Source organism: Lolium perenne, chromosome 4 (assembly GCF_019359855.2).
Source record: "Lolium perenne isolate Kyuss_39 chromosome 4, Kyuss_2.0, whole genome shotgun sequence".
Taxonomy (NCBI): domain Eukaryota; kingdom Viridiplantae; phylum Streptophyta; class Magnoliopsida; order Poales; family Poaceae; genus Lolium; species Lolium perenne.
The window spans coordinates 360,778,041-360,850,129 of record NC_067247.2 but is presented as its reverse complement, the minus strand read 5'-3'; the positions used below and the strand labels follow the sequence as shown (position 1 = coordinate 360,850,129).

The window sequence follows — 72,089 nt, the reverse complement described above, 5'->3', positions numbered from 1 at the left end:
TGTGCCCGGCCGGCTGCTGAGTGCTGACGTCCACTTCCATTCCATTCCATCCACGCACTCCCAAGCTATGCAAAGATGCGTTTGGCCGGCAGACTCGCGCCACACCGCCGCCGCCTTCTCCTCCACACGTGCACCGGGATTCCAAAAGGAGCCATGGTAAAGGCACGCGCAAGCAAGCCCAGGCCACACAGAGGGAGGGGGAATGGAGGAGACGGAGACACATTCTTGGGGCGGGAAACTCCAAGCATTCAGGCGAGCAAACATCGATCCTACTACTACATCGGATGAACTGTTTGTGTGTGTGGTATGCAATGCACTCCGCGGAGGCTGGTGGTAGACGGTTTGGCGAGACGAGATCCACCGAAGAACGCTGGCCACATTACCATCGAACCGAAAGAGGGTCGCCATGGAAATGTCTCGTCTAGCTTGGCAATGGCGGGCCCGTCGGTGATGGATCGTTGCTTTCCCCCACTAGTGCCTGAATTATTGGCGAAAAGGACGCTGGGTTTCGTGGCCAGAGGAGGTCTCCGTTTGTTTCTCTGCGAAACTGAAGCATCGAGGGCGAGTTTGTGCAATGGTGGGTTGTAGCTAGCTGAAGCGAGGACGCTCTTGTTGCACTGTGGTCAACGGAGGTAGGGGGAAATTAGCGGAAGTGATGTGGGGCTGACTTGAAGTGAAGATACGCTAGCTGCGCATAGCTGCTATGGTGTACTGGCCTAGTAAGACAACAAAATCTGAGTCTCCTAGTAAAATGGTGGTGGAAGTTAGATACACAGAAAGGTTTATGGAAAAAAAATTGTTAGAGCTAAAATATCTGAGGAACAAAATTGTTGCCTCTGTGAAAACACGATTTAATGATTCGTCCTGTTGGAAAGCAATTTTGAGGAAATATATATGGCTGGTAGAAGTATTATTTTAAATATTGGTAACATTCTTCGTTTTTGGAAGAATATTTGGTTAGATAACTCTACTTTGATGAAAAAGTATCCTGAGTTGTTTGTTTGGTTAAATATTTGGTTATATATCACTTCCCAACTTTGTTCACATAAAACATTTTGTGTTACAGTTTAGGAGATTGTTTCATGTCTTAGTGGAGCAATGGTGATATGTTGTTGGAAGAGCTAAGGATATCCCATTAACTAGTGAGAAAGGACCAAATCGCGTGGAAGTGGGACGGGGGGGGGGGGGGGGGGTGCGGTGCGGCGGGGAGCTTTACAAGAATGAAGACAACAAGGCTATATGTGTCGGAGCAGAGAAGGGGATGCAATGCGTCAGATGTATTTGTCCTCATGCGACCGTTTTGATGATTACAAGAGAATGAAGTGTTACTCCTCCAATCTAAATTAATTGACTCAATTTTATCTTGATATAGATATCTATATCTAGACGAAATTAAATCAATTAATATGAATTGGAGGGACTAGTTGTCTATTGGATTTTGTTTGTTGTATAGTTTGTAATACTTTGAAACTTTTTGTGTCTCGAACTCATCGGGTTTCTATGGTAGCAGGTTTTCGCCTAGTAGGGGTGCTCAGGAGCGAGCACTGGTAGAAAAATGGCCTTTAGTCGCGGTTCGCAACTGCCATTAGTCGCGGTTGCGCAACCGCGACCAATTAGGCGCGACTAAAGGCCCCCCCCCCCCCCTTTAGTCGCGGTTCCGTACGAACCGCGACTAAAGGCCCGTCCACGTGGGCGGCAGGCGAGCGCCAGGGCGGAGGAACTTTAGTCGTGGTTCTTCTGGCCAACCGCGACTAAAGGCCTCCGCAGGGTTTAGGGTTTAGCCCCCCCTCCCCCTAAATCTGGTTTTTTTTTTTAATTTGTATTGTTTTATTTCTTTTGGGTTTTAATTTTGAAGGAGTTTCACATATTCTACGGTACTACATACATGCATATGAATGTACAATTTCAAACAAATTTGAAATTAGAACAAAAAAGAATTCAAGAGGAATATACAATATATATTCAATATCGGATGACCATATACAATTTTGAACAAGTTTCCATCCATAATTTAGTGCATATGAAGTTCTACGTCCTCTGCATAGTGTTCTCCTCTAGGATCGATGACTTCCCTCGCGAACCATCCAGCTAGTTCCTCTTGAAGTGGTCGGAAGCGAGCTTCTGGACTAAGCGTCTTCCGGAGGTTATTCCTCTTGATGTTGTTCTCACACTGCTGGTCCCGCTCATTGGTGTATCTCCGGATCCTCTCACAAACATAGTATCCACATAGATTGGTCCCCGGTGGCTGAATATCCCCAGTCGTCCGCACTGCCCTTTTAAATTGTAGCTCTTTTTTGAATTCACCGACCTTTTCATCTACGAACCGTCTCCAAACCCTACGAGGCAAAGAAAATTAAATGAACAAGAGAGTTATTAATTAGTTACTTGATATTAGGAAATGATGAACGAAATAGGCCGATCGATATAGAGCGCAAATGAATGAAAATAATTACTTTTGCATCATTTTTCTCATGTCGGCCCAAAGCGCCGCATCCATATTCAGAGAGTCGTGGACGAGAACTGTGGAGGTTTGAAATTGAATTACCATCAGAATCCAGTGGAACCTGCGGACACGATACATGCACAGTCATGCATAACTCATCGATTAGCCACATACCATGCATGGAGTAAACAAAAGAGAATGTGCTCAAGACAGAAACACTCACCCAAAATGGTAAGGAAATAGAATATCACTTTTGAGTTCCTGTTTTCTAAGAAACCGCGACAGGTCATCCTCCACGTCGGCGGGGTGGTGTTCTAACACATATGAATTAACGATTTGTGGGTCAATAAACCCAACATCATGGATGTTCCTTATTCGCATTTCCCGCTTCTTCATTCTGCATAATAGCGTACACAACAAGATAGTTAGGACAATATATATATATATATATATATATATATATATATATATATATATATATATATATAGTGCAGGCAATGAACGAGATGGGGTAGAAATTAATAAATCACTTACAGAACGTAGCAACTAATGATAGATTTGTCGAGCTCGCGCAGATTGAACAGATGGAACAATTCACTCCGATGAATTGTTATATAGTAATGTTTGAAGTGATGCTCATATCTAACTTCCGCATAAATATAGTCTTTGGCGTTTTTAAGTTTTATGTAACCCTTGTACCAATTTAACAGACCTTTCATTTGTCGAGGTAGATCCTCTTCCTGCGCAGGCTCGACGAGAGGGCCATTCTTCACATATGTAAATACTACGTCCTTCATTGGCGCCTCATCAAGGCCTAACAGTGCACGAAGAGTGATACCTAAGTCGGCCGCTTTTTCTCTGGCACTCGTTACAGTCAATCCATGTGCTGCCGCAGCTGCTATGATATCGGGGGCATCCGGACCGGCGGCTTGCACTATGAGCGGGGCGATCGATTGTTTACTTTGTTCCCCGAGCTGGGCAACTTCTTTCCCCCTTTCTAATTTTTTCTCGGACTCCTCCAAGGCTTTCTTCTCCTGCTTCTCCGCCAACTCTTGGTTCCTCTTGAACGCGAGTGCTTGCCTACGAAGTTCACGTGCATAGTCGTCAGGCAGATTCTTCGCGGCTTGGGACGGTGTGTTCAAAAATGACTTAGCCCAGCTCTTTTCCTTCTCAGAAAATGCTTGCTTGGGCTCGCCCTCTCTTTTCTTCTTGCAGTCCGCCTTCCATTTCTCATGCTGAGCAGCCACGGCCGCTGCATTTTCCTCGACACTAAGTTCCCAAGGTCTCGGGATGAGAGGCTTCAGTGATGGCTCTGGTATCTTTGTGGTTCTAGGTACATAAGGGTCCGGGTTAATAACCCGGGACTGCTTACCTTCTTCGCCGGAGGTGGATTGGGGCGGCGTCGATCACCCGCCGGACGAGGCGGGGGCGGCGTGCGCTACCCGCCGGAGGTGAATTGGGGGCGGCGTCGGCTGACGTGAAGGAGGTGTAGGTGAAGCACCACCACCACCACCGCCACCGCCACCGCTACCACCACCACCGTAGGGGGGTGGACTCGTTGGCGCCTCACCTGGAAACTTGATAAACTTCTTTTGCCATAGAATGAAGTGGCGCTTGACATCTCCAAGTCTTCTCGCCCCTTCAGGTGTAGCAATGTCAATGTCCAGGTCCTCAAACCCTTGGACTATGTCCTCCACCGTGACACGAGCATAGCCATCTTGAATGGGGTTGTTGTGGTGGAGTGCTCCAGGTAAACATGGTAAAGCACTGCCGATGGCTACCTTCATGGACATGTTCCCGATAGGATAATACAGATGACATTATTTCATCTCCTTTATATCGTCCACGGGGTAGCGAGGAGGCTCCGGTGCAGTAATTTCGACCACCAGAGGCTCCGGTGCAGTAATTTCGATCGTCGGTGCACCAGCCGGTGGGGCCTCCGTGGAAGCCACGCTGCTTCTTCTCTGCTGGCTTCCGAGATCCATTGGATGATCTTCATCTGCGCCCGAGCTGCATCTCTTTCGGCTACTAGTACACTCACGGTTTTCTTCATCACATCCATTTCCGATACCAACTGCGCCACAACATCTGCATCCCGATCCATCTTTCTCTTACGGCTTCTGTAACCGTACGGGTCATCGTTCTGGGGGAACCCTATTTTCCACGGAATGGGCCCCATGCCTCGTACACGTCCTCCGTGTTCAGGATTCCCGAGGGCTTTTGTCAGCGCGTCGTTCTCTCTGTTGAACACTATCTTCCCCTCTTGAGCATCCCTCATTGCCTCAATAAGCTTTTCGGTGGGTTTAATTATTTTGCCCCGGTAAACACACTCCCCTGTCTCCGGGTTCAGCGATCCCCCATGCCCGTACCACCAGCTTTTGGCCCTTGGGTCCCATCCCTCCGTACCTGGACGGATTCCTCGCGCCCTCAGCTCGTTCTCCATCTTCTCCCACCTAGGCTCCCAAAGGCGATACCCTCCTGGCCCCATAATATGATTGTACTCCTTCTTAGCCGCATTTTCCTTATTTTTTTTCGATAGTTCAAGGAACTGCTCCGATTTCTTTTGCTTCACAAATTCTGGCCAATCATGTTTCAGTTTCTCATATTGTCCTTTGAAATCCGGAGTCTTGTTCTGGTTGACATAGTCACGGGCTAGATTTTGCTTGAATTTCCGGAATGCATTGGCCATCTTTTGAAGAGTGAACTGTTTGAGTAGCTTCCTCCTCTTCTTGTTTTCCTCAATCTTGTTACCCTCCTCATCGAATTTGTGGTATTCCGGAGGTAGGACGACATGTTCCATAAGCTTTTGCAAGCAATCTTTTTTTGTTCTCTTCTCGACAAAAGTGAAACCAAGACGTGCCTTCTTTGGCTCATTCCACTCCTGGACGGTGATCGAGACGTTGTCTCTAACAACGGCTCCGCATTGGTTGATAAACTTGGTGGCGTTCTTGCTGGGCTCCAGCGGCTTGCCGGTTGCACTGTCGACAACCTCGATGGTATATATTTCTCCTTGTTTCAGCGTCTTGGTTGCGCCATGCTTTGACGACGTACTCGATTGTTTCGATGATCCGGCCGAGGGCTAAAATAAGAAAGAGAGTCGCGCGCGTTAGTACACACATATTTATTCAAATCAGTTAGTTTGTATCACCATAGGCTCAATGTATATATATATACCTCCGCGCCGGAGGTGGTTGCTACTTCCATTTGAAGATCGTCGTTTATCGACGTTTCTTCGGCATCATCTTGCTGACGGCGCCCTTCATCTTCACCGTCAAGGTTCAGATAAGAAGAGATATCATCTTCTTCTTGTCCGGTCGGCACATATAGAATATCGCCGTTTATGATGCCGAACATATGGTCTTCAGCGTCCGGATCATAGTTGTCCATAATCGGGTCAGCTCTATCGTCCGCCATATGTCAGTCCTGAAAACATGTAGTAAAAACAAATTAATTGTGTATATGCATTATCACATCTCTTCTACATATAAAGAGAGAGGGCGACGAGGGAGGCGAGAGGGGGGACGCGTGTTATATGAGGACGATCGACCTCGCAGTGACCGCGTGACCGAGAGACCGGTGGCGGTGGCGAACCGGTGGCGAAAGGGCGGTGGCGGTGCCGACGACACATAACCCTCGCCGCCCCCTCTCGATCCCAAAAAAAACACCGCGTGTATACGGAGGGGGCGACGAGCGCTGCCGGCCCCCTCCGTATACGCGCGGTGGTAGCTGGTCACCGCGGCAGCGCGTTCCCATGCCGAGGTGGGCGCCGTCGGTGGGGAAGGACGACGGTACGGGGAAGAAAAGTCGACGAGCACGGTGGGTCCGCGTGTCGAGCACGTACGGTGGTTTTTTTAGTCAATTTTTAGTTTTTTTTAAGTCAAATTTTAGTTCTTTTTTTAGACAAAAATTTTAAGTCAATTTTTAGTTTTTTTAAAGTCAAATTTTAGTTTTTTTTACACAATCTTTTTTAAGTCAAATTTGTAGTTCTTTTTGAGACAAAATTTTAAGTCCCAATTATTTGTTTTTTTAAGTCAAATTGTAGTTCTTCTTTTACACAAACTTTAAACTCAAATTTTAGTTATTTTTAATTTCAAAATTAACAAGAACAAAAACTAAAAAACAAAGAAAAAAAAGGCAGGGCAGAGGCTCGATCTCTGCTCCTCCCCTCTCTCTCTCTCATGCGCACACCGCGCGGCGGCCGCCGGAATCTCTCTCTCACGCGAGCAGAGCGGCGCCGGCGACGCGTGCGTACGGGCGGGCCGGCGACGCGCGCGTACGGGCGGGCCGGTGACGACGAGGGGCCGGCGACGCGCGCGTACGGGCGGGGCCGCGCACGCGCGCGACAGTACGGTAGGCGGGGCGGTGACATACGGTAGGCGCGGCGGCGACGGCGTCTGCGGCGACGGCGAGAGTGCGGCGACGGTGATGTCTACGCCCCCTCCTTTTCCTGTAGACAGTGTTGGGCCTCCAAGAGCAGAGGTTTGTAGAACAGCAGCAAGTTTTCCCTTAAGTGGATCACCCAAGGTTTATCGAACTCAGGGAGGAAGAGGTCAAAGATATCCCTCTCATGCAACCCTGCAACCACAAAGCAAGAAGTCTCTTGTGTCTCCAACACACCTAATAGGTGCACTAGTTCGGCGAAGAGATAGTGAAATACAGGTGGTATGAATATATATGAGCAGTGGCAACGGCACCAGAAAAGTGCTTTGCCCAGGACAGTAAACAAGCAGTAGTAATGCAGCGGTAGTAACGCAGTAAAACAGTAAACAAGCAGCGATAGCAGTATTTAGGAACAAGGCCTAGGGATTAGACTTTCACTAGTGGACACTCTCAACATTGATCACATAACAGAATAGATAAATGCATACTCTACACTCTTGTTGGATGATGAACACATTGCGTAGGATTACACGAACCCTCAATACCGGAGTTAACAAGCTCCACAATTCAATGTTCATATTTAAATAACCTTAGAGTGTAAGATAGATCAATACGACTAAACCAAGTACTAACATAGCATGCACACTGTCACCTTCATGCTAAGAAAGGAGGCATAGATAATATCAATACTATCATAGCAATAGTTAACTTCATAATCTACAAGAGATCATAATCATAGCCTACGCCAAGTACTAACACGGATGCACACACTATCACCATTACACCGTGCAGGAGGAATAAAACTACTTTAATAACATCACTAGAGTAGCACATAGAATAGTAGTGATACAAACACATTGCAATCATAAAGAGATATAAATAAGCACTTCACTATGCCATTCATAACAGTGAATAAGTATTATGTGAAATATAGCCTAAGAGACCCACACGGTGCACACACTGTCACCTTTACACACGTGGGACAAGGAGTCTCCGGAGATCACATAAGTAAAATTCACTTGACTAGCATAACGACATCTAGATTACAAGCATCATCATATGAATCTCAATCATGTAAGGCAGCTCATGAGATTATTGTATTGAAGTACATAGGAGAGAGATGAACCACATAGCTACCGGTACAGCCCCGAGCCTCGATGGAGAACTACTCCCTCCTCATGGGAGACAGCAACGTTGATGAAGATGGCGGTGGTGTCGATGGAGGAGCCTTCCGGGGGCACTTCCCCGTCCCGGCGGTGTGCCGGAACAGAGACTCCTGTCCCCCAGATCTTGGCTTCGCGATGGCGGCGGCTCTGGAAGGTTTTCTCTGGTTTCGTCGAACTTATCAGGGTTTTCGCGATGGAGGCTTTAAATAGGCGGAAGGGCAAGGTCGGTGGACTTCTGGGGGGCACACACTATAGGGGGGCGCGGGCCCCCCCTTGGCCGCGCCGGCCTAGGGTTTGGTGGCCCTGTGCCCCCTCTCTGGCGGTTCTCGTGTGTTCTGGATGCTTCCGGGCAAAATAGGAACCTGGGCGTTGATTTCGTCCAATTCCGAGAATATTTCTTTACTAGGATTTCTGAAACCAAAAACAGCAGAAAACAGCAACTGGCACTTCGGCATCTTGTTAATAGGTTAGTTCCAGAAAATGCACGAATATGACATAAAATGTATATAAAGCCTGTAGATATTATCAATAATGTGGCATGGAACATAAGAAATTATCGATACGTCGGAGACGTATCAGCATCCCCAAGCTTAGTTCCTGCTCGTCCCGAGCAGGTAAACGATAACACAGATAATTTCTGGAGTGACATGCCATCATAACCTTGATCATACTATTGTAAACATATATAATGAATGCAGTGATCAAAACAATGGTAATGACATGAGTAAACAAATGAATCATAAAGCAAAGACTTTTCATGAATAGTACTTAAAGACAAGCATCAATAAGTCTTGCATAAGAGTTAACTCATAAAGCAATAAATCAAAGTAAAGGTATTGAAGCAACACAAAGGAAGATCAAGTTTCAGCGGTTGCTTTCAACTTATAACATGTATATCTCATGGATAATTGTCAACATAGAGTAATATAATAAGTGCAATATGCAAGTATGTAGGAATCAATGCACAGTTCACACAAGTGTTTGCTTCTTGAGGTGGAGAGAAATAGGTGAACTGACTCAACAATAAAAGTAAAAGAATGGTCCTCCATAGAGGAAAAGCATCGATTGCTATATTTGTGCTAGAGCTTTGATTTTGAAAACATGAAACAATTTTGTCAACGGTAGTAATAAAGCATATGTATCATGTAAATTATATCTTACAAGTTGCAAGCCTCATGCATAGTATACTAATAGTGCCCGCACCTTGTCCTAATTAGCTTGGACTACCGGATCATCGCAATGCACATGTTTTAACCAAGTGTCACAAAGGGGTACCTCTATGCCGCCTGTACAAAGGTCTAAGGAGAAAGCTCGCATTGGATTTCTCGCTATGGATTATTCTCAACTTAGACATCCATACCGGGACAACATAGACAACAGATAATGGACTACTCTTTTATACATAAGCATGTAACAACAATTAATAATTTTCTCATATGAGATTGAGGATATATGTCCAAAACTGAAACTTCCACCATGAATCATGGCTTTAGTTAGCGGCCCAATGTTCTTCTCTAACAATATGCATGCTTAACCATAAGGTGGTAGATCTCTCTTACTTTGGACAAGATGAACATGCATAGCAACTCACATGATATTCAACAAAGAATAGTTGATGGCGTCCCCAGAAACATGGTTATCGCACAACAAGCAACTTAATAAGAGATAAAGTGCATAAGTACATATTCAATACCACAATAGTTTTTAAGCTATTTGTCCCATGAGCTATATATTGCAAAGGTGAATGATGGAATTTTAAAGGTAGCACTCAAGCAATTTACTTTGGAATGGCGGATAAATACCATGTAGTAGGTAGGTATGGTGGACACAAATGGCATAGTGGTTGGCTCAAGGATTTTGGATGCATGAGAAGTATTCCCTCTCGATACAAGGTTTAGGCTAGCAAGGTTATTTGAAACAAACACAAGGATGAACCGGTGCAGCAAAACTCACATAAAAGACATATTGTAAACATTATAAGACTCTACACCGTCTTCCTTGTTGTTCAAAACTCAATACTAGAAATTATCTAGACTTTAGAGAGACCAATTATGCAAACCAAATTTTAGCAAGCTCTATGTATTTCTTCATTAATAGGTGCAAAGTATATGATGCAAGAGCTTAAACAAGAGCACAACAATTGCCAAATATCCAGTTATTCAAGACATCATACCAATTACTACATGTAGCATTTTCCGTTTCCAACCATATAACAGTTAACGAAGCAGTTTCAACCTTCGCCATGAAAATTAAAGGCTAAGAACACATGTGTTCCTATGAACCAGCGGAGCGTGTCTCTCTCCCACACAAGCATTTATTCAAACAAGAACAAAAACAAGAAACATACAGACGCTCCAAGTAAAGTACATAAGATGTGACCGAATAAAAATATAGTTTCAAGAGAAGGAACCTGATAATTTGTCGATGAAGAAGGGGATGCCTTGGGCATCCCCAAGCTTAGATGCTTGAGTCTTCTTGAAATATGCAGGGGTGAACCACCGGGGCATCCCCAAGCTTAGATCTTTCACTCTTCTTGATCGTATTGTATCATCCTCCTCTCTTGACCCTTGAAAACTTCCTCCACACCAAACTCGAAACAAACTCATTAGAGGGTTAGTGCATAATCAAAAACTCACATGTTCAGAGGTGACACAATCATTCTTAACACTTCTGGACATTGCCCAAAGCTACTGGAAGGTAATGGAACAAAGAGATCCATCCAACACAGCAAAAGAGGCAATGCGAAATAAAAGGCAGAATCTGTCAAAACAGAACAGTCCGTAAAGACGAATTTTAAAAGGGCACCAGACTTGCTCAAATGAAAATGCTCAAATTGAATGAAAGTTGCGTACATATCTGAGGATCACTCACGTAAATTGGCATAATTTTCTGAGTTACCTACAGAGAATTTTGCACAGATTCGTGACAGCAAAGAAATCTGTTTCTGCGCAGTAATCCAAATCTAGTATGAACCTTACTATCAACGACTTTACTTGGCACAACAAAACATAAAACTAAGATAAGGAGAGGTTGCTACAGTAGTAAACAACTTCCAAGACACAAAATAAAAACAAAGTACTGTAGCAAAATAACACATGGGTTATCTCCCAAGAAGTTCTTTCTTTATAGCCATTAAGATGGGCTCAGCAGTTTTAATGATCCACTCGCAGGAAATAGTATTTGAAGCAAAAGAGAGCATCAAGAAGCAAATTCAAAACACATTTAAGTCTAACATGCTTCCTATGCATAGGAATCTTGTAAATAAACAAGTTCATGAAGAGCAAAGTAACAAGCATAGGAAGATAGAACAAGTGTAGCTTCAAAAATTTCAGCACATAGAGAGATGTTTTAGTAACATGAAAATTTATATAACCATATTTTCCTCTCTCATAATAACTTTCAGTAGCATCATGAGCAAACTCAACAATATAACTATCAAATGAAACATTCTTATCATGAGTCTCATGCATAAAATTATTACTCTCCACATAAGCATAATCAATTTTATTAGTAATAGTGGGAGCAAATTCAACAAAGTAGCTATCATATATAGGAGGTATATTGTAATCATAATCAAATTTATCCTCCATAGTAGGTGGCACCAAAAGACCACTATCATTATAATCATCATAAATAGGAGGCAAAGTATCATCAAAGAAAATTTTCTCCTCAATGCTTGGGGGACTAAAAAGATCATGAAAACCAGCTTCCCCAAGCTTAGAACTTTCTATATTATTATCAACAATGGTGTTCAAAGCGTTCATACTAATATTACTACCAGCATGCAAATAAGGTTCCATAGGTTTTTTAATTTTCGCATCAAACCATCCATGTCTTAAATCAGGAAATAGAATAAGAAGCTCATTTTTGTCCATTATGCCAAACTAGTGTAAACAAGAAACAAAAAGATGCAATTGCAGGATCTAAAGGAAATAGCTTCGAGTACTTACAACGGCGTCGGAAAATAGCTTAGTAGCCGAGATCCGGAGTGTGAGTACCTTTTACCTTTCCTCCCCGGCAACGGCGCTAGAAAATAGCTTGATGTCTACGCCCCCTCCTTTTCCTGTAGACAGTGTTGGGCCTCCAAGAGCAGAGGTTTGTAGAACAGCAGCAAGTTTTCCCTTAAGTGGATCACCCAAGGTTTATCGAACTCAGGGAGGAAGAGGTCAAAGATATCCGTCTCATGCAACCCTGCAACCACAAAGCAAGAAGTCTCTTGTGTCCCCAACACACCTAATAGGTGCACTAGTTCGGCGAAGAGATAGTGAAATACAGGTGGTATGAATATATATGAGCAGTGGCAACGGCACCAGAAAAGTGCTTTGCCCAGGACAGTAAACAAGCAGTAGTAATGCAGCGGTAGTAACGCAGTAAAACAGTAAACAAGCAGCGATAGCAGTATTTAGGAACAAGGCCTAAGGATTAGACTTTCACTAGTGGACACTCTCAACATTGATCACATAACAGAATAGATAAATGCATACTCTACACTCTTGTTGGATGATGAACACATTGCGTAGGATTACACGAACCCTCAATGCCGGAGTTAACAAGCTCCACAATTCAATGTTAATATTTAAATAACCTTAGAGTGTAAGATAGATCAATACGACTAAACCAAGTACTAACATAGCATGCACTCTGTCACCTTCATGCTAAGAAAGGAGGCATAGATAATATCAATACTATCATAGCAATAGTTAACTTCATAATCTACAAGAGATCATAATCATAGCCTACGCCAAGTACTAACACGGATGCACACACTGTCACCATTACACCGTGCAGGAGGAATAAAACTACTTTAATAACATCACTAGAGTAGCACATAGAATAGTAGTGATACAAACACATTGCAATCATAAAGAGATATAAATAAGCACTTCACTATGCCATTCATAACAGTGAATAAGTATTCTGTGAAATATAGCCTAAGAGACCCACACGGTGCACACACTGTCACCTTTACACACGTGGGACAAGGAGTCTCCGGAGATCACATAAGTAAATTTCACTAGACTAGCATAACGACATCTAGATTACAAGCATCATCATATGAATCTCAATCATGTAAGGCAGCTCATGAGATTATTGTATTGAAGTACATAGGAGAGAGATGAACCACATAGCTACCGGTACAGCCCCGAGCCTCGATGGAGAACTACTCCCTCCTCATGGGAGACAGCAACGTTGATGAAGATGGCGGTGGTGTCGATGGAGGAGCCTTCCGGGGGCACTTCCCCGTCCCGGCGGCGTGCCGAAACAGAGACTCCTGTCCCCCAGATCTTGGCTTCGCGATGGCGGCGGCTCTGGAAGGTTTTCTCTGGTTTCGTCGAACTTATCAGGGTTTTCGCGACGGAGGCTTTAAATAGGCGGAAGGGCAAGGTCGGTGGACTTCTGGGGGGGCCACACTATAGGGGGCGCGGGCCCCCCCTTGGCCGCGCCGGCCTAGGGTTTGGTGGCCCTGTGCCCCCTCTCTGGCGGTTCTCGTGTGTTCTGGATGCTTCCGGGCAAAATAGGAACCTGGGCGTTAATTTCGTCCAATTCCGAGAATATTTCTTTACTAGGATTTCTGAAACCAAAAACAGCAGAAAACATCAACTGGCACTTCGGTATCTTGTTAATAGGTTAGTTCCAGAAAATGCACGAATATGACATAAAATGTATATAAAACCTGTAGATATTATCAATAATGTGGCATGGAACATAAGAAATTATCGATACGTCGGAGACGTATCAGACGGCGAGAGTGCGGCGACGGCGAGGCGCGGCAGCCTGACGGCGCTCGGCAGAGACGGAGGCGACGATGTGTTCGCGCGGAGAAGACGATGTGGAGGCGACGGTTCGGGCCAAAGTATTTATAGCCCCCCCCTTTAGTCGCGGTTGGGGAGGCGACCCGCGACTAAAGGGTACCCTTTAGTCGCGGTTGGCCAGACCAACCGCGACTAAAGGCTTTTTTTCGCCGGGTTTTTCATTCCCGCGCGCACAGACCTTTAGCCAACCGCGACTAAAGGTATTTTTCAAATTACTTTTTGTTTTTCAAAATGTTAAAAATACAGAAAAACTCAGAAAAATAAAACTGATTCATTTCAAAATCATAAAATACAAATAATATATCAAAAAATTTCTTACTGGATGAATTTTCGGAAGAAATCGACGATGCCCAAGGTACACGTTCTTCTTACAATTTGGCAAATGTACACTTTCAGTCTCATGTAAGCAGTGCGTGCATGCATTGTATCCCTTATTTGACAGTCCCGAAAGGTTACTAAGAGCAGGCCAATCGTTGATGGTTACGAAAAGCAACGCTCGTAGGTCAAATTCCTCTTCTTGCTCATCCCACACACGGACACCAGGTCTGCCCCACAGCTGTAAAAGTTCATCAACTAATGGCCTTAGGTACACATCGATGTCGTTGCCGGGTTGCTTTGGACCTTGGATGAGCACTGGCATCATAATGAACTTCCGCTTCATGCACAACCAAGGAGGAAGGTTGTAGATGCATAGAGTCACGGGACAGGTGCTATGGCTGGAGCTCTGCTCGCCAAAAGGATTCATGCCATCTGTACTTAGACCAAATCTTATGTTCCTTGCGTCAGCTGCAAAATCTTTGAACTCTCTATCGATCTTTCTCCATTGCGTTCCATCTGCGGGGTGTCTCAACTCCCCGTCCGACTTACGGTCCTCTTTGTGCCATCGCAACAACTTGGCATGCTCTTTGTTCCTGAACAGACGTTTCAACCATGGTATTATAGGAGCATACCACATCACCTTGGCGGGAACCCTCTTCCTGGGTTTCTGGCCCTCAACATCGTCACCAGGGTCATCGCCTCTGATCTTATAACGCAATGCAGTGCATACCGGGCATTCATTCAAATTCTCGTATTCACCGCGGTAGAGGATGCGATCGTTGATGCATGCATGTATCTTGAGAACCTCTAAACCTAGAGGGCAGACAACCTTCTTTGCTTCGTACGTGCGGCGGACAACTCGTTATTCTTTGGAAACATATTCTTCAACATTTTCAGCAAGTTTTCAAATGCCGAGTCAGCTACACCACTGTGCCTTCCATTTCAGCAAATCCGGTGTGCAGCCCAGCTTTTTCAGACCATCATCGCATCCGGTACAGCGCCTTTACGTGATCCTCTAACATGCGATCCAAATTCTCCCTCTCCTTTTCAGTTTCGCAGCGTCTCCGTGCATCAGCAATGGTCCGACCAAGATCATCAACGGGCTCATCACGTGCCTCTTCTTCACCTTCCCCTTCACCTTCCCCTTCACCTTCAGCATCCTCCATGAAAGTATCACCGAAATGAGCAAGATAGCTTTCATCGATGAAATCATCCCCTTCTTCATCTTCTTCCATTATAACCCCTCTTTCTCCTTGCTTGGTCCAACAATTATAGCTTGGCATGAAACCGTGCCGGCAGTGCATGTGAACATCTCTTGAGGAAGAGTAACCCTTCTGATTCTTACAGTTAACACATGGACAGATAACAAAACCCCCCTGCTTGTTCGCATTATCCACTACGAGGAAATCTTTCAAACCCGTAGTGAACTCGCCGGAGAGTCGGTTACCGTACATCCATTGCCGATTCATCTGCATTATTATAATATAAAATATATAATTAACCATCGTGCATTTGTTAAACTAACTAGCTACAAACAATATAAATTAAACAATGAACTACACACATGCATATTTTATCAATGACACATGAAAGGTTCAAGTTGCTAACCGCGATCGAGGAGGAAAAAATAAATAAGGAAGCTCAAGTGTGGCTCCAACACTTCATATCATGTTTGTTTCATGCTCTTGGGGCATTTTTATCAAACACCTTGTGTGCATAAGGAGGAACCAAAAGCAAACCTACACCCCCTTGTGAAGCTTGTGAAGAGAAGTGGCACCAAATGGCTAAGTGCTGTGAGCTGAGGCCCTTTTATAGGGATGGGCCTTTAGTCCCGGTTGGCCTGGCCAACCGCGACTAAAGGCCTTCGGGCCAGGCCTGAGAACCTTTAGTCGCGCACCAGCTGGCCAGCGAGCGCGCTGGGCCCAGCTCTTTAGTCGCGGTTCACCACCAGAACCGCGACTAAAGACCCCATTAGTCGCGGTTCCTATATTTTGGCGACTAATGGGGCTGGACGGAAGGCCATTTTTCTACCAGTGGAGCATCCACAACGGCCTTCGTGCGACTGCACTAACTCGCTCTTACCTTTCCCTCTTCTTTTTTTGCTTTCTATGACAATTACTTTCATTGCGCAACTAACGGAAATGGGTGAGAGCCCGGTTGAGCAAAAAAATACTACGTTTAGGAACTGCGTGGTGCGTCCAAATCGAGTATAAGAGATGCTGCTGAAACGGGTGACATCAAGGTTACTCCGTGTGCCTGCTAAAAAATCTACTCCCTTCATCATATAAAGAATGTCTTGGATTTATATAAATTTTGATGTATCTGCTTTATGGAACGGAGCACAACGTTGCAGGTGGTACTTTGTTTTTCTTTACAAAGTGGTACTATTTGGTTGCAGCAGCGTATTCAGTCGGAGGTAATCTCCCTGACATCAAGAAGAAAGATATCGTTGTGTGAGAAAAAACTTGACAAAAGAAGAGAGACGAAATGACCGGTAACCCAGGGCCTTACGCATCTTTTGGGCCACAACCGGACCCCCTTTCCAGCCCAAACGATGTAGGTCCTCCAGTGCATCCGCCTCCCGGCAAACCCTATATGCCGACTAGGTCGGCGGTTACCGCGCGTCGCACACCCTCGTGCGCGGTATGGTCCGGTCTGGTAAGCCGAGTTCGCGGTTTTTTCTTCTTTTTTCTGTTTTTGTTTCTTTTTTCTTTTCTTTTCCATTCTATTTTATTTCTTAATTTTTTCTTGAAAATATGCATTTTAAAAAATTAAAAAATATAAATATAAAATTTTTAAATTTTAAAAAGTTCAATCTAAAAACTGTTTAAATTCGAAAAATATTCAAATTTAGGAAAAAACGATTTTTCCAAATAGAAAGTTCAATCTCAAAAAATGTTCAAACACAAAAAATGTTCAAGTTTAAAAAGATGTTCAAAATTTTAAAATTATTCAATTTTGAAAATTTTCATTTTTAAAAATGTATTTTTCTATAATTTGGTTCGTATTTAGATATTTAAATATGTTCAAACTTTACAAAACTTGAAGAAAAAGAAAAGCTAAAGAAATAATACATCAGAAAAAAAAGAAGGAATACCTGGTGTGGGCTCGGCCCAACAGTGCTACTGCGGCGGCGCAGGGTGTGCGGCACCTCCTCTGCACCGACCAGGAAGGGGTATAGGCGCGGCGAAACCTATACACCGACCAGGTCGGTGGCTACCGACCACCGACCACCCCCTGGTCGGGTATGGGCCAGGCCCATTTGTGTATGTTTATCCTTTTTCTTTTTCTTTTCTTGTTTTTTTTCTGTTTTCTGTTTTCTTTTTTTTTTCTTTTTTCGGTTTTGTTTATATTTTTTCAGATTCAAAAATTTTAATTTTTAAAAATTATTTAAATTGAGAAAATGTTTAAATTCAAAAATGTTCAAATTTGAAAACTGTTCAAATCTGAAAACCGTTCAAATTTGAAAACCGTTCAAATATGAAATTTGTTCAAATTCGAAAAATTTCTAATATGAAAATCGTTCAGATTCGAAAATTGTTCAAATATAAAATTTGTTCAAATTCAGAAATGTTCAAATTCGGAAATTGTTCATAGAAAAAAATACATTTTTTGTTCAAATTTAAAAATATTCAAATCTGAAAAATGTTCAGATTTTTTATAAAGTGATTTCTTTTGAATTTGAAAAGTTTTTTAGTTTTGATAAATGTTCAGATTTTAAACGAAAATATAAACAGAAAAGAAAAGTATATTATTTTTAAAAAAGAAAAGGAAAAGTATATTTTTAAAAAAGAAAAGAAACAACAGAAAAAAAGAAACAAAAAAGAAAAAAACGCATTACCTGATGTTGGGCGACGGCCCAGCTAACTACCCAGGACGCGCGGGGGTGTGCGGCATCCTCCAAGCGCCGACCAGGTCGGTGTCCAGGAGCTCCCTATAGGCGCTCCCCCTCCTTCCTCCAGTGCGGGAGCTCTATTGTGTTAAAATAGTGCAAACATAAAATAGTTAATAAATTGAAAATAAATGTTTGCTTATAACAATTTGTGTTCATGCATTCCAAAACTAATGTTCATAAAGTACAAAAAAGTTTTTTGTACATACCAGAATAAGTCATATTCATATAATAAAAGGAGAAGAAGTAGTTGTTCGTCTCAGAAAAAAAAAGTGTTCGTGTATCCTTAAAAAATATTCATTCACCATAGAAAAACATTTCTTTAATGAAGAATGAAAGAAAAATATGTGTATACTAAAATAAAAAATAAAGATTTGCATATAACTGAAATAATACACGTATTAAAACAACATACATAAGTTAGGAAAGTGGTGTTCATTCATATTAGATAGTGTATGCATTCATATAAGAAAAGAAAAGAGTAAAAAAATGTGTTCTTAGAGCATCTCCAGCCGCGTCCCCCAAAGCGTCCCCCAAACCGCGCCGGATTGAGCGTTTGGGGGACGTGTTTTGTTCGTGCCGCCTTTGGGGGACGTCGCTCCCCAGCCGCGTCCCCCAAACGCCTCCCTCAAACATTTAAAATACTTTTTTTTTTGTCTTTTTTATTTCAATTTCCACAAACTAATACATAATTTGGAACGTGGTTTACACGAAAACATAATTGGGAACGTGGTTTTCCATAAACTAATACATAGTTCCAGACATAGCGTCGAGTCTTGTTGAGAGATGGTGGCGGCTAGGGTTTGGGAGAGAGGCGCTAGGGTTTGTGTGTGAGAGGGACGATGAGAGGCGCCCCTTTTTATAGGCCGGAGGGAGGCGGAGGAGCGGTGGCGCTCATTAACGCCGGCACGCAGAGCTAGGCGCGACGGGACGCGTCGCTGCGCCCTCTGCGGAAGCGCACCGTCGCTGCGCGCCAATAACTTCCGTCGCGAGGTAGGCGACGGTTGGGTTTAAATTAATTGTGCCGTGACGGGTCGGCCCCGCCACTCCCCGCCTCGCTTTTCGTTGTGTCCGGCGTCCCCGGAGCGTCCCCTGTGGGACGGGGACGGGCTCGGGGCGCCGGACACCGTATAGGGGCGCGCCGGACAAAAAAGGGCTTTGGGGGACGCGGCTGGAACGCTTTTTTTGTCCGGCGCGCCCCAAATCCCTTTGGGGGACGCTTTGGGGGACGCGACTGGAGATGCTCTTACGTGCTAACAGAGAAAAATCTAGAAATGGAAAATAAAAATATAAGACAGAAAAAGGAAAAACTGCATAAAAATGAACGCGCTCTGTGGAAAAGGAAAGGACTATGCACATGAGGAAAAATAAACTTTTTTTTTTTTTTTTTTTTGAGAATTCCTCTGCATTCATATCACGGAAAGATACAAAGTTGTTGACCCTTACAAGCACAGAGAAACACAAATACAAAGGACCAAAAACACCTAGAACACCCTAAGACCACCATAGCCCATGAAGATCTCCGGAGCCCTGTGTCATCATCCCATAAACTTGAGAGAAGACCCTGCAGGAAAGAACTACAACCAAGCGCAAGCGGGCTCATCATCTTCGACCACGGTGCAATTGCCACCACGCTCGCTTCCTCCTTCCTTGACACCGGTGCGAGAAGGCATGGACACCAATCCAACACGCCCGCAGCAGCCGTCGCCATCTTTGGCTTTGAGTACTGCGAAAAGTGTCCCTTCCGAAGGAAGGGAACTCGAGTCAACCGATCGGTCCGGCCGCGGCCGGCCATCCGCCCGGGCAAACCAGAACTCCCTCCAAAGATCGGCGCCGAGGAGGAAGAAAAACAAGCGAAGCAAATCATACCGACAAGGAGGAAGAAGGGTCTTTCTCCCGACCATCCGGCCGATTTTGGCGTCGCCACGTCGGACCGCCTCCTCCCCTCGCCACCAAGGCCGGCCGAAGAAGGCGCAAGACGTGACAGCCGCAAGCCACCGGAAGAACACAAACCCTAAAAAGGAAGACGGTGGTGCCATCTCCTTCCTCTCCCTCGCCCCCACGGCCGTCGGAGAAGAAGGCAACAACATCGGCCTCCTCCGACACGGAAACGTACTCCGCAAACTCCACGGCATGGTCGAAATTCGGCCGTGCCGGGGAATCCACCCTCCCCGATCCGCGGTCTGAGAGGAAACCAGGCCAGCAGCTCGCCGGCGCCGCCACAAGTGGCCTTGCCGAGATGGGGATCGAGCTCCAGCATCCTTATTCCGACGCGACGTCGCCTCCACCATCTCGACGCCGTCCCAGAGCACCACGCGAAGACTAGGCTGGGCGCTTCCCGGCGCAGCAGAGGAGGAGCCCCCGCCGCCGCCACGCCACCGGGGCTTTGCCCGGCGGCGCCACCGGCGGCGGCGGCGGGAGGAGGGGGTGCGGTGGGTGTGGCGGCTAGGGTTGGCGGCTAGTACTGGTAGGAGTACTAACTGAGGAAAAATAAACTGAAGGGAAGAATACGGAAGCGATGCACGCTAGAAGATGATGGGCCGGTCCAGATTACCGAATATATGGTGCGCGTCGCTGCCCTAACAGGCGCTTAACGCGTCAAATAGGATTCGTTTGGGTTGTGAGTTGTTGGTGCCGTTGGATTTGGATGGACGGTGGATGCTGGGGGTTAAGTCGCATCGTGTTTGTCACTGGACTTGCCCTAAATCCACCTCGCACCCAGATCGGCGGAGGAAGCCGCCAGCCCAACGCAGCAGCAGCCATGTTGCGCCGCCTCCCCGAGCTTCTCCGCACCGCCTCCACCGCCGCCCTGCTCTCCCGCCGTCTCCCTCAACCGCACCGCCACCTGCTTCCAGCCCTACCCGCCCCAAGGCCCGCATCACACTTCTACGCCACCCAGTCAGCGCCGGCAGCGGCGGCGCGGCCACCGCGGGCGCCGCGGCCGCTGCGGACGGTGGGCAGCCTGCTGAGGCTCAACGACCTCCGCAATAACCCGGGGGCGACCCAGCAGAAGACGCGCAAGGGCCGCGGGATCGGCTCAGGGAAGGGCAAGACCGCCGGGCGTGGGCACAAGGGCCAGAAGGCGCGTGGTACCGCTCGGTTTGGCTTCGAGGGCGGCCAGACCCCGCTGCGCCGCCGCCTTCCCCGCCGTGGTTTCAAGAACCGCTTCTCACTCACGTTCCAGGTCCAACATTCTTCTTGCATTTCCCTTGCTCTGCGACCTTTGCTTTGATTAGATGATATATGAGACAACTTTCTTGCTCGTAACGTGCTTCATCTGTGTCCTGTGCACGGAGTTCACATTTTGACCTTACTACTTCTTATTCCGAGTGCTACCGTGTTAAGGATCTTGTTTGCATCCCTAGATGCTCCTCGATTAGGCCTAAAGAAAAGGAAAATTACAGTTGCCCTGGTAGCCCTGAGGCGAGCTCTAGAGCATTTTGTTTCTCAGTGTACATCAAGTACAACTACTCCCTCCATACAGGTTTATTAAGGTATCACACACTTCGAGAAAAACTTTGACCGTTAATTTGGTCAACAAAATATGAGGTACATGCCACAAAAATTATTGCATCGTAATCATATTCAAAACAAGTTACCAACGATATATCTTATAGTTTGTTGATCAAATTAATAGTCAAAGTTTTTTTTTTCTCGAAGTCTGTAATACTCTAATAAACCGGCGAGGCCATTCCAGGGCGCGAGCTCCTCCTGCTCGGTATGTGCGATGGTGATCTCCATCGCCTCCTCTGTGAGGTTTGGTGGCTAGACCTCTGGGTTGACGAGCGGCGCATCCATTGTTGTTGTCGCCTCCGCCCTCATTGTCATCGTCATCGCTTCCCTAGTCTTTGAAGGGGCTGCGGCTAAACTCGTGGGTGAAGTAGCCGACATCGTCGAGGTAACCCGTGCGCCGGCATGGGTTGAACTCCCAGGAGCCGAAGGTGTCCCCCAAAGGTGTCCCAGTTCGTAGAGTTCATCGCGCAGGCTAGATCATCCCGTAGATCCAGCGGGACATAGGATTGATAGAATACTCATGCTAACAAGTTGCAACTTCTTTTCCGGAAGCTCATTCCCAACCAACTTCGAGGTTTTGAGGTTAAGCGTGCTTGGTCTGGAGCGATCTGAGGATGGGTGACAAGACCGGGAAGTAGATTCTGGGTGCGTACGAGTGAGGAAAAAGTGCACAGGAAAGAAATGTTTTAGTCTGTGGGGCTAGTCTTGAGGTCCTAGAGAGCTGCCATGGGTAACAGGCTGAGCCCAGGGGGGTGGTAGGGGTGTTACACCTTCAGTGCCTGGGCACTGAAGACTAGCACCGCCCTCGCCCGTACTGGCGTGGAAGGCATGCCATTTACACGGCACAGAAAGCCGCAGCGACGCCGCCTGCTAGTACTGGCGTGGTCGCTGGCAGTCGGGCCTGAGGGAGAACGGTGCGGACGCGCGCGCTGACCGTAGCTTGTCTGCGGCGACGCATTGGCGACCCAAATTTGGGCCGCGAAAGTGTCTCTGCGGACTTTTTTTTTGTCTACGCTGACGCAAATTGTCACTTTTGGTCCGTTTGCATCGGGCTGCTGGAGATGCCCTAAGATGATGGATGGAGTTGTTCTAATATGTGGAAGACTTAAGGTGCTGTTGACTAATTGGACACTGCTGCTACTCATTTACAGGGATGTGCACTATAATTATACAGTTCAGTTTCAGTGTATCTCTCTCAGAAACCTGCAATCGTTTCTTGTTAGGATCTCAGTACTATCTCTCTCAATTCACAGGCACGGATTTCGTTTTGGTATCTCGATTACAAGGTTTTGGAGTAACTTGCGATACAAGATGAAGTACAGAAGAGAAAGGGAAAAGTAATTGGGTTGCCAGGCTCGTGGTCGTGCCGTGCCGTGCCATGATACCAGCCAAGATAGTTACGTCTCCTTCCGCCCTGCCTTAAGTAGTCAAGAGCGAGTGGAAGCAGAGCTGGTTGAGCCACTCGTCGGCGTACTTGCTGTTCGGCCATCGCTGTCGTTTGGGCCTTGGCGTGGGCTACGATGAGGCTTTGTGAGGAGGGCTGCTAACACCCCCTCCCTCTTCAGCAACATCTTGTCCCCAAGCCGGCTCTTTCGGAAACCTGGTTCGAAGGTTTTCAAGATCTTCCCAAACTGGTTCTGATCCTTTTTACCCCGACCATTGAGTTAGCACCTGCCGACGCAAACCGTCACTTTTGGTCTGTTTGCATCTGGAGATGCCCTGAGATGATGAATGGGGTTGTTCTAATATATGGGGGACTTAAGGCGCTGTTGACTAATTGGACACTGCTGCTACTCATTTACGGGGATGTGCACTATAATATGGAACGGAGGGAGTAGATTAGATTGCGAAGAGCACCGTGAGAATGTCTTTTCATAGGACAAGCAAAGAAATGAGCTTTTTTGCCCCTTCACTCAGTTCTGAATGACTCCTTTAGCACTCTCATTTTTATATAAAAAAATAGAAACTGTTTACCACCTTCACTCAGTTCTGAATGACTCCTTTAGCACTCTCATTGCGAAGTGCAAGAATGTTCTTTACTTGTTAGCAATTTTGGTTTTCTTATATCATGTGGTGCTTGCTTAACTCAGGAGCAACTCTTTGCGCAATATTCCTATTTTCTTGAATTGTTTTCCCACAAAGTTCTTCGCATGTCTCTGCTAATTCATCCAGTGATTGTTTTCAGCAAATTATGATTGTTATTTGGTCCATGCTAATTTATCTTCTACAAAATAAAGGTGGTATTTGTTATTCATTTGGGCAACTGGTTTTTTGTTCTAGAACTTGTAGGACAACTTGACCATTACTTTGTTTACGCTTCAACTTCAGATTTTGATTTCCTAATGGTACAAACAAGTATGTGATGTTATTTATCTTTCCCTGTGGTCAGCCTTGTGGACTGGGAAAAATTGCGAAGCTCATCAATGCTGGAAAAATTGACTCCTCTGAATTGATCACAATGAAGACACTGAAGGTTTTTACAATCATTTTCTTCTACTAGTTATATTTCTGTTCTCTTCGTCTTGCATAACATCAACTTCTCTGTCACGCTTTACCAGGATACTTATGGCATTGGTAAGCAAATAAAGGATGGAATTCGGCTAATGGGCCGTGGTGCAGAAGAAATTAAATGGCCGATTCACCTCGAGGCAAGCAGAAGCTAGTTTCAATTAGTTTAACCTTATCAATAATCATAAGGATATATAGATTCTTGTTAATTTCAAGCCCTTCACTGTTGGGCATAACTGGATCTTACGGTTTCTGTTCTTTTTCATGTTGCATGCGATGTCATGACACAAATTGAAACATGTAAATGTATCTGTTCTGTAGTGTCATTTATCAACTAAACCTATATCACTCGAGTTTTTCTTGTTATTATTTTGCATGCCTGTCTATAGCTTGCAATTGCGTTGAATACAGATAGTGTCTACTTTGTATAGGTAATTGAATTTTTATTATAGCAAGTATTTCCTTCCTTTTGTATCATTATCGGTTCATGTAAAATGTGCCAATGACTGAAAAACCAACATGAATTTCTCGCAAATGTATTCCAAGTGAAAGTATGTTGCCTTGATTGATATACTAATTTCAAGTTAAATGAATGGTACAAATTAGGTCAGTTTTGAATATTGCAGCTGTGTGTTAGATTTGATACTTTATATTATCCACATTGCTGCCCTTCAAATGCTATTGTTTACACAATGTTGTCTGAATTCACTAAACCTTTTCTAAAGAGTGCACAAATGTAAATTTGCAGGTCTCAAGGGCAACCGCAAGGGCGAAAGCTGCAGTTGAAGCAGCTGGTGGAACCGTAAGATTGGTCTACTATAACAAGCTTGGGTTCAGGGCACTTCTGAAACCAGAGTGGTTCGCAAAGAAGGGCCGCCTTATACCAAAAGCGGCGAGGCCTCCACCCAAGCAACGGGATAAGGTGGATAGCATTGGCCGACTACCTGCCCCGACAAAGCCACTTCCCTTCACAACGGATGAGTTAGAGTTTAGGGCAAAGCGTGAAGCTGCTAAAGTGATTGCTGTGTAGAAGGGCTATTCCTTATGGGACGAACAAGGATGCCAAAGTGGTGCACGAACTTGCGGTAATAACCAGCAAGTCCAAGGAATTTGCGTAATTCTTTCACATTAGGAGGGGTCTTCCATCTCTGCACATCAGATATTTTGCTGGGGTCAGTTCGCACCCCTTCCGCGCTAATAATATGTCCCAGGTACGACACTTGTTGCTGAGCAAATTCACACTTGGACTCCTTCCCAAGCCAGTGGTCCTTGCAGAGAAGAGCCAGCACCTCGCTCAAGTCTTGCAAGTGTTGCTTGCGGAGAAGAGCTAGCACCTCGCTCAACTCTTGCAAGTGTTGCTCAAAAGGCGGGTTGTAGATTATAGGATATCACCGAAGAATACCAACACGCAGCGAGCGAGACATGATTTCAGTGTTGCATTCGTTGCCCCTTGAAATGTTGCTGGAGCTCCACTCAAGCCAAATGTCATGACCTTGTATTCGTAGTGACCACTGTGAGTTTGAAACCCTGTTTGTACTCCTCTCCCGGAGCTAAGCGAATCTGGTGATATCCTGCGCGTAAGTCTAGCTTGGAGAACCAAATGGTACCCACCAACTCATCGAGCAGTGCAGTTCGTCGATTACTGGAACTGGATACTTGGGAATCTGAGTCATGGCGTTGAGCTGTCGGAAATTAATGCAAAGGCGCCACATGCCATCCTTTTTGCGCACCAAGATTGCTGGGGAAGAGAAAGGACTAGAATTAAGTTGAATGACTCCACTGTCAAGCATTTCTTGCACTTGCCTATCGATCTTGTCTCTGAGCTCAGGCTAGGGCTCCTTTGATTCACTAGCCTCCTTTGGAATTGTATAGGAATAGATCTATAGAAAAATTTCTTACACAAGTTGTTTGATTTATATGAATATGTCTTATAGAAATTAATCCTATAGCTATCTTGCACGGCAAATCTTATAGAAAAAAAACATACTTTATGAAAAAATTCCTTTAATACAATTAAATAAACTTCATCTTCCTATAGGATTCAATTATGCATGAGATCCTAATCCTATACCTTTTATATTCCTATATTTTTCATATCCTATAAATTAAAGGAGCCCTCGATAGGGCCTGACATTGACTTGTAGAGTCCTATCCTGAAAGGTAGAGCTTCCAACTTCACTTGTGTTGTCGCCTCCACTTGCATATATTCCTGCTGCGAAATCTGGAACATGACCTTCGTGATATTATTCGTCTATAATTTCACCATGAACCAAAATATCATCTGGTATAGAGCTTCGCGGTTGGAATAATAAAAGCACGGGTGCACACGGCCAAATATACTAGCTGATCCAGCAAATCTCCAGTCATAAGGTGCATTTTTACATTTGCTGGGGGAGCCTTCCAAAACTCACCACTCTGGCCAGATGAAGAAAGACCGACCCCAAGAAGGTTACCATCTTTGCAGAAGAGGAACCCTAGGACAACCACCATTATTAGATAGAACGACATGCCCTCACGCTGTCGCCTGCCGGTCGACCTCATCGGGGGAGGAGGAGGCTGCCATCGACCACAAACCCGACGACAAATAGTCCATCACCACCCCCAACCCCGAAGTAGGCCACCACCGTGAGCCGCCGGGAGGGAGAGGCGCAGAGGACCCACCGACCACCACCAGGCACGACCACACCACTGTAGACGCTGAATCCACGCAGTCAGGGTCACCCCCTCCGCCAGCCACACCACCAAGCATCTCCCGGTCGCCACAACCCACACCGGGGCAGTCAAGCGTGATGCACCGCCGATCCACCGTTCGAGGCCGCCACCCCGGATCCCGTCGAGGAACCTGCCACACCGATCCTCTGGCCAGCCCCGCAACCAGCCGGTGATCAACCTGCACGACGTGAGAGGGTTGCCTGCCACCACCCAGAGCATCACATGCATTTGCCCGCATGCGCGTGCTGTCGGCGGCATGGAGAGCGGAGGCTGGAGGAGGGGGGGGGGGGGGGAGGGACGGCGGTGATTAAGGTTTCCGACTGAGTCGCCCAAGTGGGAGGCGACGTGGGGGCTTGTTTCATTAGCTGTTATACCTCCTTCCGGTGGCATGAGTTAGATCTGACATAGATAACGTCACCAAATCGGCAATTAAATTAATTCTAAGTCGATTAAGAATCAGTGGCTCCTTACAAAAATAAGAGCTTTATACACTTTACAAACTTATAGATCATTCCTAACATACATTTATTGATATATTAATTAAATTAACACCTTGCAACTGTCATCACACACCCTCCACTATAAAATGTACACTTGACTCGCACGTATATATACAAAGTACAAACTCTCAATTCTCAACTAGGCTCTGTTCTTTCTCAACACACATTACTACCAGACTTTCAAACTGATAACTTTTCCAGGTTTTTTTTTTCTTGTTTTTCGCCGTGCACGCCGGGAGTAATTGGAACTGTGGGCATAATCAGTACAGTCCCCTGCGCACCTGAAAGAAAAACGCGATTTGTCACGACGACGTATGCAGTTGTTCTGTCAGTGGCTTGGGGCATAAATTTCTCACCTCGAATCCGACGAGCGAGCGGGTCCGGCTGTACACGGTGGACACGGTGGTCGCCGCGGTGAGCACGGAGCTGGTGGAGCCGCACTCGCTGTCCATGAGCGACGCGGTCGACGAGTCCAGCTTGACCGACGTCGACCACGGCCTGAAGAAGGACGGCCTTGGCGCGGAGCCGGCCTGCTGCTGCGACGACGAGCGCTGCATCCTGGCGCCCCTCGGCACGCTCCGGTGCTCCGCGCCCTTCCTCCTGCTCGGCTGCCGCTCCAGCGCGTCGGCGGCGGCGCGCTGCCTGGGCGCGCTCTGCGACCGCGCCTTGGCCCTGGACGACTCGGTGTTGCCCATGTAGCTCGGGAACGGCAGCTCCGACGCGTTCTGGGTCTGGGAGCGCGGGCTGCTCCCGAAGGAGAGGTGGTCCTCCACGTGCCAGCTGCTCGCCCTCGGGCTCATCTCGGTCATGGCCGACGGCGCCGGCGAGCACCGGCCGCCGTGCTGGTAGTGGTACTCGACGGTGGAGCAGTGCCTGTCGCCGCTCTTCACCCTGCCGCGCCGCGCAGCTGGCTGCTCGCCATTGTCCATCTCGACGATCTTGGCGCTATCGTCGCTCGACCTGTCCATCTCCTGCAATCCGAACCGAAATGCAACCATCGTTCTTCCGAGAGCTACCGCCGACTGCTGCAACTATAGGAGGTGAACTTACGTAGGAGGATCTGCGGTGCCTCGGGTGGCTCGGTGACGGCCGTGGCCTGGGCGGCGGTGTCTGGTGAGGTTGGTGTTCCTGGAGGAAGCGCATGCGCTGCGCGCGCAGCTGCGACTGCGCCGCCAGCAGAGCCTGCATGCACCGGAGCGTGGCCTTGGCCTGCTTCCTCACCAGCTGCCCTCGCACCAGCGCCTGCAGCTTCACTATGCCCCTCAGCGCGCACAGCGCCGTCCTTGCCTGCACGCACGCACGCACGCTTGTCAGTCAATCCGAATACGCTCTCAACTCTGAAAAATCAGTGAAGCGTTTCGGCCATGATTGTGGTATACTACCAGATAGCCCCTGTATGCCGCCTGAATCCTGACAGCCGCCGCCGCCTCGACGAGGAAGCCTGCCGGTGGCGATGGCGCCGCCTTGCGGGAGGACAGACGCACCACCGTGGCCGCCGCGTCTGCCGCTGCCGCGGTGGCCACCGCGACAGCCACTGCGCGCGTCTTCTGATCGAACCCCGCCTCGGACGCCGCTGACGACCGAGACGCGCCGACGCTGTCCGCGGCTTCACGCTGCTCGGGCGCCAGCACCACCGGCCGCCTGAAGCTCCACCGCTTCTCCTTCGGCGTCGCTCCCGGCAGCGCCGTGACCGGCATCGCCTCGGCGTGCGGCCTGTCCCTCTTCCCATCCTTCGCCCTGCCGCCGGCCAGGAAGCTCCTCAGCCACCTGCCCGCCTTCCCCATTGCCGCCAATCCCTACCCGATTCTCTGCGCAAGACGGAACGCAATGCACATACGTGCATGCCACATTGTAACACGAGATGCATTATACTAGTACAGCATAAAGAAAGTATGCAAGTTTCAAAGCATAATCCAAGGTTAGCACCTAACAGATTCCGGGGCCGGGACGCAGCGGCGGCGAACCACCGCGCGCGCCTAGCTACTCCAAGGTAGCGGTCAACAGCGGCGAGGTGAGCCTGAGCGCGAGTGGCCACGTGAAGCGGCTCGCCGAGAACATGGCGTGGATCATCTCCCTCTCCCTCGCTGTCAGGATCATTTTAATGTCGATCGGCAAGGGCCGCAGGTGGACGAGTTGTGTGCTTCTGGCAAGTGTACTAGTACTACGTGCCTACAGGGGCACACGGCCGGGTCCATGTCAATCATGGGTTGGTTGGTTGGGTCGATCGGTTAGCCTCGTGAGCAGCTGCCCTGCCATTTTGAGCTACTCTCTTTCTTCAGGTTCGTCTCTGGAATCTGAAGTTTAATACCCTTTCTTCTTATGATGGCGTCAACTTTTTTCTTAGATTTGACACGGTATGATTTTTTTCCATAGTTGGAGGAGAAAGAAATAAGAAAGGGAACATTTCCCCCATAAACTTAACTCCCTAAAAGCGGCTCCATGGCAATTCTGAAATCATCATCATCTTTTTCGTCCAACGACGACGAAGAGTCACCAAAGATTCTCTCCCGCAACCTCTTCATCTACACTGTAGAACGGACTAGGTTGAATTCGATTGCCAAAAAGGAAAACAAAATAAGAAAGGCAAAAAGAAACCCACCTAGCCAATTCGTCGAACACTTCGAGGAATGGGAAGGTCGCCCGTCGGTGTTGAGATGATGTCGAAGATGTGAGAAGGCTAGCGGGGGTTGCGAGACAGTCATAAATTGATGGAGGGACTTAGAGAACGAATCTTGCTGGTCACGGGTTGAATTTTTCGCCGACCAAATCGACGTGGCAGCGGTAGAGCTATGGCCCGATTTCACCGACTGCATCAACGAGCGTGTGGCGCCAGGGCTTTGAGACTATAGAAAAACGACGAAGGTGCTCGGAGAAGGAAGCTTGCCGATCGCTGGTTGAAGTTATGTGCTTTAGAATCGACATGACAGCTGCAGAGCTTGTAGCTTGATTCCATCGACGGCGGCAACCGGTGAGCGAGCCGGAGTGAGGCAAGAGGGAGAAGGAGGCTGCGGGGTCTTGGCAGAGCCTAATGGTGGTTGGTGAAGGCAACACCGACGACGTTGCGGTGCCTGGGGTCTGGGGAGGTGCTTGTTAGGGCTGGGTGGAGGACATGGTTTTTTTTTCTTGACGAGCGGTAGCCGAGTATATTTGAGAGTCGAAGAACGTGATGAGTAAACTTTTTTACTCGTGTAGATCCTTTTAGAAACGGCTAGGTCTAATTTAGCCTCTTAAAATAAAAAAAATTACGCATCCAAAACCATTTAGTGGATTGACTAGAGATGCTCTAAGGGCAGTCATGTCGACGTATGCCCTTATGCTTGTTTTTTGCGAGAAATCCACGGATCTATTAATAATCATCAATAATAGTACAAATAACCTAAAAAGTAAAGGAAATTACAAATTGGTACTCGGACCACCTAGCGACGACTACAAACACTAGCACGAGCCAAAGGCGCGTCGCTATGTTTGTTTGCTCGATAGAAAGCCTGCAAATGTTTGACGTTGCAACCTACGTAGAATTTTTCTTATATAATTTCTATGTTAATCTTATGAATCAAAAGAGCCTTTAGGGGATTGACTAGAGATGCTCTAAAGGGCACCCATGTCGTGTATGCCCTTATTCTAGTGTGCTGGACAGAAAGCCCGAAGTGTTTGACGTTGCAAAGACTGTCAAAGACCGAGAATCCACGAGCAGATGAAACAAAACCATGCGTGGATAAAATATAGCGGATGTCTGTTTATTTTGTATGGACTAGCACATGGATGACAAATTTGGATTTTGTGCGATTGGTGGTGGGCTTGAGGCCAAAAGAAAACTCACATCATGTGCTGGTGTCTGAATTATATATTTCACCATGGATCGATCCACTGAACCTGAAATCCTGAATGCAGTGCGCCGATACTTGCAGCGCATACATGGAGAGTAGGCACTGGACCTAATCATACGGGGCTAGCTGGTGGTACGTAGCTGCCTTTGGATTTTGGAACTAGAGAGTCATGGCGCGCGTGATCTGGATCGGGAGCAATGTCTTTCGAGCGTGACGGCGACAATGCAGCGCATCGGGGAGGACTGGTACTGCCCTATACTGTACTGCTTAGCTGGATGGCCGCAGCAGGCATGACAGGCACCGGAGGAGGGCTGGGTGGGGTTGGGCAGCTTGCTCCTTCATTCGTCTTCAATAACCGCACGGAGTTGGAGGTTTCTTCGGAAACTGCCGGCTGCTTCAGGGAGGGCTTCCGACGCGTTGGACTTGGAGGACTCCCGCCAACTCTGCAAATCGACAAAAATAACTTTCAGACGAAACAAATTTGAAAATTAAACTATCCGCAAAACAAATTCTCAAACTGACCCCTTTTTGCCGCGCCTGCCTAAAAAATGTTTGGCTTTAAGGGGAAGAAACCCAAAGCGCTGTGATTTTACTAGAAGTGATTGTGTGTACGACACCAAATTGCGAGTGCGGAGACTCGAACCTGGGCGGGCGGGGATGCATCAGCCCATCCCAACCACCGGGCTATGCCTCGGTTCACCAAATTGTATCACGCCATAGGGAAAGGCGCCGCATACGCTGCCACGCTGGCAGCAGGGGGCCCAGCTGCGCCGTTGCCGCGCCTTGCCGTGGGGCGTTGCACAGCAGGCTGCCGCGCCAACTCGTGGGGCGCCGCACACTGATGCATATGCAAAATCAGCTAGCTCGCCGATTGTGCGGTGCGGTACATGCATTGCTCACTACCAATCTCAGTGCCAGAAGAGAGAACACAGTACCTAACCTACCACAGCTTACTGTTTCTGTGGCATTTGTATACTTCACGCAAGTCTTTTGGTTTGTTTCTTGCTCCTGTGAAAAAAATGAAGAGAACGCTCATGATGTTGAAGGGATTCTAACTGTAGATCCTAGGTTCTAGGACTAGCTCGGTCAGTGGCCATGCATGCGCGCATGGGCTCACACAATCTCCGGCGATTTGCACAAAAATAACCCAAAACTTAAAGAAAAGCACAGACTGACCCTCCGGCGAAACTATTTCACTCATCTAACCCTTTTGTGTGGCGCCCCTCCCATCGGCGCCACACATACCAGTGTGGCGCCCCTCCTGCCGGCGCCACTCTCCCAGCCGACGTGGCGCCCTCGACGCTGAGCTGGTGCGCCGATCCGACGTGGCAGCATGTGTGGCGCCCCTCCCAACGGCGCCACACATGCCAACTTATATCAACTTTTCGGTCGAAAACATCCAGGGGCTCCGGACGTCTGGGACTTAGCCGTTTTGGCGAGCCTCTACTTGTGGCGCCGATGCCACGGGCGCCACACATGAGCATGTGTGGCGCCGATGCCACGGGCGCCACACATCCACTTAAGTGTCCCAGGGTACTCAACGAGAGGCCATGGCCTCATCACCATGAGAACCTTGATCGGGAGCCGACTTGGGCATACCTTTGGGACAATGTCTCGGAGATGACGAGCGATCCAAAGATCATGTACAGGCAGTACACTACGGAGTTGGACACTCTTACCGCTGAGCAGGTAACCGATCACTCTTTTGCAATCCTAGTTTTCATTGATTCTACTGGCATGTTGTAAATTCTGAAATATTTGTATGCTGCAGGTGGATTGGGAGCCATATGGTACCTACTACCGTATTGGCGCGGGGATACCTGACCTCAACCACAAGTGCAAGGAGGAGGCACGGTTCTGGCGTATGCGCTGCCCACTCATATGCATGTGGCTTGTTGAGTACCACCAGCCGCACAGAGTGATGAGACAGTTTGGGCTGTATCAGGAGTGCCCACCTCAGTGGCAAGACACGGACAAGGCGCTTCATAGGTAAACTTCTGGAATCATGCGATGGAAGATTCTTGATAGAAGAGGTATAATCTAACTTCTTGATTCTTGCAGGCTTGATAGGCAGCGGCAGAGGAAGATCACAAATTGGCCAGTCCATCATAGCGGCCACGTCGCAGCGTTCCAACACTGTTTGGAAGCGACACGGACTGCTGGCCCTGTGGAGATTGTGCCTCACGACTTGGCCGCTTTCAACAACTACCTCCAGTGGTTCCATGAAAACACGCGTATCGAGTTAGTGAAGCACGCGTATGCTGAGGACATCTTGGACGACCCCATCGAGTTCGATGAGGTTGCGCAAAGCCAGCACGACACCTTTGCTCGCAGAAGGAGATCGACTTCTATTGCTTCCGAGCTGAACTTCGTGGTAATGGATTCTCTCACTAACTAGTACATCATCTAGATTGCCATGTGCTCGCTTAAATTGTGTATGCTATGTTTATCACAGCGGTCGGAGATCCAAAAAACAGCTGACGAGTGCGAGATTATGTGGGACCAGAGCGGGAGAGATGAAAAGCCTGTCGGACCGTTGCGGAATTTCATTAAGGTATGATCACCAGCTTTGAATGTACGCTATTATGTTCTGGTGGCTTTGTAACCATGAGTTCCATGACGCAGAACACTGCACGAAAGATGCGGCGGTTAGCCAACTTGCTAGGTTGCCGCGAAGGCGAAATTCCTACATCCTCCTCTTCTGAAGAGCGGGAGGTATGGAATATTTTGTTGCTGTCAAACATGTTCTTACTAATTTCAACTTTCGTAATCTCATGTGTTCATGTTTGTGAAGATTCCAGACGACGAGGAAATTCTGAGTCAAAGCATACCTCCAAAGCATACCTCCAAGCAAGCCCCACGGTCTGCTTACCAGTTGAAGCCAAGGGGCAATGCTCCAAACCGGTACACTCCAATGTTGTACTCAAAACTGTTGGAGTTTGGTAGGATTTTTCAGGTTTTTAACACAAGTCAATATGTGGCGCCCTCCACAGTGGCGCCACACGGATGTCTACGGGTGCTTCTATTCTTGTAGACAGTGTTGGGCCTCTGATACGTTTCAAACGTATCTATAATTTCTTATGTTCCATGCTACTTTTATGATGATACTCACATGTTTTATGCACATTATATGTCATTATTATGCATTTTCCGGCACTAACCTATTGACGAGATGCCGAAGAGCCAGTTGCTGTTTTCTGCTGTTTTTGGTTTCAGAAATCCTAGTAAGGAAATATTCTCGGAATTGGACGAAATCAAAGCCCAGAGGCTTATTTTTCCACGAAGCTTCTAGAAGATCGAGGGAGATACGAAGTGGGGCCACGGGGCGCCGCCACACTAGGGCGGCGCGGCCTAGAGGGGGCCCGCGCGGCCCTCTAGGCCGCGCCGCCCTAGTGTGGCGGCGCCCCGTGGCCCCACTTCGTATCTCCCTCGGTGTTCTGGAAGCTTCGTGCAATTATAAGATGCTGGGCGTTGATTTCGTCCAATTCCGAGAATATTTCCTTATTAGGATTTCTGAAACCAAAAACAGCAGAAAACAGGAACTGGCACTTCGACATCTCGTCAATAGGTTAGTTCCGGAAAACGCATTAAAACGATATAAAGTGTGAAGAAAACATGTAGGTATTGTCATAAAACAAGCATGGAACATCAGAAATTATAGATACGTTGGAGACGTATCAGGCGCCCGCAGCATCGGCGCCACACATGCCAACCTATATCAACTATTGGGTCGAAAACATCCAGGGGCTCCGGACGATAAGTCCTTAGCCGTTTTGGCGAGGCTCTTTGTGTGGCGCCTGCGCATCGGCGCCACACATGCTAGTACGGCGCCCGTGGCGTCGGCGCCACATATAGAGCCTCGCCAAAACGACTAAGTCCCAGACGAATTGTCTCACAGTATGTTTTGGGCAATTGTAAGGGCATGTGTGGCACCGTTGGGAGGGGCGCCACACATGCTGCCACGTCGGATCGGCGCACCAGCTCAGCGTCGAGGGCGCCACGTCGGCTGGGAGAGTGGCGCCGGCAGGAGGGGCGCCACACTGGCATGTGTGGCGCCGATGGGAGGGGCGCCACACAAAAGGGTAAGATGGGTGAAATAGTTTCGCCGGAGGGTCAGTCTGTGCTTTTCTTTAAGTTTTGGGTTATTTTTGTGCAAATCGCCCACAATCTCCATCTCTGTGTATATGTGCATGAGGCATTGTGATGTAAGGGCATCTCCAGGTGTGCGACGCAAACGAACGGCTGAGCGACCATTTTCGTCCGCCGTGATCGGAAATGCGTCTAGGGCCTGCTCTAGCGGGGCGACGCAAAGTGACTGGCCATCCGCGGAGACGCAAACCTGGCCCAAATATGTGCCAGGTTTGCGTCTCCGCGGACGCTCCGCGGTCGCGGAAAGTGTCCGCGTTGGGTGCATCCGGGCCCGGTCGGCGGTGACTAGGTAAGCAAAAGTTTTTTTTCATTACTATTGATTGGCCAAAAGGACCATCTTTACAGAGATGGTTAGTTGAATTAACCTAAAACTACAACGGCCGTACCTACTCGCCATCGCGTGGCCTACACCGGCCTCGGTTACTCGCAGTCACGCGGCCTACTACTGGCCGCCGGAGGGGTCGGCGCCGTCGTCTAAGCGCGAGCTCTTCGCGCACTCCGCACGCCGAGCACGCCGGCGATCGGACATCTCGTCCCGCCTGCGGCGTTCGAGGGCCTCGGCCAGAGAGGAGTCCCACAGAAGTGTCCTGGCCATAGAGTTGGCCTCCTCCGCCGTCGCCAGGGCCGCCGCCTCCTCCTCCTTCGCCTGGGCCGCCGCCAGCAACCCCGCCAGATGGGCGACGAAGCGGGCCATGTCCCTAGCCGCCTCCGCCACCACTTCATCCCTGGCGGCGATGGCGACCGCCAGCTCCCGGTTGTCCTGCTCGACCCGCGCGGGAGAAGGGCCCCTCCGCTGGAGCTAGTCCAGGTCAGAGCACAGTAATGTAGGGATACGTAGCATAGAAAACAAAAAATTTCCTACCGTAAGAACGCAATCCAAGCCAAGATGCAATCTAGAAGATGGGAGCAACAAGGAGATGAACGAGACTAACCCTTGAAGATTTCCAAAGCCTATAAGAGTAGGCGCTTATTGCTGCGGTAGACGATCACTTGCCGCTTGCAAAAGCGCGTAGAAGATCTTGATCACGGTGCCACGATCGGGCAGCACCTCCGTACTCGGTCACACGTTCGGTGTTGATGAAGACGACGTCCTTCTCCCCGTTCCAGCGGGCAGCGGAAGTAGTAGATCCTCCTCGGAATCCCGACAGCACGACGGCGTGGTGGCGGTGGTGGTGGAGATCTCCGGCGGAGCTTCGCTAAGCATATGCGGGAGATATGGTGGAGGAGGGGCGCTAGGGTTTGGGAGAGAGGGTCTAGGGCGCCGGCCACTTGGGGGCTGCGGCCTAGGAGGGCTTGGTGTGGCCGGCCAGCCCCTCTCCTCCCCTCTTTATATAGGTGGAAGCCCCAAGGTTTAGGTCAAAGTGTCCGAATAAGACCCCAACAAAAACCTTCCATGTGACCAAACCTAGGGGGAGTGGGACTCCCCCTTTTCCTTGGTGGGGTGGCCGGCCACCATGGTGAGGAGTCCACTTGGGACTCCTCCTCCCTTAGGTTGGCCGGCCAAGGTGGGTGGAGTGCCTCTGGGACTCCACCTTCCATCCTTATTTCTTCCGGACTTTTCTAGAACCTTCTAGAACCTGCCATAAATGCACCGGATCATTTCCAAACTTGGAATATGACTTCCTATATATGAATCTTATTCTCCGGACCATTCCGGACCTCCTCATGATGTCCTGGATCCCATCCGAGACTCCGAACAAAACTTCGAACTCCATTCCTTATTCCATATCTACTTAAACGACATCAAACCTTAAGTGTGTCACCCTACGGTTCGCGAACTATGTAGACATGGTCGAGATCTCTCTCCAACCAATAACCAATAGCGGGATCTGGAGATCCATAATGGCTCCAACATATTCAACGATGAGTTAGTGATCGAATGAACCATTCACATACGATACCAATTCCCTTTGTCACGCGATATTTTACTTGTCCGAGGTTTGATCATCGGTATCTCTATACCTTGTTCAACCTCGTCTCCTGACAAGTACTCTTTACTCGTACCGTGGTATGTTGTCTCTTATGAACCATTCATATGCTTGCAAGCTATTTAGACGACATTCCACCGAGAGGGCCCAGAGTATATCTATCCGTCATCGGGATGGACAAATCCCACTGTTGATCCATATGCCTCAACTCATACTTTCCGGATACTTAATCCCACCTTTATAACCACCCATTTACGCAGTGGCGTTTGATGTAATCAAAGTACCTTTCCAGCATAAGTGATTTACATGATCTCATGGTCATAAGGACTAGGTAACTATGTATCGAAAGCTTATAGCAAATAACTTAATGACGTGATCTTATGCTACGCTTAATTGGGTGTATCCATTACATCATTCACATAATGATATAACCTTGTTATTAATAACATCCAATGTTCATGATTATGAAACTAATCATCTATTAATCAACAAGCTAGTTAAGAGGCTTTACTAGGGACTCATTGTTGTTTACATAACACACATGTATCAATGTTTCGGTTAATACAATTATAGCATGGTATATAAACATTTATCATAAACATAAAGATATATAATAACCACTTTTATTATTGCCTCTTGGGCATATCTCCAACAGTCTCCCACTTGCACTAGAGTCAATAATCTAGATTACATTGTAATGTACCTAACACCCATGACATTCTGGTGTTGGTCATACTTTTCCCTAGGGAGAGCTTTAGTCAACGGTTCTGACACACTCAGAAACGTATGTATTTTGCAATTCATTTGCGTCTTCACGCATCACTCATTTTCCAAATGAGTCGGCATTAAATATGTTTGATCTTCTGGTGGAACCTTAATTCCGCGGTCTGAAATATGTCACTAATATTGTCATACACAATATAGCTTCAAAGTTCTGACACTATCGGAACTACACCAAGTTCTTAAAGAACCTCTTGACTTAACATCTTCAGTCATTGTCAAAACAACGACATATTCTGCCTTTGTTTGTAGAATCCGTCACAACATTTAGAACTCTTCTAAATCTAGCATTGTGCTACCTTTTAAACAACACTTAGCCTAATTTTGAGATTGAAATTTTATTTTTATATGTGACAAAACCAATATCGGTGCAACACCTTACAGCGATTTGTTTGTCATTTCTCCATACAAAACTATTTATATATCCTTGGTTCTTCTAAAGTACACAGGGATATTCTTACTGTTTGTCCAATGATTATCACATGAATCATTCTGGTATATGCTCCTAACATTTTAGAGCACAGGACATCTGATTGTGTACATATTAATTGTGATCCGAATCACTCATGTGTTTTTACTCATTGAGTGTCAGATACACTCAAGTTTTGTTAAAACTTCACATGACAAGAACATTTTCTTAATATTTCTATATTGAACTACTTCAATATCCTTTCTATGTACTTTGATTTAAACTTATTATGTGTTTCAATCTATCTTCATAGATCTTGACACTAAATATATTTCAGTCCATATCCTTTCATTGAAGTTAATTCTCAATGAAACCTTTTATAATCAAGTATATAATTACATCATTTATAACCAACTATATGTATCTACATAAAGTATTATAAATATGTCTCAGCGCTCCCACTTAATTTCTTGCAAATGCAAGCCTCTTCATCGTCTCTGATGAAATCAAAAACTTTTTGACTATTTCATCTGGTGAAGATTCCAACTCCGCGATACTTACTTCACCCATTTTGAAGTTCGTATACCTATCTAGTATTCCACGGACTAACAAAACTCTTGGTTGTATCTTGTATACAACTTTACTACACACTTCTGTTAAGTAATGTATTTTGCCATCCTACTATCATATCTCATGAAAGAAATATGTAGTGATTACTAGAATAATCCACATAGACTATAAGTATTGCTACGGAAGATCTAATCTTATCGTAGTCAACTCTTTGAATTTTGTCGTAAACAACTTTTCGACAAGTCAAGCTTATTCAAGGATATTCCATCCAAGTTCATCAATTTTATAGATCCATTTACTTTCAAAAAGTATTCATCTATCTTGGATTTCATGGCGTATAGCCATTTTAACGGAGTCAGAGCCCATCATAACTTCTTTGTATGTAGTTGGTTTATTATTGTTCAAAAACAATCCTTTGTTCACAAATCATTTATTTTATCACAAAGTAAACCATACCTACAAGGTTCAATAAGTACTTCGATCTCCATGACTATAACATTTTGTAGACATGGGAGCCATGATCGTCGTGGCCGCTTCCGGAACCAATTCCGATGCTGCGCTACTCTGATCATTATGCTCAGGTTCATAAACCTTATCAAGTTTTATTGTCCTCCCACTCAAATACTTCGCTAAAAACAATTTCTTGGAAATAAGTAAGAAACATCTACAAACACTTTTGTCTTTGTCTCCATAGTGGAAAGAATTCCCAATCAATTCTGTGGGATAACCAACAAAGACATTCATCCGATTTTGGTTGTAAACTTATTTACTTTATGCTATGCATTCCAAAATTTAAGAAAGGACTATTAGGGTTCATACCCATGCCATAACTCGTATGGTGTCATTTCAACGGATCATGATGATGCTCTATTCAGTGTAAAAGCGGTAGTCTCTAAAGCATAATCCACAAAAATATAATGGCATCAATATTTTATCTCATCATTGATCCAACAAGGTTTGGATACATCTCTCGGATACTCCATCATCATTATGATACTCCAAGAAACGTGAGTTGTAGAACAATTTCATAACTCTCTTAGATGTTCGCTAAAACTCGTAATTCAAATATTTTCCACCATGATCCAATCATAGATATTTGACTTTTCTATTACGATGATTTCCACTTCATGCTGAATTTTATTTGAATCCATTCAAATGTTTCAAACTTCTTCCTTATCGAATATATCCACATTTATATACTCAATTTATTGTTGGAAGTTTTCATGAAGTAGAAGAATCTCCCGCACACAACTATACACAGTGAACCACATACATCATCATGTATATTTCCACTAAGTTAGTTGCCCATTCAACTCTTGGCCTATGAACGGTATTTTAGTCATTCTTTTTAGAAAATATTTGCAAGTGCCAAACGATTCAAAAAATCGAATGACTCCAAAAATCCATTTGCATGGAGTTCATTCATGCGTTCCTTTCTAATATGACCTAAATTGCGGTTCCACAAATAAGTGGAATTCAAATCATTTGCCTTATGCCATTTTAGCGTCAGTATTATGTATGTGTGTTTCACCATTAAGATTTATAATAACTTATCCATCGTACATGGAGTAATGTCATAATTTGAACAACTCATTGTTTTCATTTGACCAGAGCAAAATAACAATTATTAAGTTCTTTATTATAAATTCTAAGGACTAGATAGGATGCCAACGACGAACATAATAACACTTTATTTTTGTTCCAAAAGTGCATTCCTATCATATTCCTTGTCAGTCACTTAGGCCATTGTATTCTTGTATTGCGTTGTTTTGTATGACATTTCATACCAACCAATCTTTACTATTAAATTGCTAACCGTTGTTCGTACGTGTACGTCGCGGCTGTTCACCGCGTCGAACGTTCCCGCGAGCACATATGGGCCGAGGCCCGAAAAAGCTCTGAAACGTTTTCCTCATTAGCATGGAGGCGGGGCAGCGACGACTCGGACCAGAACGGCGGCGGCAGGGACGAGGGCGTTACGCGACGGAATACAACAGTTCCCGGCCGGAGGGTCGCTCCTACCGGTGGCCTCCTGTTGGTGGTCGCCTGCCGGAGTTGGTGCTCCACGATCTCATGTTGCCGGCCTTGTCTCTGAGCTGCCGCGATGGCACTAGAACCAGAACAAAACAAATTTTTTTGATTCGATTCACCACACAAAAAATAGATGCAGAAAAGGAAGCCATAAAAAATTGATTCACCACACAAAAATCGATCCAAGAAAACTAACCCACTCCGTCATGCTAGAAGTAGCAGGAGCTCCACGCAAAATCAATCCAGTAATCTGGCTCACCACCAAGGTCTGTTCTTAATCTTGCAGCGGTGCCTATCTCTGTTCAAAGTAGCAAGAGCAGCCACAATTGCCTAGGTCCTCGCCATCCAGTAGTAACGTTGATTCCTCCGGTCCCTCAGCCGTGTGCGCCGTCTCCTACCGTCCGACAGCTGCTAATACAGTCTCCTTCGACGAGGCCGTCCTTCTTACACCGATGTCCAGCCGATCCAACTATTGCTCTCTTGTCCGGCAGCTCCTCCAGCTCTCATCCATGTCTGATCTGGGAATTTCGGAATTGGCAAGAGGAAGGGAGAAGCTCGGTGAGGAAACTGCATCAGGACAAAAGCTGACTCCTGGGTCCCACAAACAGTGCTAAATACTGGAGTAGACTGAGTCAACATTTTACTAGCTGGGTTGTCCAGACTAGGAGGGGGTGGTATGCTTTTTCTGTTGTTGAAGATTTTCTTTTTCTGCTTCTATTTTCATACAAAACAAGTAAAATGAGTGTTTGAAGAGATTTTAAAAGGGCAAAATATGTCTAAATTAAAAATAATTTTGCAAATATTAAGGCAAAATAGTCACCGGCACTAGGGTGCGCGAGGTTGGGTTGCCATGTCCGTATATAGAACAATGGCTATAGATGACACACACGAGATCACCGAGCAATTGAAATTATCCTCATTGTTATGTATGAGTTTTTGTCGGAGAGTGATGTCGTTTGATGTTGATAGTGTCTTTGCCCCCACACACCAGAGATCGCAGCGCTCTCTTCTCCCCCGCACGCAGCACGCTGCTGCTGCAACACCCGGGACACAGCTGTTTCGCGGCGCACAATCATTCCTTGTCCGGTTATTCATATGATGGCTCACTGGGTTCAGCTTTGGGCCCTCCTTTCGCCAGAGAGACAGCGGGATGCCATGGCTACTGGATGCATACGGCTCCAGACGATCGCTCAGGATATCTTGTGCCAGGCTGGCTGACGGCATACTAGGAGGCTACAGTGATGTGTAGTGCTACTATGTTTTATTTGTTTCACTGGTTGATTCTTGTATCAACTGTAGGCGATGATTGTGTTGTGAGTTTTGTAAGACTAAATTACTACTTTATTAATAAAAGGCCGTGTGCATCATCATGATGCAGAAGCCGGGGTTTTCACTCCCCATTTTGAAAAAAAAAAACGCGTTAGAGAGCATAGCCAGGGCTATCACTGCTTCTGGTTTGCTTCGTCGATGAAGATGTTGTTACAGAGAATGACAACGCCGACACTGGTCAGTTGGCTTAAATCGTTAGGACATTTTCTTTGTTGCATTTTTTAAATCGACATGATGTTCACTATTGCATTGTAAAAAAAGTAGGCTCAATTAAGGACTCCATACCATTTAGATTCGATTCAAGTAAGAAATGCAACATATGAAATGTTGTTCACTTAATTTAATATGACCGTAGCAACGCACGGGTTTTGTGCTAGTATGGTACTAATACCCAAGAATTTCATTGTGTGACCAAACTAGGAATACAACCATAACATGTATATCATGTATATACACCTGAGCTAGACTTTCTAGTCTTCTCTTTTCTTTCTGCCACAATATCTTTTGTAGTTTCTCTTTTAGCTTTCCTCATTATTTAGAAAATAATTCACCTTCAATAACTTCTAGGTTTGTTGGTCAAATACCAATAACCTTGAGGTTCTTACTTTGAAGTTGATCATCATATGACAAGTGTTTCAGATTTCACTATTAGTAACTTTGTAATATGATGAACAATTTCACTCATATGACGACTTTTCCGAGACCATGTCTGTACATGCTAGGCTCGTAAAGTTTAACCTCAGTATTCGCATATGCAAATCTGGATTGCACCCGTTGTATGCACACGTAGAATCTATAACACCCGATCATCACGTGATGCTACGAAACGACGAGTCTTAGCAACGGTGCATACTAAGGACGATCACTTCATGGATATGCGAATATCGTTAGTGCCCCAATAATTTGAGGATTGGGACGCCTTGCGTCTACAACCTTCCTACATTCCCATAAAACTTATGAGTTTATGTAGTCTCACCAAATTATATTCTATCATCTTGCAATAAGGTCTTAGATATCACATATATCTCATACCTTGATTATTTCTGAAAACAAAATTTTCAGCTCCTTACTTTTCAAACAGATTTGAACTTCAAGTTTCACGGAGACAAGATAACTTTAGGTACTAATTGAAACCATAGCTCTTTGAATCAACAATGTGAGGTTTACTAAAAGTTTGCAATAGGACTTAATCATTTCTTGATTCTTTAACAATACGGTACCAGTCCGTAAAGTTTCTTGTCAGATTTTAACAGTATTTCTATCTCAATTACAAGACTAGCGCTTGGTAGAAAACGGATGTCAATACTACAAATTAATTCAAAATACTACTCAGACTATGTTTATGATAATTAGTTCATGTTTTAATCTAATTACTAATGAACTCCCACCTAATACAACATCCCTCATAGTTGTTAAGTGGTACACGATCCACATCCACTACACCAAAACCGATCATCACGTGAGATGATGTAGCTTCAATGGTGAACATCAACATGTTGATCATATCATCCATATGACTCGTGTTCAACCTTTCGGTTTCCGTTGTCCCGAGGCCATGTCTGTACATGCTAGGCTCGTCAAGCAAACCCAAGTATTCCGCGTGTGCAACATGGCTTACACCCGTTGTATGTGAACGTTGAGTCTATCACATCCGATCATCACGAGATGCTTGAAACGACGAAGCGTGCAGCGGTGCATACGAGGGGAGAACACTTTATTATCTTGATATTAATGTGAGGGATCATCTTATAATGCTACCGTCGCGATCTAAGCAAAATAAGATGCATAAAGGATTAACATCACATGCAATTCATATGTGATATGATATGGCCCTTTAGTCTTTGCGCCTTCGATCTTCATCTCCAAAGCACGGACATGATCTCCATCATCAACGGGCATGATCTCCATCATCGTCGGCGTAGCGTCAAGGTCCATGGCGCCGTCTTCATGATTGTTCACCTCATGTAGCAACTATTACAACTACTTTGAAATACTACTCAACATGAAATTTAAAGACAACCATAAGGCTCCTGCCGGTTGCCACAATACAATAATGATCATCTCATACATATTCATCATCACATCATGGCCATATCACATCACCAAAACCTGCAAAAACAAGTTAGACGTCTCTAATTTGGTTTGCATATTTTACGTGGTTTAGGGTTTTCGAGTGAGATCTAATCTACCTACGAACATGAACCACAACGGTGATACTAGTGTTGTCAATAGAAGAGTAAATTGAATCTTCACTATAGTAGGAGAGATAGACACCCGCAAAGCCACTTATGCAATACAAGTTGCATGTCGAGCGTGGAGCAAATCTCATGAACGCGGTCATGTAAAGTTAGCCCGAGCCGCTTCATCCCACTATGCCACAAAGATGCAAAGTACTCAAACTAAAGACAACATAAGCATCAACGCCCACAAAACCATTGTGTTCTACTCGTGCAACCATCTATGCATAGACACGGCTCTGATACCACTGTAGGGATACGTAGCATAGAAAACAAAAAATTTCCTACCGCAAGAACGCAATCCAAGCCAAGATGCAATCTAGAAGATGGGAGCAACGAGGAGATGAACGAGACTAACCCTTGAAGATTTCCAAAGCCTATAAGAGTAGGCTCTTATTGCTGCGGTAGACGATCACTTGCCGCTTGCAAAAGCGCGTAGAAGATCTTGATCACGGTGCCACGATCAGGCAGCACCTCCGTACTCGGTCACACGTTCGGTGTTGATGAAGATGACGTCCTTCTCCCCGTTCCAGCGGGCAGCGGAAGTAGTAGATCCTCCTCGGAATCCCGACAGCACGACGGCGTGGTGGCGGTGGTGGTGGAGATCTCCGGCGGAGCTTCGCTAAGCATATGCGGGAGATATGGTGGAGGAGGGGCGCTAGGGTTTGGGAGAGAGGGTCTAGGGCGCCGGCCACTTGGGGGCTGCGGCCTAGGAGGGCTTGGTGTGGCCGGCCAGCCCCTCTCCTCCCCTCTTTATATAGGTGGAAGCCCCAAGGTTTAGGTCAAAGTGTCCGAATAAGACCCCAACAAAAACCTTCCATGTGACCAAACCTAGGGGGAGTGGGACTCCCCCTTTTCCTTGGTGGGGTGGCCGGCCACCATGGTGAGGAGTCCACCCTTAGGTTGGCCGGCCAAGGTGGGTGAGTGCCTCTGGGACTCCACCTTCCATCCTTATTTCTTCCGGACTTTTCTAGAACCTTCTAGAACCTGCCATAAATGCACCGGATCATTTCCAAATTTGGAATATGACTTCCTATATATGAATCTTATTCTCCGGACCATTCCGGACCTCCTCATGATGTCCTGGATCCCATCCGAGACTCCGAACAAAACTTCGAACTCCATTCCTTATTCCATATCTACTTAAACGACATCAAACATTAAGTGTGTCACCCTACGGTTCGCGAACTATGTAGACATGGTCGAGATCTCTCTCCGACCAATAACCAATAGAGGATCTGGAGATCCATAATGGCTCCCACATATTCAACGATGACTTAGTGATCGAATGAACCATTCACATACGATACCAATTCCCTTTGTCACGCGATATTTTACTTGTCCGAGGTTTGATCATCGGTATCTCTATACCTTGTTCAACCTCGTCTCCTGACAAGTACTCTTTACTAAATACCGTGGTATGTTGTCTCTTATGAACCATTCATATGCTTGCAAGCTATTTAGACGACATTCCACCGAGAGGGCCCAGAGTATATCTATCCGTCATCGGGATGGACAAATCCCACTGTTGATCCATATGCCTCAACTCGTACTTTCCGGATACTTAATCCCACCTTTATAACCACCCATTTACGCAGTGGCGTTTGATGTAATCAAAGTACCTTTCCAGCATAAGTGATTTACATGATCTTATGGTCATAAGGACTAGGTAACTATGTATCGAAAGCTTATAGCAAATAACTTAATGACGTGATCTTATGCTACGCTTAATTGGGTGTATCCATTACATCATTCACATAATGATATAACCTTGTTATTAATAACATCCAATGTTCATGATTATGAAACTAATCATCTATTAATCAACAAGCTAGTTAAGAGGCTTTACTAGGGACTCATTGTTGTTTACATAACACACATGTATCAATATTTCGGTTAATACAATTATAGCATGGTATATAAACATTTATCATAAACATAAAGATATATAATAACCACTTTTATTATTGCCTCTTGGGCATATCTCCAACAAGTAACCCCCCAGCCATGGCGATCGCATAGCTGTTGGCTTCCTCCTCCGCCAACCGCGCCTGGCGGCGCTGGGCGTCCCCAGCGAGGGTCTCGAAGGACGCAACCAGAATGAGCTGGTCGCCGGCGCAGTCGAAGCGGCCGGGGACGGGGGCATTGTCGTCCGCGATGTCGTGGATGACGGCGTCCGCTGGTGGCGCCGCCGAAGGGGCCGCCATCGCCGCCCGCGCCTCCGCGAGCTCCGCCCTGGCGTCGGCAAGCTCGGCCATGGCGTCCGCGGGCCGACGAAAACGGACATTTCGGACGTCCAAAATGCGTCGGCCCACTGGAGATGGCATCTCCAACGGCGACCCATCCCGCGTCCGCGTGTCCGCATGAGTCGAACCAGACAAAAACGCGGCCCATCACGCAGACCCATCCCTAAAACAGATGGCCGCGGCGTCCGAAATGACCCAAAGCCGGCCTAAATCTGGGACTCGTTTGCGTGGTCGTGGACACCGAGGGCTGCCCTCTCGCGTTCTTCCCTTGTCCTTCCCTGACCCGCCTGTCTGCCTCCCAAAATACACGCACTTCACTCCACTCCCAAATCCTACCAGCCATGTTATTATTTCATATTAAGTCTCAATCTGCAATGTACGTTAATACAATGAGTAAGGTGACAGTGGCAGTTACCTATGCATGAACACATGAACAGTGAGCTACGGTCCGCAAGCTAGCTGATTTTGCATATGCTTCAGCGTGCGGCGCCCCAGCGCTCGGCGCGGCATCCTACTGTGCAACGCCTCACGGCAAGGCGCGGCACCGACGCAGCTAGGGCCCACGCTGCCAGCGTGGCGGCGTGTGCGGCGCCTTTCACTATGGCGTGGCACAGTGATGTGCGGCGCCCTGTTCACCGGCGCGACAAAAAGAGGTTAGTTTTAGAAAATAGTTTCACGGAAGGTTTAATTTTCAAATTTGTTTCGTTCTAGGGTTATTTTTGTGGATTGTGCCTGAGAGGTGTACTGCCGTGCGGCCTGGGCAGCCGTGAGGGTGACGTGGTGGCGCTAGGGCCAGAGGGACGTCGGGTGGAATCATACCCACTACAAAGGTACACCCGGTTTTGTACTGCATCATGTGGGAACCGTAGCCAAACCCGTATAATAACCGCCGGAATACGGGGTTTCGGCTCTACCCGGCTGTCTAGCAGACCCCGTAAAAATGGCCCCCGCTCCAATTTTTGTTGTTTTCGATTACGCGGCGGGTCTTCGCCCCCTACTTGTGCGGGGTGGGAGCGGCGATAGAGGGCCAATCCAGTATCCCATTTCCCAAACCGTGCGCGGACATTTCAGTTCCCCCACCCGTTTTCCCCCGCGCGCCGCCGCAGCCACCCGCGCGCCACCGCCGGAATCCGTCAGATCCGCGCCCCTCCACCGCCCGCCGAGCCGCGCCGAGCTGCGTCGACGCCCGCCGCACCTCCGCCGCACCCCCGCCGAAGATCCGCGTCCCTCCGCGCGCGCCGCCGCACCCCCGCCGCGGTCTTCTCCGCCGTTTTCGCCGGTGAGTATTCCGCCGCGTTCTTGTTCGTTCTCGCCGGTAAAATGGAGGTGTTTGGGGCTGATGCATGCTTCACCGTGGTAGATGGCTTCGGAGGATGTGCACATGGCGGATTTGGACGCGACGTCGACCGATTGGTCCTCGTCGGATTCCGACGATTCGGACCTCAACGAGCTGCTCAACGAAGATGAGACGGAGATGATGCTGCTCCTGTTCGGCATGAAGCACATGGAGGACCGTGCCAAGCTGCTGGATCAGCGGAAAGGATCCATGATGGGGCGTATGTGCATTCGGAGGAACCGCGCACTCAGCCACGAACAACTGATGCAAGATTATTTTGCCGAGGTACCGACCTATCCTCCCCGCCTCTTCCGTAGAAGGTACCGAATGCGTAGGACTTTGTTCGAGAGAATAGTCAGAGATTGCGAGGCTAATTGCGATTATTTCAGCAAAGAAGAAATGCTGCCCAAGTCATGGGATTTAGCCCATATCAAAAAATATCTGCCGCAATGAGGGTGATTGCATACGGTATACCGGCAGATTATACCGATGAGTACCTTCGCATTGGTGTACAAACAACCACGGATTGCGTGCGTATGTTTGCCAAGATGGTGATCAAGTTGTATGGAGAGACGTATCTCCGAGCTCCAAATGAGGAAGATACAAAAAGGCTAATGGAGATCAATGAAATGAAGGGGTGGCCGGTGATGCTTGGTAGTTTGGATTTCATGCATTGGACATGGAAAAATTGTCCAAAAGCATGGCATGAAATGTATTGTGGCAAAAGCCGTGATGCTACCATTGTTCTTGAAGCTGTGGTCTCTCAAGACTTATGGATTTGGCATGCTTTTTTTGGATTGCCGGGGACACTCAACGACATCAACATCTTCAATAGATCCCCTTTGTTTGCAAGACTAGTTAAGGGTGAAGCACCAACTTGTAACTACAAAGTTATGAATAATGAGTACACCATGGGGTACTATCTCACAGATGGTATTTACCCTAACTATGCAACCCTTGTCAAGTCCATAAAAGAGAAAAAGGACAAGGCTTTGACAAGAAAAGAAGCTTGCTTCACCAAAAATCAAGAGGCATGCCACAAGGATACTGAGAGAGCTTTTGGTGTCTTGTAAGCAAAGTTTGCAATTGTCCGGGGTCCTGCAAGGTTTTGGGACAAGGAAACTCTTGTTGATATCATGACATGTTGTGTGATTCTTCACAACATGATCATTGAAGATGAAAGAGGTTTGAACTTGTCATGTTTCTATGACAATGTTGGCACCCGAGTGCAGCCCGAGAGGAACCCTGATCGGATTGAAGCTTTTCTTGTAGCTCATCGAGGCATTGAAAATGCCGAGACTCATCACCAGCTCACCCAAGATCTGATTGATCACCATTGGCAGTTGCATGGCCAATGAGTTATTACATTCATTTCCTATTATTGTATGTGCGAAACATTCATTTCCTATTGTTGTATGTGTGAAACATTTGTTATTTGTTTAATTCTTCCATTAGAACATTTGTTGACATTTCCAAAAAACACTATTGTAATAATTATGATGATTATTGTGTGATGTAAAACATTTATTTTATGTGAATGTTGTGTTGGTTCTAATATCCAATTTGTCAAAAAATCATGTTTTGAGGGGTTGAAAACTCGTCCGAGCTAGCAGACCCCGTATCCCCACCCCGTAAAACAGAATCTGTTTTACGGGGTGGGGATACGGGGTCTGCTACCCGTATCCCCACCCCGTAAAACAGAATCTGTTTTACGGGGTGGGGATACGGGGTCTGCTAGCTCGGACGAGTTTTCGGCCGGCGAAAAGTAAATACAGGGCCCTCTACTCGCGTTTTAAGGGGCGAAAAAATACGGGACCTGTTAGACATGGTCTAACCAATTTCATTTTTCTTTCAAAAACTAACTAGTATATCTTATTTTCTGCCCCTTTCCTTCTTCCTGTCACTTGCTTGTAAAAGACTTGTTATTTTCGTTATGAGAGTAATGGAAAGGGGCTAGCCCAGTTGGAAAAAAGGAAAAAGTGGGGCTTTCAAATATTATGAAAATTCCGAAATTATCGCGTAAGTCAGATTTTCTTTAAAAAATGAGTTTAAGAAATGAAATTTGCAAGAAAACAAAAAAGGAATAATAATATTCAACGGGGGCATCTTCAGCGGGGCGATGCAAATCGCACGCTAAAACGGACTTAAACCAACTGTTTGCATCGGGCCGAATGGTTGAAATCGACCGCGCATGCGTTTACGTCTAAGGGTGTCCCAGTGGCCCAACGCATAATCTTTTTTAATTGAAAACCCATAATTTACATAATTGTAAAAATACATTAAAAGGCTTATAGAAAATAAAAAGGGCCAGCAAAGCCTGCTAAAACCTAGCTACAGACTAATGCTCGTGGTCACTGACAAGGTCGATGAACTCCGGTATCCGCCATGGGAGCTGGAACGCCGACGGTGGAGGAGGAAGGGTAGCCTGCGGTGACTGCTGCCAGACTGTCGGCGGAGTAGGAAGATGTGGTGAAGGTGAACACAGATCCTAGGCCGTCGTGTGGCCGGAGGACTCGCCAGCCTCCCCTGCGCTAGCGAAGACTCACGAAGCTGGATGGAGAGGCCATCCCGCATAGAGAGTGGCCATTGCGATGGCAATGGGCTCCTCCTTGCAAATGTCTGGCGGCTGGGTCTCCGGATCCCACTTCTGGACGCTTTCGTCGTGTCCGTTGTCTCCTCCTTGAACATGGTCATCGGATGCGGCCTCGTACTCAGCCTTGGCGGCATCCTCGTCCACGTTGTTGTCACCGCATTCGCTCTCGTCGTCGTCAACCTCGTCGGCGTCAGTTGATGTAGTCGACGTCGCCGAGGTATCCCGCTTGGCGACGCGAGTCAAACTCCCGCGCCCCGAACGAGATCCAGTTGTAGGAGTTGAGCACGTACACCGGATCTTCTCGCAGATCGGGCGGCAAGATGGCTCGGTGGCGGCGCACCTCGTCATGGCGCTCTCGGCCCTCGCGTGGCACGGGAGAGACCGGCACACGCCTGGAGTTGAGGTACCAGCTGCCTACGGGCAGGCTAGCATCCGGCCATGGCACCGTCCGGTTCTCCTCCCAGCCGCTGCGCGCAAATTCGATGTGGGCGTACCGCTCTACCAGCGGCTTCTTGCCGGACCGCGAGCCGCTTGCCTCATGATCGTTCTTCGTCTTGCGGTACGGACAACCCTTTCCCATGGCGTCGGAATTATACTTCATTTATTACATGTAGAATTATACTTCATTTATTACAAAGTACATTTGCAAACAACAATAGGGAAACGTATATCTCGCTTAACTGATGTGACGATACCAATTACCATCTAAGTATTTTAACGTCTTCCAAGAATCTTGTCGCTGTGTATGGAGCAACTTAGAATACGTCTAGACATGCCTTCCTGTGCAAGTTGGTTAATCTGGCTAAATATAATCCACATCCTATGATTATAGGTGGGGATTTTAATTTGCTAAGATTTTCTTATGAGAAAAGTAGAGACGGATTTGACTGTTACTGGTTTTTCTTATTCAGTGATGTTATAGACAACTTGGATTTAAAATAGGTTTCAATGATTGGGAGATAGTTCACTTAGGAAAATAGTCTTCTAGAGCCGACACACAAGAAGCTGGATCATGTGCTTATGCACTCACAATGGGAATCAAAATTACCGATGGTCACTGTACGCGCTTTACATCGGATGAAGACTTTGTCGAATCACGCTCTCATACTTTTAACCACTGAAACACCTAGACCGCACGTAAACATCAATTTAAGTTTGAACTTGATTGGTTACACAGAGAAGGTTTTTAGAATTTGGTTTAAAATGTGTAAGACAGGCGAGTGGATGGTGTTAACCCATTCAAAAGTGAAATAATAAACTACGCGCTATGTGTAAATATCTTGGTTGATGGGCACGATATTTGGCTGGGCAGCTCAAAAGTGAAAAGGTTCAGTTATCATCCTTGATTGATGAGTTGGAGGTTGTCGTTGAGGTTAGGCCGCTATCTACGCAAGATATTGAAATAAAAGTCAATATAATACGACGATGGCTGGCATATTATGAGAAGAGTAGCTCAAATGGTACCAACGGTCTAACGTCTAATTTATTTTGGAAGGAGACTCGAACACAAGATATTTCCACAGTGTCGCTAAAGGCAGAGTTTCCGATGAGGAAAACGTCTATCGTACTGCGGCTTATCCAAAGGATGAGGTAAAAAAAGGTTGTTTTCAAACTGGAGTAGAACAAATCCCTAGGACTGGATGGTTTCCCAGCATAGTTATATTAAACTTCTCAGAGATAATCAAATGGGACCTGATGGCGTTATTCAGTGCTTTGCATGAAGGATAGCTCGACATATTTTTGCCTTAATTTTGGTGAGATGATTTTGTTACCTAAGGTTAAATGAAGAAGAAATGATCCGACAATATCGACCTATTTATCTTCTTAATGTAAGCTTCAAGATTTTCACAAAAACCACAACTATTAGGAAAAATTCGGTGAATGGTCATGTAGTGCGAGCCTCTCAGACTGTGTTCATGCAGGAAAGAAATATCTTTCATGGGGTACTGACCCTGCATAAACGGTTTATGATTTCCAACGGAGATGAATGGGATCATGCTAAAACTTGACTTTGAAAAAGCATATGACATGGTCACATGGTCTTTCCTTCAACAAATACTCTGAATGAAATGTTTTCCCGATGAGTGGCGTGCTCTAATTCATAAGTTTTTATCGGAGGAAGTGTTCCAATCAAAATCAATGATAACATTGGTAGATACTTCCATAGGAAAAAAGGATTAACACAAGGCGACCCATTATCACCCGTGCTATTTAATATATTGGGTGATATCCTAGGCATAATTGTTGAAGCTATTAGGTCTTAAAGTTAACTTCCATAAAAGTACATTGTTCTACTTCGGTGAGGCACAAGACGAGGCCACCCAGTATGCTGATCTTTTTAACTATGGGATATGTCAGTTCCCTATCGGTTATTTAGACATTCCGATTCATTAGCGGAGACTTACAAATGCTAAATGGAAACTCGTCGAGGAAAGACTCCAAAAATAGTTAAGTAGTTAGAAAGGAAAATGTTGATCCTAATTAACTTAGTACTCAGCAATATGGTATTGTATATGATTCCCTTCTTCTAGTTGCCCAAGTGATTCTTGCAGAGATTGAACTATTTCTAATCAAGATTCCTTTGGCAAGGAGATAGTGAGAAAAAATCGACTAGCTAAATGGAATATTATTTGACGTAGAAAAGATCAAGTAGGACTTGGTATTCATGACTTTGAGGTAAAAAACCCCAGCACTCCTTGGGAATATTCAAGCTTCTAATTAAATATGGGAATTGGCAAACCATCCTGAACCTGAAGAGAAACTATGTTCGCTCAAAGGCTTTGTCCCAGGTTTATTGGAAACCTAGGAACTCACACTTCTGGGCTGGTCTTATAGTGAAAAAGAAGTTCTTCTTTCCACATGTGTCATTTTCTATCAAGGATGTATCTCAGATAAGATTTTGGGAAGACAAGTGGCGAACAATATCTGCAATATACAATATTGTGCATCATAAATTGGATACTTCAGTAAAGGTGATGGAAACTTCACCTCCGAATGTGACGTTCATATGATATCTTGTTGGTCAAGGCTAGCATTCTAGAATGGTTTGCTTCAGTGTTTAGATATGGTTCAATTAACGCACGGAACTGACGAGTTTTGTTGGAATCTACACAAGATTAGAAAATTATCTGTGGGAGCCATGTATAGTGATTTGATCTAGCCTGATGTGCCAGTTGATAATAAAAGAAATTAGAAAATAAAGATACCGCTGAAAACTAAGGTTTTTACCTGATATCTTCGTAGAGGGGTAATTCTCACTAAGAACAACCTGGCAAAACTTAATTGGAATAGAAGTAAAAAAAAGTCTATCTTTTGTCATCATGAAGAGACTATTAAACACTTATTCTTCATGGCGCTATATGGCCAGTCATCCACATAGGTTATACCTTATACCAGTCACGTATCGTTAGGATGGGAGCGTTTTTCATTATTTGGTTACCCTGTCTGTGTAGAAATGATAAGGTTTTTAATGATAAAATGTGTTCTCTCTTACAAGTTATCTACTGGTGCATTCGTTTTCTTCATTCATGGTAGCCTCTTCAGCGCGTGGAGAATCAAAACCTATTTATGGATATGTCTAAACAGTTAGAGAACACGGTGAGAGAAAATTTTCCTAACATGGGTGGCAGCGTAATCTGCATATATATTGGACCTCTACCACCATAGGATATTGGAATTAACTTCCGGTGGTATATTTCAAGGATTCGGGATCAACTTCACAAGATGCATATGTTTAAAGGTATGAATTAAGAATCATGAACAAATAGAGATTCTCAATATATCCAATCATGCAAAGCAATGATTATAATAACTCGGAGCAAATGATTTCTCACATAAGATGTATAGATATGTCTTTTGAGAAAACCGCACCAAGAATCTCTTACTCAAACAAAAACCAAAAGATAAGCAAAGAAAGCTTTTTAATAAAAGTGGAGCTTGTTTGAGAAAACATGCCACCTAGGAACAAGATAATTAATAGTATCAACTCTAAGTGGCATAACCTCATATTTTCACATTTTCTAGGATTGTGATATGTACGAGACATATTACTCCCCCATAATGTGATAAAACATTTCTTCTAGTCAAGAGGCAATTAAAATTCGACTAGAGATGATTAATGGACATTAGAATTTAAATTTCTCATGAGTATGACACACCGCATAGTGACTAGATAATCTTGCAATATCAATACTAAGTGGTGGTATCCATGTACACATATTTTTAAAGAAAGAGAGATGCACAAGGCATATCACTTCCCCAAAATGGGATGTTCCATTAATCACTCAAAGAGAGCCAAATAAGATATCATCAAGATGCATTAGGCTCACAACAATACACAAGTATATGATGAGTCAAACAAACATACTTGAATACACAAGATAGGTAAGTAAGACACAACACATACAAACACATATTTGGTACAAAACCAAACATGCAAAGGGGCAAGTAACTTACAATAAATACGATGAGTTGAAGTATAAGTTACCGCAAAGAGGAGCATTGGATATAAGATATAGATGATAATTCATACGACTTGGCTTGGTCAAAATATAATATATGAAGATCCCTTAATTCTTCATGAAGTAGCCAAGTCTCCAATGCCCTCCACATACACCTATTGATCAAGTTTGAGTTTGTTGGTCCCCAACCAAGTTGGGTCCTAAGAGGTTAGTCATAATAGGCTTGGCAACCCAAATGGTTCTTTTCTTGAAACCACTTTGAGTTCCAACAAACTTGGCAAACACATTGCCATTCTTATCCTTCCCAAGAGATTAATCATCATTAATAATGATAGGGTTAGATAAGGTAACTTTTAAGCATGAAGAGGCAAAGTGCCCCTTCACACGACATAAGTAGCAAGTGTTCCCCTTTTTTCTTCTTTATTGATTTCTTCACTTGGGGAACTTTATCTTGATTCTTCTTGGGAAGTGGCCTATCTTCAACTTGAAGTTGAGCTTGTGATTGACCTTTACCATGAGGCCGCTTCCCTTGTTGCTTATTACTCAAGTGCTTCTTCTTCAATGGGCATGATCTAACATGATGCCCTTCGACCTTGCACTTGAAGCAAACAATCTTGGCCAAATCCTTGACTTTGTCTTGGCCCTTCTTCTTGTTGCTCTTGCTCTTGGACTTGTTCTTGTTATTGGAGTTGAATCCAAGTCCACTCTTGTCATTGGGGGATTGTTGCACACTCGACATCTTGTCAAGTGCGTATTTCCCTTCATGACGCTTTTCCAAGTCTTTCTTCAAAGAAAGGACTTGGGCCTTGAGCTCTTCGATTTCCTCTACATGGTTAGTAGAAATACAAGTACTAGAGGAAGTAGAAGCTTCATTGTTAGAGCACAAGGAAAAGCAAGTAATCCAACACAAGGTGTATCAATAGTTTGACTAGATGGATTACTAGGAATAGCACAAGGCAATATAGCATTTTGAGTAGAAGTTATGCTAATTTCCACATTAGGCTCTGATACGTCTCCGACGTATCGATAATTTCTTATGTTCCATGCCACATTATTGATGATATCTACATGTTTTATGCACACTTTATGTCATATTCGTGCATTTTCTGGAACTAACCTATTAACAAGATGCCGAAGTGCCAGTTGCTGTTTTCTGCTGTTTTTGGTTTCAGAAATCCTAGTAAGGAAATATTTTCGGAATCGGACGAAATCAACACCGAAAGTCTTAGAATTCCCGGAAGCTTCCAGAACACCGAAGGAGAGTCGGAGGCGGGCAGCAGGGGGCCCACACCATAAGGCGGCGTGGGTGGCCCCCTGGCCGCGCCAGCCTATGGTGTGGGGGCCCCAGCCACCTCCTTGCGCCGCCTCTCCGCCTATATATTTGTCCCTGACCTAAAAACATCGACCAGTTCGACGGAAACAGAGAAAACCATACAGAGCCGCCGCCATCGCGAAAGTCCAATTCGGGGGACAGAAGTCGCTGTTCCGGCACCCTGCCGGGACGGGGAATTGCCCCCGGAGCCATCTCCGCCGCCGTCTTCACCGCCATCTTCACCGCCATCGCTGCCTCCATGATGAGGAGGGAGTAATCCACCCCCGAGGCTGAGGGCTCCGCTGTAGCTATGTGGTTCATCTCTCTCCCATGTACCTCAATACAATAATCTCATGAGCTGCTTTACATGATTGAGATTCATATGAGTTTTGTATCACTATTCATCTATGTGCTACTCTAGTGATGTTATTAAAGTAGTTTTATTCCTCCTGCACGGTGTAATGGTGACAGTGTGTGCATCCGTGTTAGTACTTGGCGTATTCTATGATTATGATCTCTTGTAGATTATGAAGTTAACTATTGCTATGATAGTATTGATGTGATCTATGCCTCCTTTCTTAGCATGAAGGTGACAGTGTGCATGCTATGTTAGTACTTGGTTTAGTCGTATTGATCTATCTTACACTCTAAGGTTATTTAAATATGAACATTGAATTGTGGAGCTTGTTAACTCCGGCATTGAGGGTTCGTGTAATCCTACGCAATGTGTTCATCATCCAACAAGAAAGTGTAGAGTATGCATTTATCTATTCTGTTATGTGATCAATGTTGAGAGTGTCCACTAGTGAAAGTATGATCCCTAGGCCTTGCTCCTAAATACTGCTATCGCTGCTTGTTTACTGTTTTACTGTGTTACTACTGCTGCGTTACTACTGCTTGTTTACTGTCCTGGGCAAAGCACTTTTCTGGTGCCGTTGCTACTACTTATTTATACCACCTGTATTTCACTATCTCTTCGCCGAACTAGTGCACCTATTAGGTGTGTTGGGGACACAAGAGACTTCTTGCTTTGTGGTTGCAGGGTTGCATGAGAGGGATATCTTTGACCTCTTCCTCCCTGAGTTCGATAAACCTTGGGTGATCCACTTAAGGGAAAACTTGCTGCTGTTCTACAAACCTCTGCTCTTGGAGGCCCAACACTGTCTACAGGAAAAGGAGGGGGGCGTAGACATCAGGCTCACACGATGTTACCTTAGTAATAGTAGCCTCATGAGCTAACTTTAGCCCATCATAGGAGGTTAGGATATCCTCAAGAGAGTGCGAAAGCGTTTTATTGCTTTCTTCCAATTCCCTACAATCGCTAGTTAGCAAATCAAGTTGAGCCCTTAACTCAACATTCTCTTTTAAGATAGATGCTTCACACGAAGTAGAGTTAGTTGCACGAATATCATTAATAGAATTTTCTTTTACAAACACATAAGATTCAATTTTTTGTGTAAGAAAAAACTTAGTATGCTTCTCATCTTTTAGCTCTTGCTTGAGGAGAATTACTCTTAGTCTCCTATTTTCAATATGAGACTCTAACTCCACTATGGTTTCCCTATATTTTTGAACGGTTTCCATAGAGTATTCGAGACTAGCACGAGCCTCCTTATTACCACGAAGAGAAGCATATACAAGCCCCATCTCATGCAACAAAGCATCATATTCTTCATCATTATCATTATCATTATCATCATCACTCTCATCATTAGAGGATGTGTTAGGAGTCAAAGTAGGAGATACCTTTGATCCATTTTCCATAAGGCACATGCGCATACCGGAGGATGAAGATGAGGATATTCTTGAATCCCCATTTGAAACCATGTCTTGATCCATAGAGTGTCCGGTTTCCTCTACATTGTTAGTCAACAAACAACTAGAGGAAATAGAAGCATTTTGATTATGGAAACAATTCAAGGCAAGCATATCATCATGAGATCTAAGTAAGCAATTTACACATGATATGCAAGGACTATCAACACAAGCATGTAGATTATTTTCAGTGCTAGATGTGTTTAAGTCCAACGAGGAAACATTACAATGGGATAGATATGAAGAATCATCATTATTGAGTACAATACCAACATTCCAATTTTCCTCACCACTCACCATATCATTACCTTGTGTCTTGTCACACGTTGGTGAAGTGGATGAAGATGATAATACATCACGGCCGGAGGTGGAAGCAACTTGGAGCTCTTCATGATGTGAAGGGGAAGAGAGCTCCTCGGAGACACCACCGACCATATGAGAAATGGATCCACCAAACATTTCCTTAAGCTTGATCCACATCTCATGAGACGACTTTCGCTTTATATATATCAAGAACCTACGAAAATCTGGTCTCAAGGAGAATAAAAGCTACTTAGATACTTGAGCTTCAAGATGTAAGTTTTTCTCATCCTCTAAAGATAGGTTTTGAGGATCCATCGGAGGAGAAAAACCTACATCTAGAAATTGCTCTATATTTGGACACAAGGTCCGAAGATTACAAAGCAAGCAATTTCTCCACAAAAAATAATTTGTGCCATCAAGGATAATTGTGTAATTGTGCTCTATATTACTAGTCGACATCTTTACTCTCAAGGCAGCAAAGCCTTAAACAAGGAGAGACCTTGCTCTGATACCAATTGAAAGGACGAGATGTCGCCTAGAGGGGGGTGAATAGGCGTTTAAAAAATCTTACGGATTTGGCTTGTAAGAATGCGGAATTAAACTATGTTTATTCTACAAGCACAAACCCTAAATATGCTAGGCTCACCTAAGTGCAACAACAACAACTAAAGCTAAGCAAGATAGGCACAAGATATATGTAGCACAAGTGATAGCAAGATAGATGTACTTCAAACACGATGGCTATCACAAGGAAAGTAAGCTCGGGTATAGAAATAACCGAGGCACGCGGAGGCGAGGATGTATTCCCGTGTTCCCTTCCTTTGCAAACTGTTGGGGAAGAAGCCCCTTTTACAACCAAACGAAATATGACCGTTTGGGGTAGATCTGGGAGTTTTTCGTGCAGCCTGGTCACGCCTAGCATGAGAGCTGGTCGACCGGGCCAGGCATCGGGACGCCTAGCATGAGAGCTGGTCTGACCGGGCCAGGCACCGGGAGCCTGGCGTGAGAGTCGGTCCGACCGGGCGTATGACCGGACCAGGCCGGTCCAGACCGGGCCTGAGACCGGACCACGACCGGGTTCGTTCTGTTGACATACTGGACATGCCCCAGTTGGCACCAGTCCAGGGGCCGGTTGAAACCGGGCCATCCGGTGGGATGGCCGGTCACGCCGGCCGAGGCACCGGGCCAATCATGAAAACATGTTTTACGAAAACCATGATAACTTTTGCGTCTGGACTCCGATTTCGATGATCTTGGGCTTGTTGGAATCAGAACAACAAGCCCTACAACTTTATGCATAGAAACATTATTGTCCACCCACGGAGTAAAAAACCACAAGATGAATGATTTGACCTATCTATAAAAGAGACACGGTAAAACCTCCAAGCTCGAAAACGCAATAGAAGATGCAATAGAAGATGTATCAGCTTTGGATTTGGATGATGACAAGAATCATCTGAAATGAAAGAGCTAGTAATAGTATGCCATATAGCATAGGCTCACACGGCCTTACTTATTTGTTCAAATATGACACTGTATGTACAAATGTCTTTGTGCCTTCAAAGGAAAATAATCTCTCAGCCACGCACATAAATAGCCTAGAGTCATATGCCAAGAGGTTATGTTGTGTTAGAGAGGGGTTCTCAAGGTCTCATAGGTTTTACGTTTACTAAAATATATGGTTTTACCCAGTTTTCTAATTTACGAAAATACCTAAATACATATATAATGTTAAGTGCCAGATTCATAAATTCAAATATTTATAAGCGTGGTACCAATAGATATACTCCCTCCGTTTCACGAAAGTTATCTAAAATTTGTTAAAATTTAGGATTTATTGCCTCTGTTCACGTTTAATTGTTGTGAGGTGCATACGTCTGTCAGCTACTTTTTTTCAAACGATCCACCAGGGGGATCGAATTTCCATTATCAAGGATAACGAAAATACAGCAGAATTACCATAAAAGGAAAATGCAGGAAGGGGGGCGTCGCCTAACGCCAACGTTCAAGAGTAGGAGGTTTATATTACAACCCAGGATCAAATGAAAGTTTTAAAACCGAGCCAAAAAGGGACGGGGCTGGTAGCAAGCTGGAGCACAGCCAGCAAAGGACTATCTAACCCAAAAGAACTAAGCATCAGAGCTTCTGATTTCTTTGTGCAACTTCTGGAAGCATGGAAGGAAGGGATATATCAACAGCATCAGGTGGCATCTCCATCATCCTTGTCTTCTGGTTTCTTGTTCTCCAGGCGGAGGGGACCGGTGCGATCAACGTTTCCTGAGGAAGAAGCTCCTGCTCCAGCCGTCGCCAAGCGCATGAGACCATCAGCGCCAGCCCGAATGTCAGCTGCGTCTCTCTCGCCATAAAGCCCTGCCCAATAGTTCATAAAAACAACAGCATAACTAATCAACTCAAAAGGTGAATTAATCAGCTTCCTCTCGAAGCAAGCTCTGTTTCTTAGCTTCCAGATAGCCCAACAGATAGCTGCCACACTAGCTATCTGTGTGTTGCGACTTGCAAGAACAAATCTTGGAAACCACCAGAAAAATTGTGAAAAACTCCCAGGACGAGTGTGAGAATTGATAGCAGTGGCAACAGTGCTCCAAACAAACTTAACAACTGCACAACCGAAGAAGAGGTGGCTGATGGATTTCTGTTCACTACAAAATTGACAGAGAGAGTCTCCAGTCCAATTGCGTTTGAGCAAATTATCCCTGGTGGCAATGGCATTATGCCAAATTAACCAAACCCAAACTTTGATCTTAAGAGGAATCTTGCTTTTCCATAGGTGCTTAAAGGATCTATCCATCCCATTTTTACACAAGTGTTTGTATACAGATTTCACTGTAAACTTGCCATTTTTTGACCATTTCCAGCGTGGTGTGTCTTTGTCCTGTGACAGTCTCACTTGGTTCATCAGCTGGTGTAACCCTGCTTCTTGGATAATCAGATCAGGTGTCAACCATATCCTATAGGAGAAGTTCCAACCCACAGCAGCTGCACCAGCAACAGTGATATTTTGTTCATTACAAATACAAAATAAGTCAGGAAACATATCCTTGAGGGGGCTAATACTGCACCAAGAATCCCCCCAAAAACTGGTTAGGGTCCCACTCCCAACCTACATCCTTCTGCCACAGAGATAGATATCCTTTACCTGTAACATATCAGCCCACAAAGGAGAATCTCCAGGTCTATGTCTTGTGTAATACACCCCTCTGTCCTTGAGATATTTCAACTTCATGAAATCTTGCCAGGATCCAGGGTCATGTTCCAGTTTCCACCACCATTTGCACATCAAACTGATATTAAATTTGACTAAATCTTTCACACCCAGGCCACCTTTTTATTTTGGCTTACAAATCCATTTCCACTTCACAAAGTGGTATTTTTTCCTATCAGCACTACCAGCCCAAAAGAAAGACCTGATAGTCTTATCCATTTGTTCTATATTTTCTTTATGTAAAATTCACAATGACATTTGATATACATCAGTGCTGGAGAGGCAAGCATCAATTTTCACCAGCCTTCCTCCAATGGACATGGAATTTCCAATTCATCCACTCATCTTCTTCTTTGTTTTTCCCCAAGGCACCCCATTTCTGTAACAAAAGTCCTCCTGGCACAAACTAGAGTCCCCAAATACTTGATAGGCCAGCTGCCCTTCTGACAGTTAAACAAATCAGCAAAGAAGTTCTGTTTGATATCATTCTCCAAAATCATCAGCACTTCACTCTTCTCAAAGTTAATTTTCAAACCAGACATGGATTGAAACATATAAAGCAGTAACTTCAAATTGACAGCTTAAGCAACATCCTGTATCAGTAATATGGTATCATCAGTATACTGTAGGATTGCTATACCTTGATGAATCAAATTATCAGCCAGCCCTGTGATTAAACCATTTGCTTGTGCCAGGTGAATCATTTTTGCCAAGATGTTTGCTGCTATATTAAAAAGGAAGGGATTTCTATTTTCGTGCCCCTGGTTCGTTAGTTGTACTCAGTTTTCCCCAGCCCCTTAGTTTTTCCTCAGTTTTCCCCTCCCTCTAGTTTGAAACCCGTCGCAGACGCTCAGACGGGAGGGTTGCTGTCTGGTCAGAGGCCTTCACCGTTACCGGTGACGGCTAGGGAGCCGCGTTGGTGTTGAATTGACCGTTTCTTTCAAACTGTGTTGACTGTTGACTGGAGGAGCTCACCCAAAGCTTTCCACTCCGCCCGATACTGGAGGAGCTCACACACCGCCCCTCCGCCGCCACGCCGTCCTGCCCTCCTACCTTATGCCGTCGTTCGCCGCCGAGCCGCCCCCGCCCCCACCACCACCACCGGGAGGCGGAGAGGGCTCCGCCTCCACCAGATCTAGATCTACCCCTTTCGCGGAGTTTGTATGTCCATCTGGTGTGCCAAATGTTCGCGTCAGCCGCGGAGAAGATTGGGAATCGGAGGGATCTAACGCATGGATTCCATCTGGGTAAGCATCGTCTGCCTATGTGAATTACCAGTAGGCAGTTTTTGAGCGCCAATCGTTGTTGCTCAACTAACTGCGTTGCTTTTCGAATAGGATTGATCCAGCGCTAGCTTTTCGGCTGGTGGTTAGGCTGGATTCTAGCTTTACGCGTGATTCTAAACGCTATAAGAATGGGTTTTTCTTCCCTGCGGTGGTTGCAACCACCATCTCGTTGAGGACTTTGAAAGCTAACATCTGCGCTCAGTACAGCTGGAGCTCTGACGACGCAGTTCATTTCGAATATTTGCACAACAAGGAGGGAAGATTTGTTCCACTAATTTCCGACGATGATCTGGGAATTCTTTTTGCTTTGAATGCTTCTTGCCGGTTCGGTAAAATTCGTATCCATGTGGACAGGGGCCGGGCATCATCTCTCTCTGGTGCTGGGGCATCATCAGGTGGTCGGGCATCATGTCTCTCATCGCTGCTGCCTCTTCTAACAGTGTGCGCCGCGGCGCTCCTTGTAGGTCCACAGCAGCACCATCTGTCCCCAGTGCTAGTGGTAGCCAGATCGTTCGTACGGTCGATGTGGAGGACGATGCAGACATTGAGGATCAGTCTCCTCAAGATGATGAGGATGAGTTGATGTTTCCTGAATTGGTAGATCGATGCAGTAAGCAGGCAATGGAGGATCAATACATGGAAGATATTGCTTTTGGTGCCAGATTTGATGACACTGATGATGAAGAGAAGAATGAGAATGATGACAGCCTCGTTTTAGCCGATTACGAAGGTGAAGACTTGCCAACAATTGAGTGGAACAGGGAGGATCCCCAGCTTGTAGAAGGCACCGTGTTTCAAACGATGATGGACTGCCATAATGCAATTACTACATATCACATTCTCACTAGGAATAATTTTGAGGTTGTTAAAAGTGAGCCAGGTAGGTTCACAATTAAATGCCCATACCCAAGGTGTAGGTTTAGGCTGCATGCATCCACAATGCGCGAAGGGCTTGGTTCAGGTACTACGCCAACCAGTTGTGTATTTAGATCACGGTGTAAAATTTGTTATCTATTACTGACATCCCTTATCATTATGTTTCAGATAAAGAAGAATAAGGAGATCCATAGGTGTCAACCTCTAGGGGAAGAGCCAGAGCTGAAAACAAAGCTAGCGAAGACTAGGTGGTTGGCAGATATAATCCTAGATTGGCTGAGAGAAGATCCTTCACTTGGTCCAACAGCACTCGTAAAAAAGGTGGTTGAGAAGTATAAAATGGAAGTACCTTACATGAGGATGTTCTATGCAAAGGAAATGGCTCTTGACAAGATCAATGGTCCATGGAATGAAAGCTTTCAGTTGCTTTACACTTTCAAAGCTGAAGTGGAGATGGCTAGTCCAGGCAGTGTTGTAGCGATAGACAAGCATACAGTTCCCTACAAATTGAAAAGCGGGAAGGTAATGCACAAGGAAGGTTTCAGAAGGGCTTTTGTTTGTTTCAAAGCTTGCTGGAAAGGCTTTTTGGACGGTTGCAGGCCTTATTTGGCCGTGGATGCATCAGCTCTTCATGGCAGGTTTAAAGGACAGCTAGTTGCTGCTACTGCAGTTGATGGACATAATTGGATGTTCCCTGTTGCTTATGGGGTTTTGGAGGTTGAGTCACAGGAAAGTTGGACTTGGTTTCTGCAGAATTTGCGCGATCTTATAGGTCATCCACCAGGACTTGTTATCCACACAGACGCTTGCAAAGGTTTGGAGACTGCGGTAGAAGCAGTATTCCCTAGAGTGGAGCATAGAGAATGTATGCGACGCTTGGTACAGAATTTTACAAAGAAATTCAAGGGTAAAGTTTTTACTGACAACCTATGGCCAGCTTCATACACATGCAGCTCTAGGAAGCATCTGTTTCATTTGGATGTGTTGTATAAACAAAAACCTGGGGTGAAGGAGTACTTGGATGAATATCATGGTAGGGTGTGGTCAAGAAGCCAATTCAATGAAATTTGCAAGGTAGACTATGTAACAAGTAACCTTGCGGAGAGTTTCAATTCAAAGGTCAAGTCATTGAAAGGGCTTATGCTGTGGCAAATATTTGATAAGATTAGGCAGATGATCATGATAAAGATCGATCTGCGTCAAAGAATTGCATCCACAAATTATGTTGGCCATCTCATGCTCCCATCTTTGATTAAGTCTTTGCATGAGAGGGCAAAACAATTGAGGATGCAATGCGTCAGAAAAGGAATGGAGGCTGAGGTAACCTACACTGACAGTAAAAACAGGCAGTGGAGGTATCCAGTGAGTTTGGTTGATAGGACATGCCATTGTAGGGGATGGCAGATCCGTGGGATACCCTGCATACACGCATTGTTTTTCATGAGTGTTATAGGGGGTGAAGATGGTGAAGTTGATCAGTATGTGTCAGAGTATTTCTCTGTTGCCAAATTTAGGGCTGCATATGCTATGAATGTTCCTACCTTGTTGGGAAAAGACCAATGGATGAAAGTCGATCCAGGCTTCAAACTGTACTCTCCAGTATTGACTAGACCGGCAGGTAGGCCGAGGAAGAATAGGATCATAGCTAGTGCAGAGGGTGGTGCACCGATTCGAAAATGTAAGTGCAAACGTTGTGGAATCCCTGGACACATTGCTAGGCTTTGTAAAAATGGAGTTGACCCAGCTTTTGGAATGGAAGATCAGGCGGGAGCAGAAAATGCAGAGGAGAATGAAGCAGCAATTCAACTTGAGATTGAAGCAGCAGTTCAACATGAGGTGATTGAAGCGGCAAATGCGAGAGGAGATTGAAGCAGCGAGTTCAACATGAGGAGATTGAAGCAGCAAATGCAGAGGAGATTGAAGCAGCAGTTCAACATGAGGAGATTGAAGCAGCAAATGCAGAGGAGATTGAAGCAGCAATTGAACATGAGGAGATTGAACCGATGGATCGAGAGCAGAGGGAACAGATGGATGTAGAATGGCTTCAACCGATGAGTCTAGAGGAGAGGGAACAGTATAGTCGAGAATGCCTCGAAAGTAGTAAGGCCATGATAGAAGCTAACTATGAAGAGTACATGGCAGAAGAAAAAGCACAAGCTTTGCAGAAGAAGAAGAACACGCAAGCGGGCACAACGAAGGTAGACACCGGTAATATCCCTGGTAGGGTTACCCGGAGTAAGGTGGTGGCCCCGAGTCACACCAGGAGCAAGAGAAAGATTTTATTCTGAACAACTAATTTGAATTTGTATGAACAATTTGTATTGTGGTTCCCTTTGTATTGGGGATCCCTTTGTGTTGAACAATTTGTATTGGGGATGCCTTTGTGTTGAACAATTTGAATTTGTATGAACAATTTGTATTGTGGTTCCCTTTGTATTGGGGATCCCTTTGTGTTGAACAATTTGAATTTGTATGAACAATTTGTATGCCACATTTAAGCCACATTTATCATTTTAGGGTTTTAGGGTTTTAGGGTTTTAGGGTTCAATTCAAAATAATTCAAAACATGGTGGAACCTTCCCATGGAGCCTTGTTATGTTACCTACAACCTAGAGAAATAATAATGGAAAAGGAAATATAGAGATATGAAGTTTTTATGCCAAAAGCTTCAAAACAACTTCCTAGTCCATGAGCTACTAGATATGAAGATGCGGGGCTTTCTGCTCAATACACCTCCCAAATACCCACTATGCTTACAAACTTTGTCCAAATGAGTCCAAATTCGTCACACTTGTGTATCTTTGAGTTGCAAACAATATCTAGTCGGCCAAAATGTAATATATTGTTCAAATAACACAATTTTACAATTTTTATGCCAAAAGCTTCAATTTCCCTTAGTCCGTTTATTATTTGGGTGCCCCTGTTTTACTTAGTGTTACTCAGTTTTCCCCCTCCGGGCCCACTTGTTTTACTCAGTCATACTCAGTTTTGCCCTTCCGATAAACATTTCCTCACTTTTCCCCCTCTTAGTTCTACTCGATTTTCCTAACTTGTACTCACCGGCTGATCTCTCGATTGGTCGAGATGTATGTCACACGGATCTTGGTTAGTTGAAAGCTCAACGAACGCTTGCACCGTTCGATCATTTATGATCGGACGGCCTGTATCTCTCTCTCTACCACGATGGACGCATACGGAGACAAGAGCAGAGCACATACCTACCAACCCTGGCAGTCGCATATTCCAGTCGAATCCTCCTCTCTCGTATTTCCTCTCTTACTACGGCGGTCGCGGCGGCGCGGATCTAACCGTGCGTGCGCGGCGGCGTGCGGCGGCGCGGATCTAACCGTGCGTGCGGCGGCGTGCGCGGCGCGGCGCGGATCTAACCGTGCGTGCGGCGGCGTGCGGCGCGGATCTAACCGTGCGTGCGCTCGTGGATCTAAGAGTGCCGGTGAGGATCTAACCGTCAGAAATAGTTGAAATGTCTCTCTCTGTCTCTCTCTATCTCTAACCGGTGAGGATTCTATTCTCAGATCTGTTGAATGATGAAGAACACCAAGACGGCGGCCGTGCCGACAGTGGTCATCGATGCCACGAACATTGAAGCCATCGCCTACAAAATCGCTTCGACGGCGCAGACCCAGCCTTCAATGTCGGAGCTGTTGATGTCTCACTTCCGGTGCCGAGAGTGCGAATCGATGCCAAGACGATTGAAGCCATCGTCTACAACCGCGCTGCAAAGCCGCCGATCCAGCCCTCCGCAGATCCGTCGCTGATGAAGTACACCAAGACAGCGGCGGTTCCGACACTGGTCATCGATGCCACGAACATTGAAGCCATCGCCGATAACATCGCTTCAACGTTTGATGGCGCAGATGATCGTGTTCGACGCCGCAAATTGGGATAAATTATGATAAATTTGTATTTTTCAATTTCCAAATGGGATAAAATTGTTCGAACTACTACCTCCGTCTCAAAAAAGCTTCTCCACGTTCTTGATGTGTCCATGTACATCCGTATGTATGATTTGAATTCTATCCCAACTTGATTGGGAAGATATTGATATGTATTTGATCCGAGGCTGGTACATGCTTTCACTTTGGGGATCCCTTCACTTTTATAAATTGTTCATGCATTGTAAAATTATCGTGCGCATTACTTAGCACAAGTAGGAAATTGTACACCAAAATACAAAGGCTTAGAGCCACAACAAAATACAGTGGTTAGAGCCATCTACCGAATAACAATTCTATACTAAATCGTCTACCGTAACCACATAACTGCTAGGACAGGGATGACACCTAATAAAACTGCACAGATGAATCTACTTTTCTCCTCTCCCATCACTTTAAGTTCATGTTCTAGATTTTCTACCACTTGATCAAATACGGCAAGATCTGTCTCAACTCTCAACTTCTCCTTGCGAATAAGCTCTGAATTCTTCTTTTCTTCCTCCACAATACGCTTCAGCTCGAATATCATCAGGTTTTTACGGGCCAATTCATCACCTAAATTGGCCACCTTCTCCTCCAAATCCATCCTCCTGGCTACACCACCGGGTTGATTCATCTTGGTATGCAATGTACCATGGATCATCGGCTTGCACAGCTAATCGTAACAATAATGGAAAAAAGAACAACTGAAATCACCCCAACAGGCCATGGCGGAACTTCAAATTCAACGGTAGTACAGAGAGCTGAAGCTAGATACCTGCACTTCTGACGAGGTAGGAGAAGTAGAACGTGGCCACGACATGATCGAATCCCCACCCTCGCCGGTGTACCCGCTACGACCAGACATTGAGGACTATTTCGTACCTGCAAACTCCAATAAATTACGGGAACCGAATCGATTAGGGGGCGGGGGAGGCAGAAGCGGAGGTCTTACCAAGCTATACCAATTGGTGCGCGGAACAAATCCCGGTCGTCGTGGGCGGCGGATCTGCTTGCGGCGGACTTTCCTGCGGTGGGTACAATGCGTGCGGACGAAACAAGTGCTGGAGCCGTGGTTGACGTGCAGCGCGCCACGATTCGTCCGACGCCGCCAGGGACGAGCCAGCGGCGCGACGAGGCGCCGGCGATGGCTGCTCCGTCCGACGGTGGGGAACGAGCTGCCAGCGGTTCTCCGGTCTAGCTTAAGAATAATTAATTAGCGAACTTGTTGCTTCTCTCTATGATATTCTCTAAAGACATATATCAGAGCGGCAATATGTGAGTTTTCCTGAAAAATAGACGACCCATCTGGTCATTGGCTGCGCAGCCCCAGAGCGGCAATATATGATTTTTTCTCTCTAAATAAGTAGACGATCCCACTGGTCATTGGCTGCGGCAGCCACACAGAGCGACAATATGTGTCTTTTCCTGAAAAATAGACGACCCCACTGGTCATTGGCTGCGGAAGCCCCACAGAGCGGCAATATATGATTTTCTCTAAATAAATAGACGACCCCACTGGTCATTGGCTGCGGCAGCCCCACAGAGCGGCAATATATGTCTTTTCCTGAAAAATAGACGACCCCACTGGTAATTGGCTGCGGAGGCCCCACAGAGCGGCAATATATGAGTTTCTCTAAATAAATAGATGACCCCACTGGTCATTGGCTGCGGCAGCCCCACAGAGCGGCAATATATGTCTTTTCCTGAAAAATAGACGACCCCACTGGTCATTGGCTGCGGTAGCCCTATAGAGCGGCCCCATTTGTCATTGGCAGCACCGCGTATAAAATCATGAAATAAAACGGCCCACACGTCAGCGATAGATGGATGGCTGCTCCGACGTGTCTCCTGACCCTACCCGTCAGCACGAGATGGTCAGGGAGGAGCTGCCCCTGTGCGGCCCCACCCGGTCAGACTAACGGTCAAGGCCTCTGACCTGACGGCCTACGGCCGTTCCAGCACTTGTGCGTGTTTCAAACTAGAGGAGGGGAAAACTGAGGAAAAACTAAGGGACTGGGGAAAACTGAGTACAACTAACGAACCAGGGGCACGAAAATAGAAATCCCAAAAAGGAAAGGGGCAAAGAGATCACCTTGCCTAACTCCCTTATGACTAGTGAAATATGGGCCCACTTTGTCATTAACTTTGACACTGAGGATCCCACCAGTAACAACTTTCTTGATCCAGATCAAACAGTTGCTACTGAAACCTTTTGGCTTACAACAATCAAACAAAAAAACCCAATTCACTTTATCATATGCTTTTTCAAAGTCAATTTTCAGCACAACTCCTTGGTGTTTCTTGAACTTGTTTTCCCTCAGAATTTCCTGTAACAACATCACACCATCAGTGATGTATCTTCCTTTAATAAATGCAGTTTGGCAGGGAAGCAGAAGCTTGCTCATCACAGGATTTGCTCTGACAGTCAAGGTTTTAGTCACAATCTTAAAAATACTTGTAACATGCAGATTGGTCTGAATTTCTGGATGACATCAGCATCATCAGACTTGTGAATTAAAGTAATAATTCCATAATTGATTCTATCAAGGTTAATTCTGTGTTCAAACAAATCATCAATACATCCATGATATCAAATTGCAGTGCTGATAGAATTCAATGGGAAAACCATCAGGGCCTTCTGCTTTATTTTTCTCCATATGATCAATAACATCTTTAATTTCAAAACGATCCTGAGCATTGAGTTTTTCCCCCTCTGTCCAAATTTCATCACTTAACCTGATACCTGTAGCAGCCACAGGTCCAAACAAGTCCTTATAAAAGGAAGTAGCATGCTCCAACAGAGCAGCATCCCCTTGTATAACGGAATCTCCTTTCTTTAGGGAGAAAGTTATTCTTTTCCTTTTGCACCCATTGGAGGCTCTATGAAAGAAAGCAGAATTGCTATCTCCCTGTAGAAGCCAATTTTCTCTAGATCTCTGTCTCCAGAAGGATTCTTCATTGTCCAGGATTTTTAGCAGTTCTTGTTGTAGCATAGTCTTCCTTTTTCTTTGGAGTGGAGACAAAAATTCCATTCTCTTCAGTATCTTTCAACTCTGTAGAGATATCTCATTTTTTTCTTAATGTCAGCACCTCTCAGATTGGCACCCCATCCTTTCAAGGCTTTTTTGACATTTTTTAATTTTTCTGCAGTCTTTCCAGGCTATTATTGGCAAACACCTGTTGATCCCAGCTTCTCTTGACTCTGTCCAAGAAGTTTTCCTCATTGATCCATCTTTTCTCAAATCTGAATTCTCTGTTTTTTACTCTGATGTCCAAGGTATCAAGAATCAAGGGGTTATGATCTGACACCTCTCTCACAAGTTTGTGAACAGTGACTAAAGGAAATAAATCTTCCCAGGAACTGCTCGTAAAAAATCTGTCCAATTTCTCCAAAGTGGGATCAGTGTGATTATTAGACCATGTGTACTGACCACCAGACATATGAATCTCTCTCAAAGCACAAGTGTTGATGATGGAATTGAAAATATCAGACCACTTGTTATGGGTCATGACTTTATTTTTTTCAGAGGAAAATCTCAACAGATTGAAATCTTCCCCTACCAAAATTGGTAGAGTTTGATTGCTGCAAATATTACCTAGTTCCACAAGGAACTCTTCTTTATCACAATTATGTGCTGCTCCATATACAATAATCAAACACCATTTCACAGATAACAATTATGTGAGCTACTTTCTATACACAACCCGCGTCAATTTAATCTGAACGGAGGGAATATTATCTATTTTTGATAAATTTTAGACAACATTAATAAGAGGGAGAGAGTATCTTTCAAAAGTTCATTTTCTAAAAGAAGCCTTTGAGATATATGACCATTCATTTTTTAAGCATATTTAGTGAACATGGTCCACTTTCTGGCTTAACAGGCGAACGTACACAAAGCGGTTGTTTCGGCGCGTGCTCGCGCCGGCGGCGAGGAATAGGGGGGGGCTTCCGGCCGACTTCGTGCATAACTTGATGCAGGGGATATGGTCGTGCTCAGGGGTGCGGCACGCGCCTCGGGAGGCACTCCATGGTCATAGGCGAATGATGTAGCGTCATCGAGCATCCTCTCGGCGGAAGGTCGACGGCCAGCTTCTCGGGTCGGTGGCTGCGGGCTAGTGTAGATGCAATTGAAACTCGGGATTTTCTTGTGGTGTTTCAAGGATCTCGCTGTCATTGTCAACAAATTGCACTGGGG

General features: G+C 45.6%; 2 protein-coding genes and 1 long non-coding RNA gene across 3 annotated transcripts; 2 read left to right on the top strand and 1 right to left on the bottom strand.

Moving 5' to 3' along the window:
* Window positions 1-20,707: 20,707 nt before the first annotated feature.
* Window positions 20,708-25,254, top strand: LOC127296815 (uncharacterized). Its single transcript, XM_051327042.2, has 4 exons — window positions 20,708-21,196; window positions 23,915-23,998; window positions 24,084-24,173; window positions 24,782-25,254. The coding sequence occupies exons 1-4, from the start codon at window positions 20,774-20,776 to the stop codon at window positions 25,061-25,063; spliced, it is 879 nt and encodes a 292-aa protein (XP_051183002.1). The 5' UTR covers window positions 20,708-20,773; the 3' UTR covers window positions 25,064-25,254.
* A 1,958-nt stretch (window positions 25,255-27,212) lies between these two features.
* LOC127296816 (protein IQ-DOMAIN 19) lies at window positions 27,213-29,365 on the bottom strand. The gene is made up of 5 exons (XM_051327044.2): window positions 29,172-29,365; window positions 28,628-29,051; window positions 28,296-28,532; window positions 27,602-28,216; window positions 27,213-27,526 (listed from the first exon to the last, which is right to left on the bottom strand). Exons 2-5 carry the CDS (start codon window positions 29,027-29,029, stop codon window positions 27,506-27,508), a joined length of 1,275 nt encoding a protein of 424 aa, XP_051183004.1. The 5' UTR covers window positions 29,030-29,051; window positions 29,172-29,365; the 3' UTR covers window positions 27,213-27,505.
* A 4,053-nt stretch (window positions 29,366-33,418) lies between these two features.
* On the top strand, window positions 33,419-33,984 carry LOC127349180 (uncharacterized). The gene is made up of 3 exons (XR_011742222.1): window positions 33,419-33,626; window positions 33,698-33,787; window positions 33,867-33,984. It is a non-coding gene; the product is annotated as an uncharacterized lncRNA (long non-coding RNA).
* Window positions 33,985-72,089: the final 38,105 nt, after the last annotated feature.

Bases quoted from the DNA above. Each gene is read 5' to 3' on its own strand.
- LOC127296815 (XM_051327042.2), top strand. From the start codon at position 20,774: ATGTTGCGCCGCCTCCCCGAGCTTCTCCGCACCGCCTCCACCGCCGCC. The intron at 23,999-24,083 runs GTTTTTACAATC...ACGCTTTACCAG, and splicing joins TCACAATGAAGACACTGAAG to GATACTTATGGCATTGGTAA. The intron at 24,174-24,781 runs GCAAGCAGAAGC...GTAAATTTGCAG, and splicing joins AATGGCCGATTCACCTCGAG to GTCTCAAGGGCAACCGCAAG.
- LOC127296816 (XM_051327044.2), bottom strand. From the start codon at position 29,029: ATGGGGAAGGCGGGCAGGTGGCTGAGGAGCTTCCTGGCCGGCGGCAGG. The intron at 28,533-28,627 runs GTAGTATACCAC...GCGTGCGTGCAG, and splicing joins CGGCATACAGGGGCTATCTG to GCAAGGACGGCGCTGTGCGC. The intron at 28,217-28,295 runs GTAAGTTCACCT...TTCGGATTGCAG, and splicing joins GGCACCGCAGATCCTCCTAC to GAGATGGACAGGTCGAGCGA.